The 72,089-nt window shown below is 37.9% G+C and overlaps 4 protein-coding genes across 4 annotated transcripts in view; 3 read left to right on the top strand and 1 right to left on the bottom strand.

The window, feature by feature from the left end:
* Window positions 1-34,942: 34,942 nt before the first annotated feature.
* Window positions 34,943-42,616, bottom strand: LOC121984862 (protein PAT1 homolog 1-like). The gene is made up of 5 exons (XM_042538011.1): window positions 42,145-42,616; window positions 41,263-41,453; window positions 41,094-41,150; window positions 37,465-37,534; window positions 34,943-37,357 (listed from the first exon to the last, which is right to left on the bottom strand). The coding sequence occupies exons 1-5, from the start codon at window positions 42,233-42,235 to the stop codon at window positions 35,289-35,291; spliced, it is 2,478 nt and encodes an 825-aa protein (XP_042393945.1). The 5' UTR covers window positions 42,236-42,616; the 3' UTR covers window positions 34,943-35,288.
* Window positions 42,617-44,355: 1,739 nt separating this feature from the next.
* On the top strand, window positions 44,356-57,634 carry LOC121984860 (serine/threonine-protein kinase tricornered-like). The gene is made up of 14 exons (XM_042538008.1): window positions 44,356-44,770; window positions 45,182-45,405; window positions 49,513-49,687; window positions 50,125-50,208; window positions 50,287-50,528; window positions 50,609-50,843; window positions 51,148-51,227; window positions 51,341-51,425; window positions 52,286-52,417; window positions 52,500-52,613; window positions 56,561-56,608; window positions 56,769-56,853; window positions 56,977-57,033; window positions 57,128-57,634. Exons 2-14 carry the CDS (start codon window positions 45,188-45,190, stop codon window positions 57,274-57,276), a joined length of 1,704 nt encoding a protein of 567 aa, XP_042393942.1. The 5' UTR covers window positions 44,356-44,770; window positions 45,182-45,187; the 3' UTR covers window positions 57,277-57,634.
* Window positions 57,635-59,236: 1,602 nt separating this feature from the next.
* LOC121984861 (protein P21-like) lies at window positions 59,237-60,196 on the top strand. The gene is made up of 3 exons (XM_042538010.1): window positions 59,237-59,509; window positions 59,593-59,870; window positions 59,948-60,196. Exons 1-3 carry the CDS (start codon window positions 59,237-59,239, stop codon window positions 60,054-60,056), a joined length of 660 nt encoding a protein of 219 aa, XP_042393944.1. The 3' UTR covers window positions 60,057-60,196.
* A 10,202-nt stretch (window positions 60,197-70,398) lies between these two features.
* LOC121984859 (BTB/POZ domain and ankyrin repeat-containing protein NPR2-like) overlaps window positions 70,399-72,089 on the top strand; it is a 4,816-nt gene continuing 3,125 nt past the window's right edge. The window contains exon 1 of the mRNA XM_042538007.1: window positions 70,399-71,387. Coding sequence (XP_042393941.1) covers window positions 70,812-71,387 — 576 coding nt within the window. The 5' untranslated portion in view covers window positions 70,399-70,811. The remainder of the gene's footprint in view (window positions 71,388-72,089) is intronic.

Genomic DNA, 72,089 nt, shown 5'->3' with positions numbered 1-72,089 from the left:
ATCAGAATCAGTATATCCCATTAGATCAAAAGTTTCAGTTCGAGGATACTAAAGACCTACATTTTGAGTTCCCTTGAGATATCGAAGAATCCGCTTAACGGCGCTCAAATGTAACTCCTTAGTACACGATTGATACCTTGCACGCATACCCACGATAAATAGTACGTCGAGTCTACTAGCCGTGAGATAAAGAAGACTCCCTATAGCACTACAATACATATTAGAGTCAACTTATTTTCCTTCAAGATCACTATCTAATTTAGTGCTAGTGGTCATGGGAGTAGATATATCTTTGGTATTTTTCATTCCAAATTTCTTAAATAATTCTTTGGCATATTTAGATTGATGAATGTAAATATTCTCTTTTGTTTGTTTAATTTGTAAACTTAGAAAAAATGTAAACTCACCAACAAACTCATTTCAAACTCATTCTCCATGTGATTGATAAACTCATTTAAGAAATCTTTATTTGTGAAACCACAAATACTGTCATCTACATAGACTTGGGCCATAAAGATATCATTACCATTATTTTTAAGAATAAGGTAGGATCAATCTTTCCTCTATGAAATCTTTTTAATACTAAAAATGTTGACAACCGTTTATACCAAGCACGTGGAATTTGTTTTAGCCCATATGAGGCCTTTTTAAGCTTATACACGTGATTTGGAGATTCTAAATCTTCAAACTCCGATTATTGCTCAACATATACCTCTTCCTTTATAAAACCATTTACAAACGCTGATTTTACATTCATTTGATATAATTTAAATCCCTTGTGAGTGGCAAATACCAACATCATCCTAATAGACTTCAATCTCGCTACGGGTGTATAAGTTTCATCATAATCTAACCTTTTTACTTGATTTAAACCTCTAGCAACCAATCTAGTTTTGTTTCTTACAACTACTCTCTTATCATCAAGTTTGTTCCTAAGGACCTATTTGTATCAATAATTGATTTTTCTTTAGGTTTAGGAACTAAATCCAAAACTTGACTTCTGTCAAATTGAGATAATTCATCTTGCATTGCCAAAATCCAATCCGGATTAAGCAAGACATCATCAATAGTTTTTGGTTCAATTTGAGAGATTAGAGCTATTTGACTTCCTTAGTTTCTAAAATAAGAACAAGTTCTCACTCCTTGTGTGATATCTCCTGCTACTTGATCTAAGGAATGATTTACATGAATCCTAGTAGGTCTTGATTCTTGATTTGTTATAATTTCGAGTTCAAGTGGTAAAGTTTTAATTTTCTCACTATCACTCTCTTGATTTTCTCCCCCTTAATCATTTCCTAGCCTTCATTTAATGTTAATTTCTCTAACTCAAATTGTAATTCTTCATTATTTGTTCTAGTAAGATTTGATGGAGGATTTTCTTCAAACACAATATTTAATGATTCTTCAACTAATTTAGATCTTGTATTGTAAATTCGATATGCTTTGCTATGACTTAAGTAAACTACAAGAATACTCTCATCTGCCTTAGCAGAGAATTTTTCTAATTAATTTTTGGTGTTTAGAATGTAAACCTTATATCCAAACACTCTAAGATGTTTAATGTAGGTGGTTTACCAAACCCCAACTCATGGGGTATTTTTCCTAGAAACCTATATATTAATATTTGATTTTGTACATAACAAGTCGTATTAATTGCTTCAACCCATAGGTAGTTATGAAGTGAATATTCATTTAACATGCTCCTAGTAGCCTCTTGCAAAACCCTATTTTTCCTCTCAATAACTCTATTTTGTTGAGGAGTCCTAGGGGTGGAAAATTCATGTTTATAACCTTTTTCCATGTAAAATCTTGGGAGCTATCATTTTCAAATTCACCTCCATGATCACTTCTTATTTTGTTTGTTTTGTGATTCTTTTCATTTTCTATCCTTTTACAAAAAGCATGCAAGGTATCTAAAGTTTGATCCTTATGTTTCAAGAAAAATACCTATGTATATCTAGTGTAATCATCTACAATCACAAAGCAATACCTACTACCAATACATATCTACTAGTATCATACAAATCCATGTGAATGAGTTCCAATACATTTGAAGTATTTTTAACATTTTTAACTTTATAGGTAGCTCTGATTTGCTTACTAATTTGACATGGATCACACATTTTATCCTTTTGAAACTTCAACTTTGGTAATCCTTGCACCAACTCTTTCTTTGAAAGCCTTTTGATGTTCCTCATGTTGGTGTGAACAAGTCTCTGGTGCCAAAGCCAAGTCTCCTCTTCTTTAGACATGAGACACTTAGCAAACACATTAGTAGCACCAAATAATTCAACTTGATAAATATTTTCTCTTCTATGACCTATAAGCATAATGGTGTTTGAGATGAGATAAACTCAACTTTATAATCTAAATCACATAGTTGACTAACACTTAAAAGATTAAAAGTCATGTCTTTCACTAATAAAATATTTTTTATCATAAATTTTTAAAAATTCTAATATCTCTAATTTCTATGACTTTTAATTTACCACTATTACCAAAAGAAATGGTTGTTGGTGCAACCTTAGGTCAAGGTTGACCTGGTTGACCCGACTCGAGGTGACTTGACTCGAGTTGTATTTTGATGTTTGACTTGGGAAGATTGTCGGTGCAACCTTAGGTCAAGGTTGACCTAGTTGAGTTGCATGTTGATGTTTGACACTCGTGAGAGAGTTCTATTCTTGATGTGAGACAAGAATAGATGGTTGGGAGATTATTGGTCCAACCCTAGGTCAAGGATTGACCTGGTTGACCTGAAAAGTCCAAGTATGGAGACTTGGCACTGGGAAAGTCCAAGCAGGGAGCTTGGCACGCGAAAAGTCCAAGTATGGAGACTTGGCACTGGAAAAGTCCAAGCAGGGAGCTTGGCACGGGAAAAGTCCAAGCAGGGAGCTTGGCAAGTGGGAAAGTCCTAACTGGGATGTTAGGCAGTGTGGAAAGTCCTGGTGAGTGAAGTCAGGCAGTGGGAAAGTCCTAACTGGGATGTTAGGCAGTGTGGAAAGTCCTGGTGAGTGAAGCCAGGCAGTGGGAAAGTCCTAACTGGGATGTTAGGCAGTGTGAAAACCCTAGTGAGTGAAGCTAGGTGAAAGTCCTGGTGAGTGAAGCCGGGCAAGGGAAAATCCAGATGGATCAAGGGTGATCGGACATCTGGTGATGGGAAGTCCAAGTAGGTCATAGGAGTGACCGGATACTTGGTACGGAGAGAAAAGTCTAAGTGGGTCAAAGGGATTGACCGGACACTTAGCGGGGAGTCCTAGCAGGTCAAGGGAGTGACCGGATGCTAGGCGCAATGTACCAACAGGTCAAGATTGACCGGATGTTGGTTTGGACTTGGTTTGGGCGAAAACCATGAGCTGGATCGATCTGGTGATCGATCCAGTGATACCGAGAATATTCTGATCGGTCTGGTGACCGATCAGTAACACATCAGTAGCATACTGTGTGTCTGGAGACCGATCAGAAGGCGATCAGTGGCAGCGGCGAAAGAAGCCTGATCGGTCTACGGACCGATCAGGAGGTTTCCTGATCGGTCCATGGACCGATCAGGGACGGAACAGAAGCGAAGGCTTCTTTCCTGATCGGTCTGCAGACCGATCAGGATGTTGCCTGATCGGTCCACAGACCGATCAGGGTTCTAGCCGTTGTGACGCAACGGCTAGTTTCTTCGCTGTTTCTCCTTCATAGGTATAAAGGATCGAGGGCATCTTCTGTGTTTCTTCTTCCTCTTTTTCCTCTCTTCTGCTGAAGATTTGTGGGCTGCGATAAGAGCTCTGTTGAGTTCTTCCGAAAGCTTCGCGTGAGCTTCCCCGACTGGAACAGCTGCTGCTGTTAGGGTTTTTGAAGCTGCTGCTTCATCTGGACTCCAGTCGACGAGAAAGCAAGATTGGTAGAGTGCTTGTGTATTCTTATTGTATTTCTTGCTTATTCTTTGTACTTGTACTCCTGTTTGCTGTTGCAAACAAGTGTGGCGAGGTTTCTCCACCCAGAAGGAGTTTTTATTAGCCGGTTTACCGGGGACTCATCCACCGACGGATTGATTGGGTTCGTCCACCTTACGGACACGCCGAGGAGTAGGAGCATCATCTCCGAACCTCGTACATCGCTGTGTTAAGGTTTGATATTCTTCCTTTCGTTTCTAGTTTATTTTTCCGCTGCGCTAACGAATTGTAGGAAGAAACGAGCGATTTGGGGCGGCTATTCACACCCCCCTCTCTAGCCTTACGAAGAGATCCTAACAAGTGGTATCAGAGCAAGGTCGCTCTTCGCCGGATTAACACCCGAGGGAGCACAAGCTAGAGATGGATCAACTCTGAGAAGACATCACCATTCCACCCTTCTACGATCGCGACGACTTCGCGTATTGGAAGGTAAGGATGAAGTATTTCCTTATGACTAACATTGAAAATTGGACTTGTGTACAATTAGGTTTCACTCTTCCGATGGATAAAGAAGGAAAACCTCTTGAGAAGAAGAAGTGGACGAAGGAGCAAATCCACCAATCCACAATCAACGACGAGGTAATGAAAATATTTGAATTCTCATTACCTAACGATATATTGTGTAGGATAGATGGATACAACAATGCCAAGGAGTTGTGGAACAACTTGGCTAAGTTCCATGAGGGGAACTCCACTTCAAGCCATGAAGAGGAGTCAAGTGAGCCAAGTAGCTCACATCATGGAGAAGAGGAATTAGAAGTTGAGGGCTACTCAACATCTAAGGAAGAAGAGGAGGAGAGTTCTTCTTCAAGAATGGAGCAAGAGGAAGAAGCTTCTATCTCCGGAAGGGATGAAGAAGAAAGCATACATCCCACCTCAACCCTAGGTAACTCAAGCGTTTCAATTTCAAATAAATTACACATAATGTGCTTTGAGTGTAGGGAGTATGGACATTACAAGAGTAAATGTCCAAAGAGGGTTAGAAAGACTCCACCGGCACCAAAGGTCAAGGAAGCCGGAGTCCCAAGACGCAAGGGCAAGGAGCACGTGGTGTGCTTCCAATGCAAGCGAAGGGGACATTATCGGAGCCAATGTCCGAGAGGGAGGAAATCTCACAAGGACAAGAGATCGAGCACATGTATAGGGGGAGCTAGGGCAAACCCTAAGGTAATCTCTAAGGCACATTCTTGCAATTCTAGTAGGATGCATGCTAGTAGCCTTATTGCTATTGTCAAGAATGATAAGCATGTTAATTATAGAAATCGATACACATGCTTAGGTGCCAAACATGTGAGCCTAGATAAGGATAACACTAGGAAAGTCAACCCTAGAATTAACTCATCTAAGGCTAAGGAAAATATAGGTAGAAATCCCAAATCATCTAGACATATGCCTAGGAATACCTCAAAGAAAAATGATAAATTAAAGCTTGAGGTATTAGAGAAAGAAAATCAAGTCTTGAGGTCAAGACTTGACTCTCTAGAAAAGGCTCTTGGGGATTTGACTCTAGGGTTTAAGGGTCAAAAACCAATGTCCAAGGACAAGAAAGGTTTGGGTCACAAACCTAAGTCCCAAGTGGTCAAGCCCACTTATCATAATGTTCCATTCGATTATGGAACAAAATCTAGGGCTAGGAAGACCATCACCAAGGTCACAAGGGGAGTCACCCCTAGAGTTGATCTTGATGAGTCCCAAATGACCAAGGCTTCAAAGCCTAGGAGGGTCATTAGAAGGGTTGCTAGGGAAGTCATCCCTAGTGAATACTTAGTGAACCCAATGAGCTCCAATAGGTATTGGGTTCCTAGGAGCGTGATTTCATCACGCTAGATGAGTTAGGGTGTGCCAACCTTACTTGAATAGGTAGTTAACCTATTCATAGCAAAAGGTGGCACTTTAGGAATTTTCAAGGTGCAATCAAGCCTTGAAAATGAAAGTGAATATTATTCCTAAGGTGATTAGAATGTGCCAACCACATTTGAGGAATTTTCTAGAATCAATCTAGTTGGCACATAGTGATCTAAAAGTCTTGAGGATATGATTTTAGGCCTATTACACTTAGAAATATAGAAATTATGGCAAAATGGTCAAAATTATCAAAAATGGCAACTAAGGCTAGAATTAGGTATTTTCTATACCTTTATGTGCTATTTGCCATATATTGTTTGTCATATGTCATGTCATGACATCATATTTATTTTATGATCATTTAAAATGTTATGATAATGCTTAGGTTATTTATATGTCATGTTTTATTTAAGTTTTAAACTTTATGTCATGACATCATGACATTGGCACATGTTTTCATTTATGATACCATTTTATGCCATGTCATCATTTCTTGCATTAATAATCAATTGAATTGATTTAAGGATAAAAAACATATTTTGATATTGAGATCAAATTTGTGTTTAGAAAATGCATGAGACCTTAGTCTAAGATACCTAAACTCATATCTCACATCAAAATTGCCATGGATGTGTTTGATACACTTTAGATGTGTGTGAGATATTAGGATCATGAATTAGGATCAAGGTGCATAGTTCTTGTACCTAGATGAGCCTAATTCAAGAAATGGAGGATCATAGGGAAAACTTGTGTACAAGTCATGTACATATAGTCCTAAGATTATGATCCTAAATTAAAGGGTTTAAAATCATTTCAAGATTGATTTGAAAAACCTTGATGAAGCTTTCCTAGTGATTGCATTCATCATTGAACATTGTGATACAAAGTTGAGTTAAACTTGAACTATTTCAAAGTTTTTGAACTTTGTATCAAGATTGAAAAATGGAAGTTATTTTCATAGAAAACTATTTTTCCATGATAGTGTATGATATGAGGAATGTATCCTCAAAGTTTCGTAATTTTGGAATTTTCTTGAATTTATTAGGAGTTTCGATTTTCGGAAGTTCGAATTTCATTGGTTGGATCGGTCCGGGACCGATCCAGGAAGATCTGATCGGTCTGCGGACCGATCCAGAGATTTTGGATCGGTGCACCGATCCTGAGTTCCGATGTACGAGTGCGATCGGTGAAGGGCGATGGGTGCAGGGACCGATCGGGGTGTCTTAATTTCGATTTTTCAGCTGTTGTCTGAAATTTCAGTTATGGAAGTGGTGTTTTTGGATTTCTAAAGGTTTGGAACTCTCAAAGGCATTGTTGGTGCAATGGTCAAAGGGGGAGTTGACCTTTAGGGGGAATTTTACCTAATTGTCAAGGGGGAGTTGACTTTTAGGGGGAGTTTTTACTCCTTAAGATTTTTGAGGATTAGTGATATGGGATTATCACTAAGTTGATTGTTGAGTTTAGTATCAAGGGGAAAATTAAGAGTTTCAATGAAAGGTATGGGACTTTCATTAGGAAGAAACTCTTGACCTTGATACCCTCCTTTTTCTTTTTGATGTGTGTCAAAAAGGGGAGAGTGTTCATTGGAGAGTTATTGGAGAACCCAAGTTAGGTTATCGGGTTAACCTAAGCTAGGGGAAGAATGTCAAGGAATGATCAAGGAAGAACATTGGAATTCTTTTTGATGTCTGTCAAAAAGGAGGAGAATTATTGGAGAACCCAAGTTAGGTTATCGGGTTAACCTAAGGGGAGAATGTCCAGAGAATGTTCAAGGAAAGAACATTGGACATTGGAAGATGGTTGGAAAACCTAAGTCAGGTTATCAGGTTAACCTAACTTGATTATGGGTTCTGTACATCAGAAGTGTTGGTGCAACCTTAGGTCAAGGTTGACCTGGTTGACCCGACTCGAGGTGACTTGACTCGAGTTGTATTTTGATGTTTGACTTGGGAAGATTGTCGGTGCAACCTTAGGTCAAGGTTGACCTAGTTGAGTTGCATGTTGATGTTTGACACTCGTGAGAGAGTTCTATTCTTGATGTGAGACAAGAATAGATGGTTGGGAGATTATTGGTCCAACCCTAGGTCAAGGATTGACCTGGTTGACCTGAAAAGTCCAAGTATGGAGACTTGGCACTGGGAAAGTCCAAGCAGGGAGCTTGGCACGCGAAAAGTCCAAGTATGGAGACTTGGCAAGTGGGAAAGTCCTAACTGGGATGTTAGGCAGTGTGGAAAGTCCTGGTGAGTGAAGCCAGGCAGTGGGAAAGTCCTAACTGGGATGTTAGGCAGTGTGGAAAGTCCTGGTGAGTGAAGCCAGGCAGTGGGAAAGTCCTAACTGGGATGTTAGGCAGTGTGGAAAGTCCTGGTGAGTGAAGCCAGGCAGTGGGAAAGTCCTAACTGGGATGTTAGGTAGTGTGGAAAGTCCTGGTGAGTGAAGCCAGGCAGTGTGAAAGTCCTAACTGGGATGTTAGGCAGTGTGAAAACCCTAGTGAGTGAAGCTAGGTGAAAGTCCTGGTGAGTGAAGCCGGGCAAGGGAAAATCCAGATGGATCAAGGGTGATCGGACATCTGGTGATGGAAAGTCCAAGTAGGTCATAGGAGTGACCGGATACTTGGTACGGAGAGAAAAGTCTAAGTGGCTCAAAGGGATTGACCGGACACTTAACGGGGAGTCCTAGCAGGTCAAGGGAGTGACCGGATGCTAGGCGCAATGTACCAACAGGTCAAGATTGACCGGATGTTGGTTTGGACTTGGTTTGGACGAAAACCATGAGCTGGATCGATCTGGTGATCGATCCAGTGATACCGCGAATATTCTGATCGGTCTGGTGACCGATCAGTAACAAATCAGTAGCAAACTGTGTGATAACTGATCGGTCTGGTGACCGATCAGGAGTCGATCAAAAGCCGAACAGGAGCGAGGCGCAAGAGGGGCTGATCGGTCAGGGGACCGATCAGCATCCTGATCGGTCCCGGACCGATCAGAGTTCAATCGATGCGTGGACCGATCAGGAGGTTCCCTGATCGGTCCTTGGACCGATCGGGGACGAACAAGCGAGCTTCTTCCACGATCGGTCCACCGATCGGAGTTCTAACGCTGACGCAGCCTAGTTTCTTCGCTGTTTCTTCTTCACAGGTATAAAGGATCGAGGGCATCTTCGGTGCTATGGCTCTCTTCTTTCTTCTCTTCTGCTGAAGATTTGTGGGCTGTGATAAGAGCTCTGTTTGAGTTCCTTCCGAAAGCTTCGCGTGAGCTTCCCCGACTGGAACAGCTGCTGTTAGGGTTTTGCTGTTTCATCCGGACTCCAGTCGACGAGAAAGCAAGATTGGTAGAGTGCTTGTGTATTCTTATTGTATTTCTTGCTTATTCTTTGTACTTGTACTCCTGTTTGCTGTTGCAAACAAGTGTGGAGAGGTGTCTCCACCCAGAAGGAGTTTTTATTAGCCGGTTTTCCGGGGACTCATCCACCGACGGATTGATTGGGTTCGTCCACCTTACGGACACGCCGAGGAGTAGGAGCATCATCTCCGAACCTCGTACATCGCTGTGTTAAGGTTTGATATTCTTCCTTTCGTTTCTAGTTTATTTTTCCACTGCGCTAACGAATTGTAGGAAGAAACGAGCGATTTGGGGCGGCTATTCACACCCCCCTCTCTAGCCTTACGAAGAGATCCTAACAAGTGGTATCAGAGCAAGGTCGCTCTTCGCCGGATTAACACTCGAGGGAGCACAAGCTAGAGATGGATCAACTCTGAGAAGACATCACCATTCCACCCTTCTACGATCGCGACGACTTCGCGTATTGGAAGGTAAGGATGAAGTATTTCCTTATGACTAACATTGAAAATTGGACTTGTATACAATTAGGTTTCACTCTTCCGATGGATAAAGAAGGAAAACCTCTTGAGAAGAAGAAGTGGACGAAGGAGCAAATCCACCAATCCACAATCAACGACGAGGTAATGAAAATATTTGAATTCTCATTACCTAACGATATATTGTGTAGGATAGATGGATACAACAATGCCAAGGAGTTGTGGAACAACTTGGCTAAGTTCCATGAGGGGAACTCCACTTCAAGCCATGAAGAGGAGTCAAGTGAGCCAAGTAGCTCACATCATGGAGAAGAGGAATTAGAAGTTGAGGGCTACTCAACATCTAAGGAAGAAGAGGAGGAGAGTTATTCTTCAAGAATTGAGCAAGAGGAAGAAGCTTCTATCTCCGGAAGGGATGAAGAAGAAAGCATACATCCCACCTCAACCCTAGGTAACTCAAGCGTTTCAATTTCAAATAAATTACACATAATGTGCTTTGAGTGTAGGGAATATGGACATTACAAGAGTAAATGTCCAAAGAGGGTTAGAAAGACTCCACCGGCACCAAAGGTCAAGGGAGTCGGAGTCCCAACACGCAAGGGCAAGGAGCACGTGGTGTGCTTCCAATGCAAGCGAAGGGGACATTATCGGAGTCAATGTCCGAGAGGGAGGAAATCTCACAAGGACAAGAGATCGAGCACATGTATAGGGGGAGCTAGGGCAAACCCTAAGGTAATCTCTAAGGCACATTCTTGCAATTCTAGTAGGATGCAAGCTAGTAGCCTTATTGCTATTGTCAAGAATGATAAGCATGTTAATTATAGAAATCGATACACATGCTTAGGTGCCAAACATGTGAGCCTAGATAAGGATAACACTAGGAAAGCCAACCCTAGAATTAACTCATCTAAGGCTAAGGAAAATATAGGTAGAAATCCCAAATCATCTAGACATATGCCTAGGAATACCTCAAAAAAAAATGATAAATTAAAGCTTGAGGTATTAGAGAAAGAAAATCAAGTCTTGAGGTCAAGACTTGACTCTCTAGAAAAGGCTCTTGGGGATTTGACTCTAGGGTTTAAGGGTCAAAAACCAATGTCCAAGGACAAGAAAGGTTTGGGTCACAAACCTAAGTCCCAAGTGGTCAAGCCCACTTATCATAATGTTCCATTCGATTATGGAACAAAATCTAGGGCTAGGAAGACCATCACCAAGGTCACAAGGGGAGTCACCCCTAGAGTTGATCTTGATGAGTCCCAAATGACCAAGGCTTCAAAGCCTAGGAGGGTCATTAGAAGGGTTGCTAGGGAAGTCATCCCTAGTGAATACTTAGTGAACCCAATGAGCTCCAATAGGTATTGGGTTCCTAGGAGTGTGATTTCATCACGCTAGATAAGTTAGGGTGTGCCAACCTTACTTGAATAGGTAGTTAACCTATTCATGGCAAAAGGTGGCACTTTAGGAATTTTCAAGGTGCAATCAAGCCTTGAAAATGAAAGTGAATATTATTCCTAAGGTAATTAGAATGTGCCAACCACATTTGAGGAATTTTCTAGAATCAATCTAGTTGGCACATAGTGATCTAAAAGTCTTAAGGATATGATTTTAGGTCTATTACACTTAGGAATATAGAAATTATGGCAAAATGGTCAAAATTATCAAAAATGGCAACTAAGGCTAGAATTAGGTATTTTCTATACCTTTATGTGCTATTTGCCATATATTGTTTGTCATATGTCATGCCATGACATCATATTTATTTTATGATCATTTAAAATGTCATGATAATGCTTAGGTTATTTATATGTCATGTTTTATTTAAGTTTCAAACTTTATGCCATGACATCATGACATTGGCACATGTTTTCATTTATGATACCATTTTATGCCATGTCATCATTTCTTGCTTTAATAATCAATTGAATTGATTTAAGAATGAAAAACACATTTTGATATTGAGATCAAATTTGTGTTTAGAAAATGCATGAGACCTTAGTCTAAGATACCTAAACCCATATCTCACATCAAAATTGCCATGGATGTGTTTGATACACTTTAGATGTGTGTGAGATATTAGGATCATGAATTAGGATCAAGGTGCATAGTTCTTGTACCTAGATGAGCCTAATTCAAGAAATGGAGGATCATAGGGAAAACTTGTGTACAAGTCATGTACATATAGTCCTAAGATTATGATCCTAAATTAAAGGGTTTAAAATCATTTCAAGATTGATTTGAAAAACCTTGATGAAGCTTTCCTAGTGATTGCATTCATCATTGAACATTGTGATACAAAGTTGAGTTAAACTTGAACTATTTCAAAGTTTTTGAACTTTGTATCAAGATCGAAAAATGGAAGTTATTTTCATAGAAAACTATTTTTCCATGATAGTGTATGATATGAGGAATGTATCCTCAAAGTTTCGTAATTTTTGGAATTTTCTTTAATTTATTAGGAGTTTCTGATTTTCCGGAAGGGGAAATCAGAAGTTCTGATTTGGATCGGTCCGGGGACCGATCCAGGAAGATCTGATCGATGCGGACCGATCCAGTATTGTGGATCGGTGCGGACCGATCCATGAGTTCGAGTACGAGTTCGATCGGTGAAGGGCGATCGGTCTAGGGACCGATCGGCGTGTGCCTGATCGATTTTTCAGCTGTTGTCTGAAATTTCAGTTATGGAAGTGGTGTTTTTGGATTTCTAAAGGTTTGGAACTCTCAAAGACATTGTTGGTGCAATGGTCAAAGGGGGAGTTGACCTTTAGGGGGAGTTTTACCTAATTGTCAGGGGGAGTTGACTTTTAGGGGGAGTTTTTACTCCTTAAGATTTTTGAGGATTAGTGATATGGGATTATCACTAAGTTGATTGTTGAGTTTAGTATCAAGGGGGAAATTAAGAGTTTCAATGAAAGGTATGGGACTTTCATTAGGAAGAAACTCTTGACCTTGATACCCTCCTTTTTCTTTTTGATGTGTGTCAAAAAGGGGAGAGTGTTCATTGGAGAGTTATTGGAGAACCCAAGTTAGGTTATCGGGTTAACCTAAGCTAGGGGAAGAATGTCAAGGAATGTTCGAGGAAGAACATTGGAATTCTTTTTGATGTGTGTCAAAAAGGGGGAGAATTATTGGTGAACCCAAGTTAGGTTATCGGGTTAACCTAAGGGGAGAATGTCCAGAGAATGTTCAAGGAAAGAACATTGGACATTGGAAGATGGTTGGAAAACCTAAGTCAGGTTATCAGGTTAACCTAACTTGATTATGGGTTCAGAACATCGGAAGTGTTGGTGCAACCTTAGGTCAAGGTTGACTGGTTGACCCGACTCGAGGTGACTTGACTCGAGTTGTATTTTGATGTTTGACTTGGGAAGATTGTCGGTGCAACCTTAGGTCAAGGTTGACCTAGTTGAGTTGCATGTTGATGTTTGACACTCGTGAGAGAGTTCTATTCTTGATGTGAGACAAGAATAGATGGTTGGGAGATTATTGGTCCAACCCTAGGTCAAGGATTGACCTGGTTGACCTGAAAAGTCCAAGTATGGAGACTTGGCACTGGGAAAGTCCAAGCAGGGAGCTTGGCACGCGAAAAGTCCAAGTATGGAGACTTGGCACTGGAAAAGTCCAAGCAGGGAGCTTGGCACGGGAAAAGTCCAAGCAGGGAGCTTGGCAAGTGGGAAAGTCCTAACTGGGATGTTAGGCAGTGTGGAAAGTCCTGGTGAGTGAAGCCAGGCAGTGGGAAAGTCCTAACTGGGATGTTAGGCAGTGTGGAAAGTCCTGGTGAGTGAAGCCAGGCAGTGGGAAAGTCCTAACTGGGATGTTAGGTAGTGTGGAAAGTCCTGGTGAGTGAAGCCAGGCAGTGAGAAAGTCCTAACTGGGATGTTAGGCAGTGTGAAAACCCTAGTGAGTGAAGCTAGGTGAAAGTCCTGGTGAGTGAAGCCGGGCAAGGGAAAATCCAGATGGATCAAGGGTGATCGGACATCTGGTGATGGGAAGTCCAAGTAGGTCATAGGAGTGACCGGATACTTGGTACGGAGAGAAAAGTCTATGTGGCTCAAAGGGATTGACCGGACACTTAGCGGGGAGTCCTAGCAGGTCAAGGGAGTGACCGGATGCTAGGCGCAATGTACCAACAGGTCAAGATTGACCGGATGTTGGTTTGGACTTGGTTTGGACGAAAACCATGAGCTGGATCGATCTGGTGATCGATCCAGTGATACCGCGAATATTCTGATCGGTCTGGTGACCGATCAGTAATACATCAGTAGCATACTGTGTGATAACTGATCGGTCTGGTGACCGATCAGGAGTCGATCAGAAGCCGAACAGGAGCGAGGCGCAGTGGGGTCCCCACGACCGATCAGCACAGGGCCTGATCGGTCCCCACGACCGATCAGGAGGTTCCCTGATCGGTCCATGGACCGATCAGGGACGGAACAGAAGCGAAGGCTTCTTCCCTGATCGGTCCACAGACCGATCAGGGTTCTAGCCGTTGCGACGCAACGGCTAGTTTCTTCGCTGTTTCTTCTTCACAGGTATAAAGGATCGAGGGCATCTTCGGTGCTATGGCTCTCTTCTTTCTTCTCTTCTGCTGAAGATTTGTGGGCTGTGATAAGAGCTCTGTTTGAGTTCCTTCCGAAAGCTTCGCGTGAGCTTCCCCGACTGGAACAGCTGCTGCTGTTAGGGTTTTTGAAGCTGCTGTTTCATCCGGACTCCAGTCGACGAGAAAGCAAGATTGGTAGAGTGCTTGTGTATTCTTATTGTATTTCTTGCTTATTCTTTGTACTTGTACTCCTGTTTGTTGTTGCAAACAAGTGTGGCGAGGTTTCTCCACCTAGAAGGAGTTTTTATTAGCCGGTTTTCCGGGGACTCATCCACCGACGGATTGATTGGGTTCGTCCACCTTACGGACACGTCGAGGAGTAGGAGCATCATCTCCGAACCTCGTACATCGCTGTGTTAAGGTTTGATATTCTTCCTTTCGTTTCTAGTTTATTTTTCCGCTGCGCTAACGAATTGTAGGAAGAAACGAGCGATTTGGGGCGGCTATTCACACCCCCCTCTCTAGCCGAGTACGAAGAGATCCTAACAAGTGGTATCAGAGCGAGGTCGCTCTTCGCCGGATTAACACCCGAGGGAGCACAAGCTAGAGATGGATCAACTCGGAGAAGACATCACCATTCCACCCTTCTACGATCGCGACGACTTCGCGTATTGGAAGGTAAGGATGAAGTATTTCCTTATGACTAACATTGAAAATTGGACTTGTGTACAATTAGGTTTCACTCTTCCGATGGATAAAGAAGGAAAACCTCTTGAGAAGAAGAAGTGGACGAAGGAGCAAATCCACCAATCCACAATCAACGACGAGGTAATGAAAATATTTGAATTCTCATTACCTAACGATATATTGTGTAGGATAGATGGATACAACAATGCCAAGGAGTTGTGGAACAACTTGGCTAAGTTCCATGAGGGGAACTCCACTTCAAGCCATGAAGAGGAGTCAAGTGAGTCAAGTAGCTCACATCATGGAGAAGAGGAATTAGAAGTTGAGGGCTACTCAACATCTAAGGAAGAAGAGGAGGAGAGTTCTTCTTCAAGAATGGAGCAAGAGGAAGAAGCTTCTATCTCCGGAAGGGATGAAGAAGAAAGCATACATCCCACCTCAACCCTAGGTAACTCAAGCGTTTCAATTTCAAATAAATTACACATAATGTGCTTTGAGTGTAGGGAATATGGACATTACAAGAGTAAATGTCCAAAGAGGGTTAGAAAGACTCCACCGGCACCAAAGGTCAAGGAAGCCGGAGTCCCAACACGCAAGGGCAAGGAGCACGTGGTGTGCTTCCAATGCAAGCGAAGGGGACATTATCGGAGCCAATGTCCGAGAGGGAGGAAATCTCACAAGGACAAGAGATCGAGCACATGTATAGGGGGAGCTAGGGCAAACCCTAAGGTAATCTCTAAGGCACATTCTTGCAATTCTAGTAGGATGCATGCTAGTAGCCTTATTGCTATTGTCAAGAATGATAAGCATGTTAATTATAGAAATCGATACACATGCTTAGGTGCCAAACATGTGAGCCTAGATAAGGATAACACTAGGAAAGCCAACCCTAGAATTAACTCATCTAAGGCTAAGGAAAATATAGGTAGAAATCCCAAATCATCTAGACATATGCCTAGGAATACCTCAAAGAAAAATGATAAATTAAAGCTTGAGGTATTAGAGAAAGAAAATCAAGTCTTGAGGTCAAGACTTGACTCTCTAGAAAAGGCTCTTGGGGATTTGACTCTAGGGTTTAAGGGTCAAAAACCAATGTCCAAGGACAAGAAAGGTTTGGGTCACAAACCTAAGTCCCAAGTGGTCAAGCCCACTTATCATAATGTTCCATTCGATTATGGAACAAAATCTAGGGCTAGGAAGACCATCACCAAGGTCACAAGGGGAGTCACCCCTAGAGTTGATCTTGATGAGTCCCAAATGACCAAGGCTTCAAAGCCTAGGAGGGTCATTAGAAGGGTTGCTAGGGAAGTCATCCCTAGTGAATACTTAGTGAACCCAATGAGCTCCAATAGGTATTGGGTTCCTAGGAGCATGATTTCATCACGCTAGATGAGTTAGGGTGTGCCAACCTTACTTGAATAGGTAGTTAACCTATTCATGGCAAAAGGTGGCACTTTAGGAATTTTCAAGGTGCAATCAAGCCTTGAAAATGAAAGTGAATATTATTCCTAAGGTGATTAGAATGTGCCAACCATATTTGAGGAATTTTCTAGAATCAATCTAGTTGGCACATAGTGATCTAAAAGTCTTGAGGAAATGATTTTAGGTCTACTACACTTAGGAATATAGAAATTATGGGAAAATGGTCAAAATTATCAAAAATGGCAACTAAGGCTAGAATTAGGTATTTTCTATACCATTATGTGCTATTTGCCATATATTGTTTGTCATATGTCATGTCATGACATCATATTTATTTTATGATCATTTAAAATGTCATGATAATGCTTAGGTTATTTATATGTCATGTTTTATTTAAGTTTCAAACTTTATGCCATGACATCATGACATTGGCACATGTTTTCATTTATGATACCATTTTATGTCATGTCATCATTTCTTGCATTAATAATCAATTGAATTGATTTAAGGATGAAAAACATATTTTGATATTGAGATCAAATTTGTGTTTAGAAAATGCATGAGACCTTAGTCTAAGATACCTAAACCCATATCTCACATCAAAATTGCCATGGATGTGTTTGATACACTTTAGATGTGTGTGAGATATTAGGATCATGAATTAGGATCAAGGTGCATAGTTCTTGTACCTAGATGAGCCTAATTCAAGAAATGGAGGATCATAGGGAAAACTTGTGTACAAGTCATGTACATATAGTCCTAAGATTATGATCCTAAATTAAAGGGTTTAAAATCATTTCAAGATTGATTTGAAAAACCTTGATGAAGCTTTCCTAGTGATTGCATTCATCATTGAACATTGTGATACAAAGTTGAGTTAAACTTGAACTATTTCAAAGTTTTTGAACTTTGTATCAAGATTGAAAAATGGAAGTTATTTTCATAGAAAACTATTTTTCCATGATAGTGTATGATATGAGGAATGTATCCTCAAAGTTTCGTAATTTTAGAATTTTCTTGAATTTATTAGGAGTTTCTGATTTTCCGGAAGGGAAATCGAAGTTCGATTTCATGGTTGGATCGGTCCGGGGACCGATCCAGGAAGATCTGATCGGTGCGGACCGATCCAGAGTGTGGATCGGTCTGCGCAGACCGATCCAGTGAGTTCCGATGTACGAGTGCGATCGGTGAAGGATGATCGGTGCGGGGATCGATCGGGCGTCAATTTCGATTTTTCATTTGTCTGAAATTTCAGTTATGGAAGTGGTGTTTTTGGATTTCTAAAGGTTTGGAACTCTCAAAGACATTGTTGGTGCAATGGTCAAAGGGGGAGTTGACCTTTAGGGGGAGTTTTACCTAATTGTCAAGGGGGAGTTTTTACTCCTTAAGATTTTTGAGGATTAGTGATATGGGATTATCACTAAGTTGATTGTTGAGTTTAGTATCAAGGGGGAAATTAAGAGTTTCAATGAAAGGTATGGGACTTTCATTAGGAAGAAACTCTTGACCTTGATACCCTCCTTTTTCTTTTTGATGTGTGTCAAAAAGGGGAGAGTGTTCATTGGAGAGTTATTGGAGAACCCAAGTTAGGTTATCGGGTTAACCTAAGCTAGGGGAAGAATGTCAAGGAATGTTCGAGGAAGAACATTGGAATTCTTTTTGATGTGTGTCAAAAAGGGGGAGAATTATTGGAGAACCCAAGTTAGGTTATCGGGTTAACCTATGGGGAGAATGTCCAGAGAATGTTCAAGGAAAGAACATTGGACATTGGAAGATGGTTGGAAAACCTAAGTCAGGTTATCAGGTTAACCTAACTTGATTATGGGTTTTGTCAAACATCAAAAAGGGGGAGATTGTTGGTGCAACCTTAGGTCAAGGTTGACCTGGTTGACCCGACTCGAGGTGACTTGACTCGAGTTGTATTTTGATGTTTGACTTGGGAAGATTGTCGGTGCAACCTTAGGTCAAGGTTGACCTAGTTGAGTTGCATGTTGATGTTTGACACTCGTGAGAGAGTTCTATTCTTGATGTGAGACAAGAATAGATGGTTGGGAGATTATTGGTCCAACCCTAGGTCAAGGATTGACCTGGTTGACCTGAAAAGTCCAAGTATGGAGACTTGGCACTGGGAAAGTCCAAGCAAGGAGCTTGGCACTGGAAAAGTCCAAGTATGGAGACTTGGCACTGGAAAAGTCCAAGCAGGGAGCTTGGCACGGGAAAAGTCCAAGCAGGGAGCTTGGCAAGTGGGAAAGTCCTAACTGGGATGTTAGGCAGTGTGGAAAGTCCTGGTGAGTGAAGCCAGGCAGTGGGAAAGTCCTAACTGGGATGTTAGGCAGTGTGGAAAGTCCTGGTGAGTGAAGCCAGGCAGTGGGAAAGTCCTAACTGGGATGTTAGGCAGTGTGGAAAGTCCTGGTGAGTGAAGCCAGGCAGTGAGAAAGTCCTAACTGGGATGTTAGGCAGTGTGGAAAGTCCTGGTGAGTGAACCCAGGCAGTGGGAAAGTCCTAATTGGGATGTTAGGCAGTTGAAAACCCTAGTGAGTGAAGCTAGGTGAAAGTCCTGGTGAGTGAAGCCGGGCAAGGGAAAATCCAGATGGATCAAGGGTGATCGGACATCTGGTGATGGGAAGTCCAAGTAGGTCATAGGAGTGACCGGATACTTGGTACGGAGAGAAAAGTCTAAGTGGCTCAAAGGGATTGACCGGACACTTAGCGGGGAGTCCTAGCGGGTCAAGGGAGTGACCGGATGCTAGGCGCAATGTACCAACAGGTCAAGATTGACCGGATGTTGGTTTGGACTTGGTTTGGACGAAAACCATGAGCTGGATCGATCTGGTGATCGATCCGGTGTGCTGAATATTCGATCGATGCGGTGACCGATCGAATACATCGATAGCATCTTGTGTGATAACCGATCGATGCGGTGACCGATCGAGTCGATCGAAGCGAACAGGCGAGGCGCGAGGGGCGATCGGTCGGGGACCGATCGAAGCCTGCTGATCGGTCCCGGACCGATCAGAGTTCGATCGATGCGTGGAACGGAGAACCCTGATCGGTCCATGGACCGATCAGGGACGGAACAGAAGCGAAGGCTTCTTCCCTGATCGGTCCACAGACCGATCAGGGTTCTAGCCGTTGCGACGCAACGGCTAGTTTCTTCGCTGTTTCTTCTTCACAGGTATAAAGGATCGAGGGCATCTTCTGTGCTAGCCCCCCCTTCTTTCTTCTCTTCTGCTGAAGATTTGTGGGCTGTGATAAGAGCTCTGTTTGAGTTCCTTCCGAAAGCTTCGCGTGAGCTTCCCCGACTGGAACAGCTGCTGCTGTTAGGGTTTTTGAAGCTGCTGTTTCATCCGGACTCCAGTCGACGAGAAAGCAAGATTGGTAGAGTGCTTGTGTATTCTTATTGTATTTCTTGCTTATTCTTTGTACTTGTACTCCTGTTTGCTGTTGCAAACAAGTGTGGCGAGGTTTCTCCACCCAGAAGGAGTTTTTATTAGCCGGTTTTCCGGGGACTCATCCACCGACGGATTGATTGGGTTCGTCCACCTTACGGACACGCTGAGGAGTAGGAGCATCATCTCCGAACCTCGTACATCGCTGTGTTAAGGTTTGATATTCTTCCTTTCGTTTCTAGTTTATTTTTCCGCTGCGCTAACGAATTGTAGGAAGAAACGAGCGATTTGGGGCGGCTATTCACACCCCCCTCTCTAGCCTTACGAAGAGATCCTAACAATGGTATCTTTACTTTTGTATCTAAATGATGAAAATTTTGATAAATCTCCAATCATATGCCTAGAGCATCCACTATCTATAAACCATGTTATTGGATGCTCCCCCTTGGTGCATGCCTGTTCAAACATGATAAATCAAATATTTTGGTACCCAAATTTTAGGTCTGGTAGCATCACCAACAAATTGCTTCGGTACCCAAGCTTGCACAATCTTAACCCTTAAAGCATGGTTTCTACTAACTAAAGACATGAATTTGATTTCTTTATGTTGTGATTTAAACACTAAACCCACTTTGTTGTAAACACCCCTTTGATCTCCTAGAATCATGTCCAAATATTTATAACTTGAAGTACACTTTTCTAAAGCGCCTCTAAGATCATCAACTTGCAATTTCAAAGATGCATTCTCATTCTTAAGGTCATCAAATTCAATTATGTCATTTTTATGATGCATGCAAATTTCACATGGTGCAATTTCATTCTTAAATAATCTCAATTCATTTTGTAACTTTCTAATCTTATCATTTGATTTTGCTAGAGCATTAGTTAAACATACAATGGTAGCATACATCTGATCAAGCTTGGGAGAAATGATCTCACCATCACTAGATGATGACTTACTTGAAGATTCCTCATCCTCCCCATGACTATCTTCCACATGGCTTAAGGCCATGAGTGCCATGTGCCTTGAACTCTTCTTTTCATCTTCTTCCGATGAGCTTGAAGATGATTCGTGTCATATGGCTTGCAAGGCCTTCTTTTTCTTCTTAATCTTTTCTTCTTGCTTCTTCAATTTTGGACACTCCGTTTTGTAGTGTCCATTTTTCTTGCATTCATAGCAAATTACATCAGTTTTAGACTTTGAATCCACAAGAGATTTACCTTTTCTTTTGTCATCATTGAAGATCTTCTTAACATTCTTCTTATTAAACTTCCTTGAGCATCTCATCATTCTTTGAACAAAATTTACCATTTCACTTTATGATAGCTTTTCATCACTATCACTATTACTATCTTGCTCATACTCTGAAGATGACTCCTCCTTCTTCTCCTTCTTCTTTTCTTTGTGCTTCTTCTTACTCTTTTCACCTGCAACCAATACTATACCTTTCTCTTTATGGCTTGTGTTAGCTTGTTCATGCAATTAAAGTTCACAAAATAATTCATCTAACTTTACTATTGACAAATCCCTTGAAATCTTATAGGTATCCATCATGGATGACCATAATGAGTTTCTTGGGAAGGATTTTAGTGCATACCTTATGAGATCTCAATTTTCCACACTTTATCCAACTAAATGGAGACCGTTTAGGAGTTCATTGAATCTCCCATGTAGTGAGTTTACCGTTTCTCCATCCTTCATTGTGAAATGCTGAAGTTGATTTATTATGAGATCTCTCTTTGCAATTCTTGAATCCTTGGTGCCTTCATTTAGCTCAATGAACTTATCCCATAAATCCTTGGCACTCTTGAAGGGTCCAACCTGCTTGAGTTGCTCTGAGCTCAACCCACATTAAAGAGTCACGATTGCCTTAGCATTTGCTTGAGCCTTCATCTTTTGTTCAATAGTCCATTTTGATGATTCAAGCACCTTTCCATCCTCGGTTGGCACCGTGAATCCCTCCATGATTGAGAACCACATGTCAATTTTGGTTATCAGATAGTGCTTCATGCAGCTCTTCTAGTAAGCAAAGTTGTTGCCTTCATAGAATGGTGGTCATGAAGTGTTGTGCCCCTCTTTCAATGACATCTTGCAGCTCTAAACTTATGCTTCCTTGGAGATGAATTCTCAAAAGCCACTAAGCTCTGATACCACTTGTTAGGACCGGTTGAGCTAGAAGGGGGGGGAGGTGAATGGATCGCTTTGATTTCTTGGTTGACTTGATTTTGCACAGCGGAAAACTTGAAGACAATGCTAACTCTTTGTATTTACTTAGTATCCACCTCCTTGAGGAGATGACTAGTCCAAGGATCCATAGCATAGTCACCTTTCCACTATAAAATCTCTCCTTCTCAGAACTACACTGAAAGTGGAGAAACCTTACAAGGTTTACAACTCTCTCTCTCAACAGAAATAGCTCACAATAACAAGGAAGAAGAAGACAAAAGATTAGAGTTTTGAGTACACGTTCTTCTTCTTTGAGTGGCTTGAGATTGTAGCACTAGTGAGAGCTTGAGTGCTTGAACTTTTGCTTGAGCTTGAGCACTAGTGAGCAATAGAGATGATGGAGTGCAATGGAACAATGGTTTCAAGCGATGTTGTCGCTTTTCATTGAGAACTCCTTTAAACGTCTTCGAAAATATAGCTATTTCTCACAAAGATGTCATCGTGAATCGATTAAGGTAAATCTATAACGACCCGGGCCTTTAGCCTCTTGGGCGGCCCTTGCGGCGGCCCCTTATATTGTCGACCCATTTGACGACCTCTAATGTCGTCGACCGACGCTCACTTGGCTACCAGGATTCATAAACTCTACTACTTAGCTTGGAGGTCTAGAGTTCGAATCCTGGGGAAGACAAAAATGCACTGCCAGGGGTGGAAAGTCCTAGTGAGTAACGACACGGCCAAGGGTCATCGGTCGACGATATTAGAGGTCGTCAAATGGGTCGACGACATAAAGGGCCGCCAGTGGGCCGCCGCAAGGGCCGCCCAAGAGGCCAAAGGGTTGGGTCGTTACAATAGCAGTTATTCAGCAGTTGCTATTACACCGTATATATATTACTTCCCCTGCAATTGCTAAAACGTGAAAGTTATAGTCTAATTACCCTTTTGTCCACACTTCCACGACCATGACCACTACTAACCCATACTAAGTTCGGGAGTGGCCACCGTCACTTCGTCTATCAACCTCACTGTGACGCCTAGTTTTCACCTTCAAATCTTTGTCCCTATCGTAAGTTATTTTATTTTAACTCTTCACTTAGGAATTAGGGTTTAGACTTTTAGGGTTTATATGGTTTGAATCGCCTTCTAGAATAGCATAGTTACATCTACGAGCATTTAAATATTTCCTCTATGTTATATTTTTCTCCTAATTAATTATCATGTACGATTGAAATTTTTAAATTCATTTCGAGCTAAATATGTCATTCTCTAGCAATGGAAGATACCTATAAAGCTAATCAACTATACATTCCCCAAGTTGCTGAAAATCGAAAACTATGAATTGGGATGGAATTTGCATCATTGGAGGAGACATTTTCGTTCTATAACCAATATGCATGTGAAGCCGGATTTAGTGCAAGATTAGGTAACAGTAAGAAAAATAAGAGGGCAAATGAAGTTGGATGGAAACAATTTGTATGCTTTAAAGAAAGGTATACAGATGATAAACAAAAAAAAAGAAGCACAAGTTGACAGTATAAAGGAAAGTGCACGTGGTGAAGTAAGGACTGGATGTAGGTCAAAACTTTCGCTTGTTAAAGAACAGACCGGGCCAAATTTGACTGTCACAAAATTCATACAAAGTCGTAATCATCCACTCTCCACTCCTTTAAAGATGCATTTGTTACGCTCACATCATCATATTTCTGAAGCCAAGAAAGTATTAATGCAGCAGTTTTCAGAGGCTAATATGTCAACTTGTCAACAAATTCGAATATTAGAGATAGATTCTGGAGGGCCTGAGCATCTAGGTTGCATAGAAAGGGATATAAGAAACTTTGAGAAAGAGCTAAGGGATAAACAAAAGGGTATTGATGCTGAAATATTGATCGAGTTATTTGCAACTGAGAAAGAGAAGAATTCAGCCTTATTCTATCATTATGAGACAAATTCAACTAAAAGATTCACTAGGTGTTTTTGGGTGGATCATGTATCAAGGAGGGTATATAGTGTCTTTGGTGATGTAGTTGTATTTGATATCACATATAACACCAACAAATATGGGTTGATTTTTGCACCCTACATAGGAGTTAATCATCATCATCAGAGCATTGTATTTAGTTGTGCCTTTCTAAGCGATAAGAAACTGAGTCTTTTGTTTGGTTGCTTCAGAATTTTATAGAAGTGATGCCTAAAGGTCCACCAACCATGATCATCACTGATCAAGATCTAGCGTTGACAAAGGTCATTGCCCAAGTTTTTCCTCAAATGGTGCATCAATATTATTTGTGGGGCATACTCAATAAATGTCTAGATAAATTACCTCCTTTGATTTTTCACAACTACTATCATACCATAAAGGATGTCATTGTGAACTCCTCAACCCCTGATGAATTTGAGAAGTCATGGGAAGAAGTTATCAAGTTGTCTAGCTTGGAGAAAAATGATTAGTTATCATTGATCTATGAATTATGATAAAGGTGGGTCCCATTATATTTTAGACATGTTTTTTGTGCTTCAATGTCAAGTAGTCAGCGATATGAAAGCTCACATTTATTTTTTAAGAAGTATATATCAAATAAGAACTCATTGATGGATTTTATCATGCTCTTCAATAGGGCATTGTGACAACAAAGATACATTGAGTTAGTTGCTGACCATATTGATATGATCGAGCAACCAAAGATTAAGACGAATTAGCCTATGGAAACTCAAATGGTTAAGGTGTACACAAAAAGGAAATGGTTGGATTTTCAAAGTTAAGTGAGTGTGAGTCATGATTATTATGTGCAACAAGCATCTATAGGTGGTGATTTAATAGGTTATCATGTCATGAATTTTCAACGTAGTTCATTCGCAAAACCAAGGGTCCTCACGTATAATAAACATATAGAGTACATATCCTGTAGTTGTAGAAAATTTAAGTTCGAGGGCATTCTATGTAGACATATGTTAGCTTTTTCTCGTAATAACTAAGTGTTTCTACTACCTGATAAGTACATACTCAACAGATGGACAAGAAATACCAAAGTTGGGGCAATCTATGCTTTTGGTGAACAAACTTTCATTGGCAGTCGAGATGCGAAATTGATGGCAAGACACTCAAGGTTGTCCTATAAAGCTTCAGTAGTGGTCGATGAATCATCTTTGACTGATGAGGGGACAAACTTCTTGGATGAACAATTCGGTTGTATATATAGTAAAATTCAAGAGACGAACATTAGCAGAAAATGTGACAATCAAAGTCAAAGGAAGAAAGTCATCGATGGAGCCCCCTCTATTATTGATCCTTCTTTAATAAGGGCAGAGGGCAGTGGGAAAAGATTGAAATCTTCAAAAGAGACGTCAACCTCAAAGTCCAGGCTATTTCATGGATGCAGTCACCAAGGTGTCTCACACGACAAGCGCAACTGTTCATTATTGCAACAAGGGTATACGTCCATTAATTATGCATTTGTAGTACAATTTTATTCCCGAATCAATCATTTTTATCCTTTAATAGTAAAGTTGATGATGAGTCGATTGCCAGATCAACTGCTACAGAGAAAGATAATACCAATGATGACGAATCATATGAAGAAGATTTGGCATCTATAGCTGGTACTTTCAAAGTTTTATTTCACTTTAATAATGGACCTAGATAAATTTTAGTGTATAATTATCTTTGTTATTGTAGGTTCTAACAACTTGCCCTTTGAGTTATGAGGCTAGATTTTCTAAACTCTCGGTGAGCGATTATTACTTATTGTAGATGGTTTTCCTTCTACTCTAAATCTTATGTTGTTATTCTATTAATAATCTGAGATGTATTACATAAAGCCTAACTTTTTGTTATAACAAATTAATTTTTCGATTGAACTTGCTTCCATCACCATCCCTCTTTTTGCCAATTATTATTTGATGGGTCTAAGGGCCTCTATAGATTATATAATTTCAAATTATATAAGTGATCATTGAATTATTAATAGAGATTATGGCTTGTTAGCTACATCGACAGTAAATCTCTACACTTTGTAGCAGATCACATCTTTGAAATAGTTGTTATAATATGTAGCAACTAATCTGCACTAACTTTTATAGAGTGTAGCAGCTAATCTTCAGAAGCTGCTACACGCTGTAGCAGTTACATTTGAGAAGTTGCTATAATTTTTAGTAGTTAATCCACACTAACTGCTACAGAGTGAAGCAGCTACTATTGAGAAGCTACTACACGTTGGAGAAGCTCACTTTATTACTGGATATTGATAAATTTCAACTTATAATTATCTTTGTTGTTGTAGGTTCTAACAACACAACTTTTGAATTATGAAGCTAGGGTTACAATGTGTTGGCGAGCGGTTATTAGTTAATATAGATGAATTTGATAACCTTGTTGGTTATTATAGATCGGTTTGAAAAACTTCTGTCATACTGTTGATATCATAATAGCCAAAAAGTGACATTTTGTATATAGAGTGGCATATGTATATGCTCCCTTGCCTATAATGTGAGATTAACTATTATAATAGAACATTCACGAATGTTTTCATTCCTTTTCTATTCTTAAGGCTTCTTCTTTTGATCTTTTAGACAAGGTAAGATTTATTCAAATCATCACTTTTTTCCTAAAATAATGAGGATTGGTAGAATTTCTTATTCTACTCCGATTTCTATGCTATTATTCTATTAATAATCTGAGATGTCTTACATAATGCCTCCCTCTGTGTTGTAGCAGCTACAGATAGATAGCTGCTACAACATGAAGTCATATGTTGTAGCAATTACCGACCCGTAACTGCTACAACATCAACTTAATTATAATTAAATTTCATTAACCCATCGGTTGCTACATGGGTGTAGCAACTACCACACTCTAGCTGCTACAACGTGGACCTAATGTTACTTGTTCGTGAGTTTGATAATGACTCATGAGTCCACTTTAATTTACCGCATCATCATATCATAGCATACCTAAGAAATAAAATTCGAATAATACATTTATTGTCAATATGGCAGAGATTACATCGTAAGTGTAATATTGTCAATCAAACATTATATTTTCCTTACATTGTAAGTGTAATATTGAACACAATAATCACAGTGTTCTGAACCCCCATGACCACTTACATTGGTCTCTTATTGTTTTCCATTTCCCTCACGGCATTTGGTCAAGGATGGGAGAAGTTTGTCGAGGCAAGAATCCTATGGTTACTCCATGAGGATTCCTCAATGCATTCCCAAGGCTCTTTGTCACGAACACAGGATTTTGTACAGAATTTAGACCACTCCATGAGTGGCTTAACCTCATGCACGTATGTTGATCAGAGCTAGACAATGGTGTTCGCATTAAAGATATTCCTTTACGAATATGGAAGCTTATACTGGATCTCGGAAGGCAACATGGACGCTTTCTTATTCCTACTTTCATAGCAAGAAATACTTGAAGATGTAGACTAGATGCCATAAAAGAAATGGTGAAGGTGGTGTCGAGAAAATGTCGTCAATCCATTTATAAGCTACTCATTTATCTTTGAATGTCATGAAATGAGCCTGGTTACCTCTATTATATAAGAAAACAGAGGCACTTACTATTCAATCTAGGAATAATTGTATTCACGCATCCACAACTGGCCTTCTGGCAAAGTAGGTTTTTGAATTCTTCATGAGTCATGATTGACAGCTATGAGTGGTCATTCTATGGACGTCACGGATCAATGGACCAGATGCGGTATGTCACCATTAATTAATTAATGTGTCTCCGTAAATTTATTATTTTTAAAATATATAACTGACTATTGAATTATTAATAGAGACTAGGGCTTGTTAGTTGCATCACCAGTAACTGCTATAGCTTGTAGCAGCTCACATCTCTAGAGTAGCTGCAACAATGTGTACTAGCAAATCCACAGCAACTGCTACACGTTATGGTAGCACATGTCTCTAGAGTATCTGCTACAATGTGTACCAGCTAATCCGCAGTAACTATCACACATTATGATATCTCACGTCTCTGGAGTAGCTGCTACAATGTGTAGTAGCTAATCCATCGTAACTGCTACAATGTGTAGCAGTTACTCTTGAGAAGCTACTACACGTTGTAGCAGTTACGATGGATTAGCAGCTTCTGACAAGTAGCTGCTACAAGGTACTACAGTAGCTGCTACAGTATTTAGCAGCTTCTAACTATTTATACATTAACTGATACAACGTATAGAAGCTCATTTAATTGACTAAATAAAAAAATGAGATTGACAGAGTAACATCTTGTTGAGCGTAAACGAAGAAAGACTTGGAGACTATAATTGGGTTTGATATATATGAATAGAATAATATTAATATTCTAAACAAAGATAATAACATAAGACAAACAAAATCTTAAGCCAAAAAGTTATTATAAACTCTAATGCTATAATCATTTGATTATAGATTCTCTAATGCTATATTAACTTGGGATAGTTATCGTCGCACTTGGACAAATTCAGTTTGATTCTTTTTCTCTCGTAGAAGGGCAGCATTGCTAGGGAGATGTTAAGCTGAACCTCACAAAGAATGATATTTCACTCATTCATTTGATTTATAGTATCCTCTAATGCTCCATTAACTTAGGACAGTTGTCATCGCAGCTGCACAAGTTTAGTTTAGTTCTTTTTCTCTCGGAAAAGGGCAACTTCCAGCTCTTTCCTCATCTGGCTCCGTTGTTCTGTGAGAATCTTAATATAGGCATAAACAACATGATGTTCGATGGCTAGACTGAGATACCTATTAGGATTAGTTTAGAAAATTCATAAATTCAAGGAAAGAAAGATATATATAATAGAAGAAGAATGGATAATACAAACTGAGAAGCAAACGAGTTTACTAATAGAGATGGTCTTTCAAAGGAAGAAGACGTAGAGCTTGAATTCTCTTCAATAGGGGGTTCTTTAACACCACTCAGAGTGGGTTTCGTCTTCCTGCTAAAGCAAGACATGTTCCTTAAACAACTACAATAAACCCAATGTATAAGAGAACGAAAGGCTAGGTAGTGTGAAAGAGTGAGTTAGGTTGATAGACGATTTATAGGAAAATGAGTTCTAACATCATTAAGTCTTGATAAAGACAAGTCAAACCAGAGCATCTTTCCAATACCATAAAAATAGGTCATCAAATTATAGATAGTACAACTCATCAAAACCTGTGAAAAAGATAAGACAGACAGTAAAGACAAGGATAACCAATCGTCGACCCTTGATTCCTTCCGTGCATATAATGTATACTCTACCATGGTAGTAGCTGCTACACCGCTGTAGCAGCTATCATTCCAAGTAGCTACTACAGAGTTGTAGCAACTATCATTCCAAGTAGCTGCTAACATTATAGCAACTAACCATTTAGTTAGGTGCTACAGAGTTGTAGCAGCTATCATTCCAAGTAGCTGCTACAGCGTTGTAGCAGCTAGCTATGAAATTAATTACCAGTTAATCACCCGAGACGTCCAATAAAGATAATCACGGATATAACCTGTAGCAGCTAGTCAGCAGAAGCTGCTACAACGTGTAGCAGCTTCTTAAGACTAGCTGCTACACTGTGTTGTAGTTAGTGTGACTTAGCTGATACAAATTGCAGTAGTTACTCCAGAGATGTGAGCTACTACAACATATAGCAGCTACTACTGATATAGCTAACAAGCCTAATCTGTATTAATTATTCAATGGTCACTTATATAAATTAAAATTAATGAATTTATGGAGACACATAAATTAATTAATGGCATCTTACTAAATCTGGTCCATTACTCTCTCATCGTCCATAGAATGACCACTCTTAGCTGTTATAACCCATATGACTAGTCATAGTTATCATAAATCATGACCCGTGACTACTGATAAAATCTTGCTTTGTTAGAAGGGAAACTGTGGGCTCGTGAATACACCTATTCCCAAATTAAATTTTATAGTACTGCTGTGTTCCTATATAACAGAGGGTGTCTCCATTCATGAAATCCCAATGGAAACGAGTATCTTATTCATGGATTGCCGACATTTTCTCGACACCACTTTCATCATTTCTTTCATGGCATCCACTGTAAATCTTGAAGTGTATCTTACTCCCAAATCGAGAATGTCAAGCGGTCTTGTTGCTTTCCACGGTCTAGTGTAAGCTTCCATATTCGTAAAGGAATTTCTTTAAAGCGACCCCTAGTGTCTATCTCCGATGAGTGTATGTTGATAAAGTTAGGTCACTCATTGAGTGGTTTAAGTTCGCCCAATATTCCGTGTTGGCGACGAAGAGCCTCCGCAATGTCCTGAGGAATGCTCCTGGATTAAGGAGAGGATGATCGCCTCGACGAACTTTTCCCAACCACACCCAAAGGATGCGAGGGACATGGAAAATAATAGAAGTTGTTGGTGTTCACAATACTCTGTACATTGATTAAGGGTGATCGCTCATGGAGAAGACTGTGGACGCAGCTCGGCCAATATGAAAATGACATTGTACAACTTATGAGAACAATGTGAGCGCTCATGGGGATTCTGAACACTATGTTTAATATTAAACTTACGATGTAATCAAAATATAAATTTATTAGTAATATTTTGTCAAGAAAGGTATAAATGTATTTTATAGCTGCTACACTTTATTTTCTTACTCCTGAGTAGCTGCTACATGATATAGCAGCTACTGCCAACTAGCTGTTGTGATTATTCTGTGGGTAGATGTTAAACACCGTGCTTGAATTTGTTCTCCAATATTTTTAATCACCCAATAAAATTATTTTTGTATATATTATTTCTATTTTATTTCTTAAGTATGTTGTCATATCATGATGTGGTAAATTAAAGAGGACTCATGAGTCTTGATCAAGCTCGCGAACAAAGAACATGAGATCCACGTTGTAGCAGCTAGTGTGTGGTAGTCATAAACACCATTGTAGCAACTAAAAAATCATTTCCAGATAACACATTAAATGCAATGAAAGGAGTCGGTGAAATTCAATTTTAATTAAGTTGATGTTGTAGCAGTTGCTAGTCCGTAACTGTTACAACACAGACTTCATGTTGTAATAGCTACCTATCAAGATTCAGTATAACAAAGACAATTATAAGTTGAACTTTATCAAGATCCAGTATTAAAGTGAGTTGCTACAATGTGTAGCAGCTTCTCATAAGTAGCTGCTACATTGTGTAGCAGTTAGTGCGGATTAACTGCTACGCATTGTAGCAGCAACTCTAGAGAAGTGAGGTGCTATAATCGTACAATGTGTATCTGTGCTATTGCTGATGCAGCTAACAAGCCTCAATCCCTATTAATAATTCAATTGTCACTTATATAATTTGAAATTAATAGATTTTTGGAGACCCATCAATTCATTAATGGCGGAATTAGGGATCAGGGATGAAAGAAAGATCAATGGATTAATGAATTTGTTACTATACACATGGAGGCTTTATGTAATACTTTTCAAATGATTAATGGACTAATGGCATAAGAATCAGAGTAGAAAGAAAATTGTCGCTAGCTGAGAGTTTGGTAAACCTAGCTTCATTACTCAAAGGGCATGTTGTTCGAACCTGCAAAAACAAAGATAATTATAACAACTATATTTATCAAGATTCAGTATTAAAGTGAAATAAAATTTTGAAAGTACCAGTTATAGATATCAAATCTTCTGTTGGATATGTGTGAATGGAGAAAAGGTGGAGAGGAAAGAGGCTCCTCCGTTCGCTTAGTGCACTCGCCCGGTCGATTTCTAGGCTTCGCCCGCCCGATCGCTTCGGTCGTCCGGCAAAAGCTCGTTCAACCTCTCTGCTCGACAGACCGACTGAAAGCCCACTCACCCTCTTATCTTGCTCAGCCACTGTGCAGTCTGCGTGCAGCACATAGCAGAAACCAAATAGCTGTTACAGCATTGCAACAATTAACATTCTAAGTAGCTGCTACAGCGTTGTAGCAACTAACCATCGAGTTAGCTGCTACAGTGTTGTAGTAGCTATCTTTCCAAGTAGCTGTTACAATGTTGTAGCAGCTAACATTCCAAGTAATTGTTACAACGCTATAGCAGCTAACTCGACGGTTAGCTACTACAACATGTAGTAGCTAACCGTCGAGTTAGCTGTTGTAGCGTTGTAGCAGCTATCGTTCCAAATAGCTGCTACAATGTTGTAGCAGCTAACCGTAGAGTTAGCTGCTACAGAGTTTTGTAGCAGCTATCATTTCGTGTAGCTGCTACACCGTTGTAGCAGCTATCATTCCGAGTAGCTGCTACAGCGTTGTAGCAGCTAACTGTGGAATTAATTAACAGTTTACCACCCGAGATGTCCTATAAAGATATTCATAGATAAACGGTATATAATATGAATAGAGGAGAAGAAATTATAATTTAAAATGAAACAACTTACGTAAGAGCTACTACAACATTGTAGTAGCTACTTAGACAGTTAGCTGCTACAACTTGTAGCAGCTACATGGATAGTTAGCTACTACAAGGTGTCGTAGTAGTTATGAGTCGAACTAGCTGCTACAACATGTAGCAGTAAAGCAAAGGCGCTACAGCAGTAAAAATAATTTTAAACAATTTTTTACCAAGATGATATACAACTACAAAAATATTTTTAGGGATAATATCTATTAGAAAATGTAGCTACTAAAAAAACAACGTACCAAGTGGTTGCTACACGTTGTAGCAGCTACATGGACAGTTAGCTGCTATAAGGTATAGCAGTTAACTATCGAAATAGCTGCTATAACTTGTAGCAGCGTTCGATGTCCAAGTGGCTGCAGGCGTTTATAGTAGGGGTCGGCCTTACATGTCGTAGTATAAATCCTTCCTTCCTTCTATGATCATCATTCCAAGTTAGCTGCTGCAAGTTGTAGTAGCTATATAGATAGTTAGCTACAAAGTTGCTGCTGTAACGTTTAGCAACAAAGCAAAGGCGTTGCATCAACAAAAATAATTTTAAATAATTTTTTACCAAGTTGATATACATCAACTTAAATATTTTTGGGGGTAATATCTGCTAAAAAAATAGCTGCTACAAGGTGTAGTAGTTATTTGTCGAAATAGCTGTTACAACGTGTAGCAGCAAAGTAAAGGCGTTGCAGCAGCAAAAATAATTTTAAACGATTTTTTATCTAGTTGATATACAGCTACAAAATTATTTTTAAGAGTAATATCTGCTAGAAAATATAGCTACTAAAAAAATGACTTACCAAGTGGTCGTTATACGTTGTAGCAGCTACATGGACAGTTAGCTGCTACAAGGTGTAGCAGTTAACTGTCAAAATAGCTGTTATAACTTGTAGTAGCATTCGATGTCCAAGTGGATGCAGGCGTTTGTAGCAGGTGTTGGCCTTGCACGTCGTAATATAAATCCTTCCTTCCTTCTATAGCCATCATTCCAAGTTGCTGCTACAAGTTGTAGCATCTATATGGATAGTTAGCTGCGAAGTTGTTGCTGCAACGTTTAGCAACAAAGCAAAGGCGATGCATCAGCAAAAATAATTTCAAATGATTTTTTATCAAGTTGATACACAACGACTTAAATATTTTTAGGGGTAATATATGCTAGAAAATGTAGCTGCTACAAGGTGTAGTAGTTATTTGTCGAAGTAACTGCTACAACGTGTAGCAGCAAAGTAAAAGCGCTGCAGCAGCAAAAATAATTTTAATCAATTTTTTACCAAGTTGATATACAGCTACAAAAACATTTTTAGGGGTAATATTTGCTAGAAAATGTAGCTATCAAAAAAATGACTTACCAAGTGGCTGCTACATGTTGTAGCAGCTATATGGACAGTTAGCTGCTACAAGGTGTAGCAATTAACTGTCGAAATAGCTGCTACAACTTATAACAGCATTCGATGTGCAAGTGGCTGCAGGCGTTTGTAGCAGGCATCAACCTTTCACGTCGTAGTATAAATCCTTCCTTCCTTCTACAACCGTCATTCCAAGTTAACTGCTACAAGTTGTAGCAGCTATATGGATAGTTAGCTACGAAGTTGCTGCTGCAACGTTTAGCAACAAAACAAAGGCACTGCATCAGCAAAAATAATTTCAAATATTTTTTTACGAAGTTGATATACATCGACTTAAATATTGTTAGGGGTAATATCTGCTAGAAAATGTAGTTGCTACAGAAACGACTTAGCAAGTGACTGCTACACATTGTAGCAGCTACATGGACAATTAACTGCTATAAGGTGTAGCAGTCAACTGTCGAAGTAGTTGCTACAACATGTAGCAGCTACCTTTTCAAGTGGCTGCAGCCTACATGCGTTTGTAGCAGGCGTCGTTCTTACACGTTATAGCATTAATCCTTCTAATATATGTTCGGATCACGGTGGAGAATAATAAATTAAAATGAAACAAATTACCATTGGATATGAAATAAAAGGAATTAAAGACGTCATCCTTACGATCGAAATTGGAGAGAGGTGTTAAGCACAACAGCAGCTGTCAGACGTGGCGTTGTCGTGAAGGAAGAGACGAGAGCGAGAGAGAGGGAGCGGCGAGATAGCGAGCGGCGAGCCAAGTAGCTTGCAGCACCTTTGTTTTACTTTCCCAGCAAGAGTGCAAACTCTGACGGACGACGAAAAAGGAAGGCGCGAGAGAGAGAGCAACGAGGGAAATTTAGAAATTGAAAATTTTCACTCGGTGATATTTTGAAAAGAAGGTCGAAGGAGAGAGAGAATAAATGAAACTTTTTTTACAAGAAAAATCGAGCTGACAACGCCACGTCTACACGTCGTTCACGATCACACACAAAGCATCGCTTAACATATCAAATCTTTTTATATATATATATATATATATATATATATATATATATATATATATATATATATATATATATATATATATATATATATAAACGTCACGTCTACACGTCGCTCACGATCATGCACAAAGCATCGCTTAACATATCAAATCTCTCTTTATATATATATATGTGTGTGTGTGTGTGTGTGTGTGTGTGTGTGATGCTTGTGAAATTGAAATGTTTATATTAGGCCTAAAGATTTAAAATTTGTTTTTTCTTGTTTAAATAAATAACATCAGTATTTTTCTAGAGATAAAAAGAAAAACTCCTTTAAAAAAACCAAAGTATGAGAAAAACAAAGATTGAAATGAAAGTTATGAACAGATAAAATTATACTCTTAATTCCAACTTCATCCCTTTCACTCCCTTGAAGTAACTATAAATTTTACTTTGCTGAATCAACAAAAAAAAACTAAATAGTTAAAAGGAAGTAAATCATTTATTCAAGTGCTGGCCAAATGCACCGTATATAGTAAACACAAAGCACAGAACGAAATAAGTTGCAGAATGAAGACATCTCCCAAATGCTTCACTAACACGAGGGAGGAGTTGCGGGGGCGACGAGATTGTTCATCTTTCGATCTGACATTTAAAGAGCACTGATATTTATCCCCGTCAAAGATTGACTTACAGGTACCAATCGTGCGAGTCGGATCGATGTTATAGCGTAAATAGGTAACAGTCGACCAACAGCTTAGAGGAGAAACCAAGCATCAACTAGGAACAGATTCAGATGTTTCAGACCTCGTGATACTTAGATATTCACTAAAAGCTGTAACTGGCATCAGTCTCTGGGCAAAGTCGATCAACACCTTTCGCTGGTGCTCACTCGTATGTGGAAGGCTTGCTCGTAACAGATCGACAGGCATCTCCCTGCTCATCAGTATGGTGGCTTCTGACCCAAGGATGGAATCCTTGGGTGCATGATCAATCATCAATGTTTGCATGATGCTACTGTATTTACTCAGGCAATACTCGGTCAGCAGCCCAAACAAAGCATCGAATGATGCCTGCCACAGGGTCCGGCAAGGAATGTCATATGCGCCGGCAGCATGAGGATATGTTAGCAGATGAGTTGCTCGGTCGAGAACAGATTTTACAACGATGGTGGCTCCATCACCGGATTCACTTCCAATGGGGCGGAGAGGTGGTTGTTCAGATGAACAAACAACGGCAGCTAGGCAAGCACTGAGCGCGCTGAGTTCCATATCATTCAGGCATAAGGAAACTGTTCTAGCTAGATCGGTCACCGTTTCTGATGAACTGGAATCAGATGGCAAACCACCAAATATAAGCCTCAAATGTCGGAAAATAACCATGCAGACTATCCGAGCAAGATCACTGCCAGGGGTTAGAAGTTTAAGGAAGCGCGAGATGAATTTCCGGCCTTTGGCGAGAGAGATTATGCGACGGAAGACAATGTCATCCTTTGGACCGAGGCCAATAGAATGCCCCTCTCTACCGGAGCCAAGTGGATCGACAAGATTGAGAGCTGCTGCAAGTCCATCCAGCAAAATCTGTCTTCTCCACCTCAGTTGCAGCCCACCATCCTGTGGAGGATTGAACTGCAAAAGACGATCCGTGTCATCTATATCGAGGAGGAGGCAGAGACCATCCTCGATGGTGATTCTGGCAGCTACAAGTGGCTCCTGCTCGAGCAGCTTCACAGTAGACTTCCGGTCATGCAAGCCATCTCCATAAGCTGGCATGTCAGCTTCAAGAAGAGGACGAGGCCGACGAACTGAAGAGAAGAGAAACTTCCCAGCCACATCGACATGGGACTCATTAGCACTGCGTGACCGAGAAGGCAGATCTTTGATGTTTGGTGGGAAAAAACTGTTTTTGAACTGCCTGGCTGATTTCTTTGCAAGACAAGCCTGGTGATAATAATCGGATAAGTATGGATCACTGCTGTGGCTCACTGCATTTTGCATCTTCAAAATGCTATCGATCTCTTCGGGAGTCATGTACTTCGATCTAATCTGTGGCGACCATCTGTTATCGCCCGTTGCATTGCCGATATCTGAGGACTGGTGAGAAAATCGCATATGATGCTTTCCTTTTTGTGATGCTCTCAATCTATTATCTCGAGGATCAGGCCTCATGTGTGGAGGGGAACCATGAGGGCTGAACACATTGTTTTGCGAGTGCGAGTAACGGAGATGAGATGGTTGGACGTGTGGCAATCTGTGCTGATGATGTGATAATATCTGTGAAGCTATCAAATTGCTCGGCAAAGATAATTGTTGCAGAAGCATGTTAGGTAGCATATTGTCACTAGAAAACAGACCTCTGTGGTTCAGCAAATTGTTTCTCGTCCGATCGATTATAGAAGAATTAGGACCATATTGCAATCCATGACCTGATCCTCTCAAATGCCGCAGAGGATCAAAATAAGGGGCAAGAGTTAGATCAGATAGCTGGAGTCCAGAATCAAGAGATGGAATACTTAAATGCCGCGTAAGATTTGAAAATGACTGAGATCGTCCACCGTGTGAATCATAGGAAGCAAAAGGTGGAGTGGGTGGAATGATCGACTCCCGGGTATATTGTTGCTGCCTTGGTTGCTGCTGCTGGTGAGGAAGGAGTTGTTGTTGCTGCTGTTGTTGTTGAGGGAATGAAGATGCTCTGTACAGTGGTTTCGGTTCAGAAAGTTGAGATGATGATAATCGTGGTTGCGACCACCATCTCTTACTCTCCTGGATATTTTCAGTATCTAATATTTGCTGATCAATCCAGTTTGTATAGTCTCCATCCTGAGTCCAGTCTGCAGTTGAAGAACCTAAAATACGAAAGAAAAAAAAATCTGTAACTGATAAGAATCGGTGAAAAACAACACAAGCAAATGCTTTCTGGAAATGAGATTGAAAGTGAAGCAAAAATACTCACTTTCTCTAGAAAAAGATCCTCTCTCACCAATAACTCCAGTATTCCTTGGATCACTGACGACTCTGTTCAACTGTCGATATAAGATATAAAATGAGTGTAGCATAATATACAAACTACAAGTAATACTGGATGTCTTGAGAGATTGTGGCGGTTAGATTATATATCTATTTGTTTATAGCTTTTAGAGCAATTTAGACTTTTCCTTTTTTTTATAGAGTTTAGGGTTTCTTAACTTAACTATATAAGACCTATACTCTGTATCAATTTTAAGATCCAATAATATGGTTAATTTTTTCCTTCTCTTAATTTCTACATGGTATCAGAACGGTTCTCCTTCTCTAACCTAATTTTTTCTACCGCCCCCTGTTATTCCTTCCTGTTATCGTTGTCGTCTCCTTACTACTGCTATTGATTTCGGCGCCAACATCTATTTTATGTCCCGCCGCTATTGATTTCAGTGCCGACATCTATTTTTTGTTGATTTCGGCGCAGACGTCCTGTCCTACCGATTTCGGCACCGATATTATTTTCTGCCGATTTCGACGCCGACACGATTTTCTGCCGATTTCGACACCGACGTGCTCGACACCGACGTTATGTGCTATCAATTTCGACGCCGATGCTCTTTTCTACCGATTTCGGTGCCGAAGCCTATGTTGCTGATTTCAGCACTGACGTCCTTTTCTACTGATTTGGACACCGACGCCTATGCTACTGATTTCTACATTTGACATCCTTTTCTGCCTCAAATTCTTTGTGTGACCACAGGTCATCCTGACATTAGTTTTTTCGGATCATACAAATATTTATCTTTACAGTTTGGTTATTCTGAGAATTATTCGTTCTGTCATCATGCTTGGTCGTGCAGATGCTTCATAGAAATCTGATCATATATGTTTGAGCAGTTTCAACAATTCCTTGCTTCACAGCCCTCTGACATGTTAGCTTCCTCTCATATAGGTTTGTCGTCGTCTGATATTTTAGGTATATCTTCATCCTTATGGATTTTGGACTTTGGTGTATCCCATCATATGTCATCCAATTTGTCATCTTTTGTTTCTTTTTCTCCCAATTCATCTATATCTATTGTGATTGCTGATGGTCCTCCTATCATTAGTAGGTGTTGGTTCAATTGTTACATCTTCTTTATCTCTTACTAATGTTTATTATATTCCGAGTCATAGTTTAAATCTTGTTTCTGTTAGTCAATTATGTGAGTTTGGATATCTAGTTTCTTTTTCTTCATCCAATTGTTATGTTCAGGACTCGCAATCTCAGAGGCAAAGGCTGATTGGGACAAGTCATAAGCAAGGAGGGCGTTATGTTTTAGATCAACTCAAATTACCATAAGTTATAGCTTCAAGTATGGATTTATCGTCTTTTCATCTAAGTCGTTCATCTTCTGATTTTTATTTATGGCACTCTCGCTTAGGTCATGTTTCAGCACCTCGTTTGTAGTTTTTAGCCTCTACAGGAGCATTAGGACCTTTGAAAAGTTCTGATATTTCTTATTGTAGTGGTTGTAAACTGGCCAAATTTTCTACCTTACCATTTTCTAAAAGTCTTTCTTTTTCTTCTGCTCCATTTAATCTTATCCATTCTGATGTGTGGGGACCCTCTCCTATTCCTACAAAAGGAGGGTCAAGGTATTATGTTTCGTTTATTGATGATTGCACTCGTTACTCTTGGGTCTATCTTATGAAACACAGGTCTGATTATCTTACAATTTTCAATAACTTTAGAGCTCTTATGAAAACTCAACATTCTAGTGTCATAAAGTGTTTTCGTTGTGCTTTGGGGGATGAATACACTTCGAATCAATTTGCACATTTACTTGCTTCTGATGGTACTATTCATCAAACCTCGTGTACAGATACTCCTGAACAAAATAGTGTGGCTGAACGGAAACATAGACATCTTGTTGAAACAGCCCGCTCATTTTTATTGTCTGTCAGTATTCCTAGTACCTTTTGAGGGGAAGCAATCTTTACTGCTGCTCATGTCATTAATAGAATTCCAACCTCACACAATTCAGGTTTGTCACCTTTTGAAAAATTGTATAGGTATGCTCCTGTCTATTCCTCTTTGCATGTTTTTTGTTGTACTTGTTTTGTCTTTTGTCCACATGCAGAGCGTAATAAGTTAGCCTTTAGGTTTGCTCTTTGTGTCTTTCTGGGCTATGGTGTTAGTAAAAAAGAATATCGTTGCTTTGATCCCATTAGTCAAAAATTGTATGACTCTCGTCATGTTGTATTTCTTGAGCATATTCCATTATTTTCTATTCAGGCTAGTTCGCATAATATGACAAAGTCAGATCTGCTTTGTATTGATCCTTTCAATATCGATACTGAGGAAGATTCACCCACAAATCTTACTGGTAGTTCAACTGAACCTGGTCCTACTCCGTTATATTGTGATAATCAGAGTGCTATTCAAATTACACGCAATTCAGTTTTTCATGAGCGGACGAAACATATTGAAATTGATCTTTTGTTCTTTCAAAGCTACAGATTGCTGATATATTTACCAAGGCACATTCCGCTTCATGTTTTCGTTTCTTATCTGACAAACTCTCAATACTTCTAGCTGTAGCATCGTGAGTTTGAGGGGGGATGTTAGATTATATATTTATTTGTTTATAGCTTTTAGGGCAATTTGGATTTTTTCCTTTTTTTTATAGATTTAGGGTTTCTTAACTTAATTATATAAGACCTTATACTCTATATCAATTTTAAGATCCAATAATATGGTTAATTTTTTCATTCTCTTAATTTCTACAGTAGCATCATTGCAATGAGTTATATTCCCTAAATCCAGGATAACGAGAAAGCACAGACACATGAAACATATAAAGAAGTAATAGAACATGTAGGGCATAAATTTTCATAAGCTCTCGAGATAGAAACATGATACACTAAAGTGTATTATCAATCCCATCTGTTGCACTATTCACAGGTTTCTTGATACTCACACTGAAAGCCAGTGTAAGCTTCCATTAACCAAACGTAGAACTTAACAAAAACATATTTTAGCATTATCGTCCCAATTGAGGCAAGAGCACATAATCTGTCACTTTTTTAATTATTCAAAATATAATTTGCCCAGAGAAGACATCAAATGTGTTTTCAAGAAAACAGATGAATTATTGTAATAACAGTAGATGAGCTTCTTTATACTAATGCATTGTACAAGGGCGTATCAGCCAATTATCAGATTATGTTGCTGATTCATACTCTAACAAGTAAAGCAGCTTTAATATATTGCCGACTTGTTACTTATAGTGATCTCCAGCTAATCATTTAAGAGGACAGCAAAGTGTTTATGATCAAAATAACCCATGGGTGAACATATCAAACTTAAGAATCTCAAAGATCCTATAGCAAGTAGAAAAAAAATGAAGGGCAGGTAGAGAATAAACGTAAGAACGTGTGATGTTAAATTTTTATCTAGAAAAAAGGTTGGGCGAAAACATTTTACTCTTCTCTTACATTACCACATTTTCAGTAAACAATAGAATGCTATGATAGCCACACCGAACATGTTAAGTTCAAACAGTCTCGTTTCATGATTCATGATGTATGTAAATAAAACAACTATGAGAAAGTGATCAATAAGAAAGGTCAAACAACCTTTGCAAAAGTGTTTGCAAGATCATCATTATCTGATAGATAACTGAAGCCTTCAACCTGCACATGGAACATAAGAAGAACAATGAGAAATTTTACTAGAAAATAACTTCAACCAACATTTTGGCACAAGAGTAGAGTGCAAAGTCGAGGAGTATCATGCATTTCGTACCTCATTTATATCATGTCCTCCAAAAGGAATAATTTCCTCTCTGTCTTGAACGGTAGGAAAATAATACTCATCATCAATCCTAGTTAAACTTGCATTGACACTTTCATCATCTTCCAAAATGCCCAAGTCAATATCCTCCATGATCTCTTTGCCAAAGAATGCATATTGTGAGGCATCAAATAGATAGTTACCTACAGCAGACGAGTAAAGTTGATAGTATCACAGAAGAAAGAAAGTTGTAATTGAGAAAATAAGAAGTCAATCAACGAAAACAACTGATGAAGCAGTAAAGTGAGTAGAATCGAGTACTATTAGTGAGAGTGAATAGCTTGAGCGTATCATTAACCTAATCAAAATTGGGAAATTAAATTTAGTACTTCATGTACTAGAGAAACAGCTTTCCATTCCAAACACTGTGTGATAAAAAATATGCCCTTTCGACCAAGAGTAAACAAACTGTTCGGCTTGAAATCTGAAGCGCGTCATTAAACTCATCAAAATTGGGAAATTAAATTTAGTACTTCATGTACTGGATAAAAGGCCTTCCATTCCAAACACGTTGTGATAAAAAACAAAAAAACTCCTTCCTCGATCTAGAGTAAATAAACTGTCAGCTTGAAATCTGAAGTGTATCATTAACCTCTAGTACTTCATGTACTTGAGGAAAAAGGCCTTCCGTTCCAAATACAGTGTGATAAAAATAAAAAAATCCCTGTTTGACCAACAGAAATAACATCCTTTGTGACACAGTGAATACTGACAAATATATATATATATAAAACACCCGTTGAAAGAGTTTCAGCCAAATCCATCAAACCACAAGCAATACAACACAATGAACTAACAAACTCAAACGAGGCAAACTACAACAAAAGAACTCACCTGCAGTGGCATCGCTAGTTCCGGCGAGGTTATCGCAGGGGTGGTTAGGGTTCCCGGCACTGGAACCCTCCGCCGCGTATCCCCTTGTCATCACCCCTCCCCGCTAAACCCTCGCTCCCGGCGAACGGAAACGCGAAAGAAAGGGCAGCAGGGACGTGGAAAGGAAGCACCTTTGCATCGAATTCTTCCTGTAGGAGCTGCCCGGTGCTGAGATCCGATCGAATCCTCGCAGCAGAAGAATAAAAACACTGCCGCAGCAGCAGCCACTCGCTCCACAAATCCAAAGGCACAAGAGGGATCCAAACCAGGAAATGGAATCAACAAAAGTAGAAAAAGGAGACGCCTTTTTGGGTTCGGGAGACACAGAGATGTCTTCTTCACTACTGCTCTGCTCTGCTCTCTGTTGAATTGAGATAAAGACGGCTTCTCCCAATGTGAATTGTGAGGGAATAAACAAGGAGGAAAAGGAGAGAGAAAGACTTGTCTTTGATGTTGGTGTACATTGACTTAATACTTAATAATAGGGTCATTTTTTCATTTTGACCCTTTAAAATTCAGTGTATTCCAATATATTTTAGATATCAAAATTCCCTGTATCGTTAACAGCAAAATTACATAAAATACTGAAAAAACAATAACTATATTGGAGTGCAATGAAATTTTCACTGATATTAAATATTAGGCCATTAATTTAATTGGACACCAGATCCATTGCTTTTGATACGGCCATTGGATCTATATATATAAGTTAAATTAAAATATTCTAATGTTTAAAATATTTGGTAAAACACTCTAAAATATATGATGTTCCATTATTTAGAATAAAAGTGTAATATAGCCCAGAATAATAGTAAATTTTCATAAAAAATTTCATGTAAAGTTTCAACTTTACCATTAATTTCTATGTTAAAAAATATTTATTACAACTCTCTAATTCATATTAATTCATTATCTATACATAATCTTATATAATTATATACCGAATTAAACTACATATAAACTTAATTTTAAATATTTTATACTTAATAAAATAGATTATGTACCCCTCTCTCTGTATATATATAATGTTGATCGATCTATTATAAATTATACGATAGAAAATATACTAAATTTTAATTTAAATAATGTTAATTTAAAAGGAATTATATTTTACTATGTATTTTTTATACTTATATTTTATCACATACTTAAAAAATGTATGCACAGGAATACTATAGAATTTAGAAGGAATTATATTTCATCATGGATTTTTTATAGATATTTTACTATGTAGCTAAAAATTATATGTATAGATAATATATTAGATTTGAGTTTAAATGGTGTTGAATTTAGAAAGAATTATATTTATTTTTAGATAAATGATATTTTTTAAAATAAATATACCTATATTTTATAATATTTTTTTTAAATATATACATAAGTAGTGAATTAGATGAATTGATATAAATTAGAGAGTTAAAATAAATATTATCTAACTAACAATAAAATTGAAACTTTGGATCGGCAGTTTAGGTAAATTTGCCCCATGAATGATTAGAAACACATGTTACTCATTACGTCATTATTCAAACGCATCAAATTTATATTATTTTAATAATTGATCGATAACTCCAGAATGATTGAATGCATTAAAAGTAAATTTTGCTGGCCAGAATCTGGCCAGTTAGAAATCTCTATCTCCCAATTAAAATGCATGCATGGACATGCATATAATTAATGTGGCCATATAAAATTACTAAAATACCCATACATATGCATGCATGCATATATTTTAATTGGCCAGATTCTGACCATTTAGCAATATCCTTAAAAAAAAATAGATTGTTTTGTTCAACAAGGACAAAATAGGAGAGAAAATTTATAATATTTTATTATTATGGGTTATAAAAATAATATCACGTGTTGGAAGAGTACTTTGCACGAGGTTAGTTTAATAAATTAGTTTCACTATTAATTGCGACAATATTAATTATGATTTTTTGTATGTCTCAATGAAATGAGTTTTATGGACCTCCGTCTCCGTTTAAGGGCCCATTTCAGCCGTCCAATTTGGCCTTCATTTACTATGAACGGTTAACGTTAAATATGGGACAGGTCAGGTGGGCCCAGCCCCTTCCATCGGATTCCTGACTTGTAAATTACCAATTAATGAAGTTCCTGGCCGATTGGATTTAAAATAAGCCGGTCTATTTATTACTTTCCCTGCCGACCATGACTGAACCGACGCGTTTGGACCGCTTCGACGGCGACGGGGCCCCACCGCACGCCCCTTCGCCGCCCTTCCTCCGACATCAGGCGGCGTGGCCTCCAACTCCGTCTCTCTTGTTCGTCTGCCGCCGGCCGCGGGAAACTACCTTTGTCATTGCTCGAATATACGAGTGGTTAATGTGCAAATATAGTGAATCAAGTGGCTAATGTGCAAAACACGGCTAATGAGAAAAGTGTGCTCTCTTCTCTCAAAGTGTGGCCGCAATTAATGGCCGCTATATATCCGTGCGATGATTCCCGTCGTGGTAGGAAGGTAGAAGGAAAGCAGACAGTTGTTAGCTGCGGAAAGTGAAAGCAACGCTTTCGAGATCCGAAGGGCGAAAATTTTTTCCAATCCGTCGACCAGTTGCAGATCTAGGTTGGTATTTGTTCCTGCTGTTTTATTTGTTTTTTATTCTTTTGCGTGAATTATGGTCAACGGAAGCGGAAATTCCTTGAAAAAAATTCTGGATCTTTGTCGTCCTCTAGAGTTTATTGGGGATTGCAGAAGGGAAACTAAGAATTAGTAGGGATTTAATTGTTCTGGACTGAGGTTTCGCTGTTCGCTTTTTAGATTGGGCAACTGGTATGTTTTGTTAATTTTCTCATTTTGCTTCTCGTTTTGTTTCTACGGTGGATTTCGGAGTGGAAAGTTTGGGTCTTGGGGTTCTTACTTTAAGTACCTTTTTTTTTTTTTTTGGTGGTTTTTAATTGTGAGCTTCTGAATGCCAGAAGATCTTTGTGGCTTAGTTAATCGTTGATAATGGCCCTAGAGTGTTTTTCGTTGCAGCCGGAGATGGATTCTGCCAGAAGCTGGTTCAATAGATTACAACCCAAGGAGAAAGTAAAGCCTGGACCGGCTAAGAAGGAAGCTGGATGTGCAAAGGATCTGCAGAAACCTCCAATTGAGGATGCGCCTTCAAATGTCACTAAGCAGAAAGTTACCGCAGCAAAGCAGTACATCGAGAACCATTACAAGGATCAGATGAAGTCCTTGCAAGACCGCAAGGAGAGGTTTTTTTTTGCTCACAAATTTCTGTTTAAATAGATATGCATTGGCTAAATATCATTAGAAAATTGTAATTTCAGGAAAGATAGTTTGAAACCTATCATCAATTAGATCTGATTAAGCTCTCTTCTGAGTTTTACATTTTGAAGTTCATTGGATTTGATTGATTCCTAATTGTGTTATTTCTCTAGTTTCAGTGTCTAGGATGTGAGACATACATTTATGAGAACACTGAAGATTCAGATAGTTCCATTCATATGTTGTTCCATTATTAACCTGAATCATCAAATAGACTTACACCTTGATAACTCATTCCATTTTTGCTTGGAGCGTGTTAGCTATTTATCTTTCTCGAGTAAATGCATGAAATATTCTGATAAGTAAAATAGCATTTGGTTATGTAGCTTGCTATAATAATTTTGTCAATTATTTTGTTCCCATCAATTATCTAGAAGAAAAGGGCACACTTATGCCTTTGAGATAATTATGTTGCGTCGTCACAACTGATACAACAACAACAACAACCAAGTCTTTTCCCACTAGGTGGGGTTGGCTGTATGAATCCTTTTACGCCATTGAGCTCTATCTCCTATTATATCATCATCTATATTTAAATAAATTTTATCTTGTTTTATTGTTGTTAACCAAGTCTTTTTTAGTCTTCCTCTTCCTCGTTTGATATGCATGTTTATCATAGTTTCACATCACCTAACTGGAGCATTTATTGGTCGTCTAAGTACATGTCCGTACCATCTTAAACGTGTCTCTCGGAGTTTGTCCTCAATAGATGCAACTCCGACTTTCTCTCTAATGCTCTCATTCCTTATTTTGTCCATCTTCGTATATCCATACATCCACCTTAACATCCTCATTTCTGCAACTCTCATCTTATGCTCATGTGCTTGAGTCATAGCCCAACATTCAGCTCCATATAACATAGCAGGTCTAACAGCGGTTTTATAAAACTTACCTTTAAGTTTAAGAGGTACTTTACGGTCACATAAAACACCCGACGCTCCCCTCCATTTCACCCATCCTACTTGTATTCTATGTAAGACGTCTCTCTCAATTCCTCCATCATTTTGTAAAAATGATCCTAAATATTTAAATCTCTCGGTTCCGGGCAACTCGTCCTCTCCTATCTTACCAATTGTTTCATTACTTCTAATATTGCTAAACTTAAATTCCATATATTCTGTCTTTAATCTACTAAGCTTAAAACCTTTCCCTTCTAGTGTTTCCCTCCAAGATTCTAGCTTAGCATTTACTCCTTCACGTGTCTCATCTACCAAAATAATATCATCTGCAAACAACATGCACCACGGTACTGTGTCTTGAATGTGCGCAATGAGTTCGTCCATAATTAGTGTAAAAGGATAAGGACTTAGGGTTGATCCTTGATGTAACCCTATCTTTATTGGAAATGCTTCAGTTACTCCGCCTGAAGTCTTTACTCTGGTCGTTACATCCTCATACATATCCTTAATTAGTTCAATATATGTTACGCTAACACCTCTCTTTTCTAAAATTCTCCATATAATTTCTCTTGGGATTCTATCATAAGATTTTTCTAAGTCAATGAATACCATGTGTAGATCTTGTTTTTGCTCCCGATATTTTTCAATTAATTGTCTAAGGAGATGTATAGCTTCTATTGTCGACCTTCCAGGCATGAACCCAAATTGATTTTCTGTCACTGTGGTCTCCTTCCTTAATCTTTTTTCTATTACCTTTTCCCAAAATTTCATAGTATGACTCATTAGTTTAATACCCCTATAGTTTGCACAATTTTGTATGTCTCCCTTGTTCTTATATAAGGGAACTAGAGTACTTATCCTCCATTGATCAGACATTCTTTTCGTTTTCAATATCATGTTAAATAATTTTGTAAGTCATTCAATACCTTATTTCCCTAAGCACTTCCATACTTCTATCAGAATATCATCTGGTCCAACGGCTTTTTCATTGTGCATCTCATTTAAAGTTTGTTTTACTTCTGAAGTTTGAATTCTACGATAAAAATTAAAATTTCTATACTCATTTGACCTAATTAAATTACCTAAGTTAAGTTGGTCACCTAAACCTTCATTAAAAAGCTGATGAAAATACCTCTTCCACCGCTCTTTTATTTCTCCATCATTTACTAATAGCCTATTACATTCATCTTTAATACATTTTATTTGGCTAAGATCTCTTGTTTTCCTTTCTCTTACTTTAGCTATTCTATAAATATCTCTTTCCCTTCTTTTGTATCCAATTTTCGATATAACCGTTCAAAAGTTTCATTTTTTGCTTCACTCACTACTTTCTTAGCTTCTTTCTTGGCTATTGTATATTTTTTTAAATTTTCCTCGTTCTTACAAATATATAATTCCTTATAAGCTATTCGTTTTTCCTTCACTTTCTCTTGTACTTTCTCATTCCACCACCAAGATTCTTTACTTAGTGGTACATGTCCCTTTGACTCACCGAGTACACTCTTAGCTACTATTTTCAACTTTGATACCATCTTATCCCATGTTGTATTAGAGTCATCGTATATTTCACCTAATGTTTGTACTTCTACCTTCTCCTTAAATATATTTTGTTTCCCATCCTTTAACTTCCACCACTTAATTCTAGAAATTGTATATATTTTCTTTCTATTGATACTATGTTTGAGGCGTATATTCAACACTACTACCCTATGTTGGGTAGTTAAGCTTTCTCCAGGGATGACTTTGCAATCTTTACAAATCTTTCTATCCTTCTTCCTAACCATAAGAAAGTCAATTTGCGATTTATTATTCCCACTTTTGAATGTGACTAAGTGTTCTTCTCTTTTCTTAAAAAACGTATTAGCTAATATAAGGTCATATGTTATCGCAAAATCTAATATAGTTTTCCCTTCCTCATTCCTCGTTCCAAACCCATAACTCCCATGTACTCTCTCATATTCCTCATTTTTCACTCTAACATGCCCATTTAGATCACCTCCTATTAAAATCATTTCATTTGGTAGAATATTTTGTAATATTTCATCTAAGTCCTCCCAAAACCTCGATTTGGTAGTTTCATCTAATCCTATTTGTGGTGCATATACGCTAATTATGTTAATAATTTCTTTCGCCACTATTATCTTAAGGGCTATAATTCTATCCCCTTTTCTAACTACTCCTACAACTTCATCCTTTAACAAATTATTTACAATGATACCCACTCCATTTCTTGCTTTACTCTTTCCAGTGTATCATAACTTAAAACGCGAGTTCTCTATCATCTTTGCCTTCTCGCCTATCCATTTTATCTCTTGTACACACAAAATACTAATTTTTCTCCTAATCATCATATCTACTACCTCCATTGATTTACCAGTGAGAGTTTCTATATTTCATGTTCCAAATCTTAGATTATTAGTTTTCCTATCATATTTGTTCTTATCTAACCTATGGTGTGAGAACTTTTGCCTATTTAACACTACACCCAAGTTCTCATGGAGATGTAGCGGTCCTTGCTAAGACGTTACAGTCGGACCCTGTAACGCGAACTCTTGCATATTTATCACTACACCCGAGTTCTGGAGATGTAGCGGTCCTTGCCGAGATGTTACAGTCGGACCCTGCAACGCGTTCCTTCTGGGAAACAACCTAGCATTAGCACAATAGTTTAATGGATTCATTCATTGAATATTTGCCATAGTTTGACGCTGGCTGGCAACCTAACGCAACCCTCCTCCTTTATCCGGGCTTGGGACCGGCCATGACCGGTCATCATGGGCGGAGTTTGCGTCGTCACAACTGATGATTCGCTTTATTGTTTTTAGCTTACCATTGTTTTTAGTATTCATCATGATATTCCTACTTGACAAATTAAAGAGATTTGAGATTCTTAATAACTTGGGTATTGCAAACAATATAATCTTGCATAAAGCTCAATAATGGTTTAAGGTCCATTAGTAGATTTAGAAGAGTTCAAACACTCAATTGAGTATGACTTGACATCATCTGTTTCTTTATTCTCATGTGTTCTGTTTATGAAACAATTTTACATTCATACGTTTAAATTTTAATTTGTTTGTGCACTCTTTTAATCTACAATAAATTATTTTCTATTTAATTAAATGACAACTGCAGACGTTGGATGCTGGAGAAGAAGCTTGCTGATGCAAAAGTTTCTAAGGAAGAGCAGAATAACATATTGAAGAGTTTAGAGAAAAAAGAAACAGAATATATGCGACTTCAAAGACATAAAATGGGTGTGGATGATTTTGAACTTTTGACTATTATTGGGAGGGGGGCATTTGGGGAAGTAAGTTCATCAATTTTGTTTTACTTTTTTATATATACAATCTGTCATGGATCTGTTTGGATGAAAAAATTATTTTCAACTGCTGCATATGGTTTCTATTGGCTTCATTTATTCAATAGTGGTTTGCTAATTAAATACTACCATGTATATCAGCCTTGTTTTTTAGTAATACTTCTAATAGCACATGAGGATTGATGGAAGTTGGCTATTTGTTAGCATCATTTTTATGTAAGATCAATACCTAAAGACTATATATTTACATTGATTATTGCCAAAGCTATTAGCTAAACACCTAAATATGGATTGGTTCAAAATTAACTTTGTCAAACAAAAAGATTGTGGATATGTGACATTTGATTCAAACACTTTTTCTTTTAGTTCTCTAGCCTTTGTGGTATTTCTTATTAGATTGTTCAGACTCCATCATTATCATGCAGGTCAGAATATGTAAAGGAAAAAAAACTGGAAATGTCTATGCAATGAAAAAACTTAAAAAATCTGAAATGCTTCGTAGGGGTCAGGTATGTTATATGCTCATTCATCTAATCGTGTTAGTTACATCATCAATTTTTTTTGTTACTATTTGCACAAATTTGTAGGTTGAGCATGTCAAAGCTGAAAGAAATTTACTTGCGGAGGTGGACAGTCCCTACATTGTTAAACTCTACTTCTCTTTTCAAGATGATGAATATTTATATCTCATCATGGAGTATCTTCCTGGGGGTGACATGATGACTCTACTTATGCGCAAGGATACTTTGACAGACAACGAGGCCAGGTTTTATATTGCAGAAACAGTTTTAGCTATTGAATCTATTCACAAGCATAACTACATTCACAGGTAAGCTTGTTCCTGTTGTTCATACTTATCTTTGTTCTCGACGGTATTTTAATTAAATAACCATGGTTTTTTCTTCATAGGGACATCAAACCTGATAACCTGTTGTTGGATCGACATGGGCATATGAAACTTTCTGATTTTGGGTTATGCAAACCTCTGGATAGTAGTTGTTTTCCAAATCTTAGTGAACCTGAATATGCACCAGGAAGAAATAGCAAGTCTACTTTGGATGATGAACGGCCTAGTGTCTCTCCCACTCCAAGACGTAGTCAACAGGAACAACTGCAACATTGGCAAAAGAATAGACGAATGCTGGTAATATTCATTTAAAAATGTTTTGTATTCTGATCTCACATTAATCATTGTATTAGTGGGCTTATTATGCCTGTACTTAATTTTGACAAAAGCGCTTACATTTCTTAATTTATTTATCAGAATAAGTAGTACAAATAAATTTACAAATTCATCGCACGATTGATAATCAAGAAAACTAGATTCCTTCTGTGTGTTAGGTTTGGGTTTTCAGTGTCACATATTGAATATAATTGTAAACATTTTTGTCTTAAATACAAACTATGTTACTGTCATTTAGTTTCAATATCTTTAGTAATGTTTCCAGGCTTACTCAACTGTTGGAACACCAGACTATATTGCTCCTGAAGTACTTCTCAAGAAAGGATATGGAATGGAGTGTGACTGGTTAGATCCTTCTTTTTCTTAAATTTTTCGTTCTCACATATATATATATGTATATGTGTGTGTGTGTGTGTGTATGTATGTAAAAATCTCTTGAATCTCGTACTGTTTTTTAGGTGGTCACTTGGAGCAATTATGTATGAGATGCTTGTGGGTTATCCCCCATTTTATTCAGAAGATCCAATGTCCACATGTAGGAAGGTGTGTGTCATGAAAATTGCAGGGTTTTCCCTACCACCAGATGTTTGTTGGTCAACATAATTTGTCTTAGTTTGCATCACATCTAAAATGAAGAACCTGATTTTTTTAATCTCTAGCTTATTTCTTGAGTTTTGATTCTGGTAAAAGATTGTTGCTTTTATGTTGTAACCTTTGTGCTTTAGTTATGTTAGATCTTCAGGTAGAAGATTCATTTAACAAAATGTGTTTCTATTTTGAGCTTTCTTCCTAAGATGGCATGCCTTCCCTTATGTTGATACTGTTCTTCGATCAACAACTCAACGGCTGCATTTTTCTGACCTCTTTATTGGAATTAGGAGGCCTATTCTGATGTTAGGGCATATCCTGATCCGCTTTGTTCCCACAATCATTTTTTCTAAGCATTATATGTTACTTACTATGATTATCATCAGTAACTAATATTCTTCTCAATCTTACTTTGGTCCTTTGTTTCCTTTACTTTTGCCTTTTAATTCTCTCAAGTGGATTCATATGTGACTATTAAGCTCCTCATGATGTGCCTTTAAACCTATTAGAATGTTTCTTGCATCACATCCATCTGAATAGAAGGTCCTTGCATTGAACTTCTTTGTATATTCAGCCATTCCACCTAAAATTATTAAAACTTGCCCTATGCTGCTACTGTTGGCACAATGGTGTGGCAGTCATATTGACATTTAGGATGGCTCTACTTGTGTTGGTTTTAGCAGTTCAAAAGTCGTATTCATTATTCCCCTGGAAACTGCATATGAGAAAATTGCGGTTGAGATAGAATGTCCGTTGTCATTGTGGATTTTAGTTTATTTTTCATTTCTTATAGTGGTTTCACTTCTGCATAACAGATTGTAAATTGGAGAAACCACTTAAAGTTCCCTGAAGAGGCAAAACTTTCGCCTGAAGCTAAAGATCTTATCGGCAGACTCCTGTGTAATGTGGAACATAGACTTGGTACCAAAGGCGCCCAGCAAATAAAGGTCTGCATATTTATGTTTTTTGTTGCCAGCTGATATAATCCATACGGAAACTTGTTATTAGGTGCAACAGCGTTGATTTCAGGCACACCCATGGTTCAGAGGCATGCAATGGGAGAGACTGTACCACACAGAAGCTGCTTTTAAACCAGAAGTCAATGATGAACTGGATACTCAAAACTTTGAGAAGTTTGAAGAGGTATACAAATCTGAAAACACGCTGAATCTGTGTCAATTTTTTAGGCAACTAGAATCTTACCTCATCCAGGGAATTGTTTTCTTTCCTCTCCAATATATCGTATATGCTATTGCTTTCTAATGCTTGCCTGCTTTTCATGGGAACAATGAAATGTTGCTAATATTGCTTGTTACTTGGGTCGGCCATATCCTTATTTTGTTAGCTTTAACATAAAGATAGTTTCATCATAAAAAGATTCCTGTCCTCGCCTTTCCCAATCATTTCTTTACTTTGAGAGAATTAGAAGGCAAAGGAGCTCATATAATGAAGAGAAGAGAAGCAATGGAAATCGGGTTTAATTTACTCATTGTTACTTGGATAGTGATAAACAAGAAAAGAAATTTCATACACACACATAATCCTTTGACTATTTATGTTGAGGGTAATGTAAGAGGATTCAAATTAATTAAAACAGAGGAAACAATTTATTTCTTTTCCTTTCTTTAGTTCATTTCCCCAAGTGAACAGGGCATTAATCAACAACATCCAAACATAGGAGCTTCTCCTCCCATTCCTTTTCCTATCCTTTCTTATCTTTTCCCTTACTAAGAAGATTCCAAACACCGCTTTAGTTTTTTCTCAGAAGTGTGATTGGTTTTTCTTGTTGTATCAAGAAGTCATGGCTAGTCCCAAGTCTGCATAAAGGAGGAGTGTTACATTAGGCTGTCAGCCAGCGTTAAACTATGATAAATGTTCAATGAATAGATTTATTAAACATTTAAACTATTGTGATAATGCTAGAGTATTCCCCGGAAGGAACGCATTGCAAGAACATATTAGCAAGGACTACTACATCTCTATAATTCAGGTGTAATGCTAAATATGCAAGAGTTCACGTTGCATGGTCTAACTGTAATGTATCTGCAAGGACCGCTACATAGAACTTAGGTATAGTGTTAAATAGGCAAGAGTTCTCATACCATGAGTTGGATAAGAACAAAAAATATAGGAAAACTAATAGTCTAATATGTAGAACATGGAACATAGGAATTCTCACTGTTAAAGTAATGAAAATAGTAGATACGATGATTAAAAAAAAAATTAATATTTTATGTGTATAAGAGAAAAAATGGGTAGGTGAGAAGACAAAAATGATAGAGAACTCGGATTTTAAGTTATAGTACACATGAAAGAGTAAAACCAGAAATAGAGTGGATAGTTTGTAGATAGTTCATTAAAGGATGAAGTTGTAGGAGTAGTTAGAAAAGGGGATAGCATTATAACTCTCAAGATAGTAGTGGCCAAAGAAACTATGAACGTAATTAACATATATGCACATCAAATAGGATTAGATGAAGATATCAAATCAAGATTTTGGGACAACTTATATGAAGTATTACAAAATATTTCGCCAAACGAAATGATTTTAATATGAGACAATCTAAATGGGCATGTGGAAGAAAAAAATGAATATGAGAAGATGCATAGGGTTATGGGTTTGGAATAAGAAACGAAGAAAGGAAAATTATATTGAATTTTGTGATAACATATGACCTTATCAAGCTAATACATTTTTTTTAAGAAAAAGAACACTTGATCACATTTAAAAGTGGGAATAATAAATCACAAATTGACTTTCTTATAGTTAGAAAGAAGGATAGAAAAAATTGTAAAGATTGCAAGGTCATCCCTAGAGAAAAGCTCAACTACCCAACATAGATTAGTAGTGTTAGATATACGCCTTAATCATAGTATCAATAGGAAAATATATACGACGTTTAGAATTAAGTGGTGGAAGTTAAAGGATGGAAAACAAAATATATTTAAGGAGAAGGTAGGAGTACCAACATTAGGTGAAATATACGACGATTCTAATACGACATGAAATAAAATAATATTAAAGATGAAAATAATAACGAAGAGTGTATTCTGTGAGTCAAAGGGGCATGCACCATCAAGTAAAAAATCTTGGTGGTGGAATGAGAAAGTACATGAAAAAGTGAAGAAAAAAAAACAAACAACCTATAAGGAATTATATATTTGTAAGACGCAGGAAAATTTAAAAAAAAAAATACAATGGCCAAGAAATAGACTAAAAAAGCGGTGAATGAAGCAAAAAAATAAAACTTTTGAATAGTTATATAAAAAATTAGATACAAAAGAAGGAAAAAAGACATTTATAGAATAACTAAAGTGAGAGAGAAGAAGACAAGAGATCTTATCCAAACAAAATGTATTAAAGGTGAATGCAATAGGGTACCAGTAAATGATAGAGAAATAAAAGAACGGTAGAAGAGGTATTTTCATCAACATTTTAATGAAGGTTCAAGTGATCAATTTAACTTAGGTAATTTAAGTATGTAAAATGAGTAGAAATTTAAATTTTTATCGTAAAATTCAAACTTCAAAAGTAGAACAAGTTTTAAATGAAATGTAAAATGGAAAAGTCATTGGACCATATGATATTTTGATAGAGGTATGGAAGTGTCTAGGGAAACAAGGTATTGAATGACTTGCAAAATTATTTAACATGATATTGAAAATAAAAAAAAATGTCTGATCAATAAAGGGTAAGTACTCTAGTTCTCTTCTTTAAGAAAAGGGAGTTATACAAAATTGTACAAACTATAAGGGTATTAAACTAATGAGTCATACCATAAAACTATGGTAAAGAATAATTCAAAAAAGATTAAGAAAGGAGCCCATGGTGATTGAAAATTAATTTGGATTTATGTTTGAAAGGTCAACAATAGAAGCTATACATCTTCTCATACAACTAATTGAAAAGTATCAACAGTAAAAGTAAGATTTACACATGGTATCCATTAACTTAGAAAAAACTTATCATATTGTTCCAAAAGAAATTATATGAAGAATTCTAGAAAAGAAAGGTGTTAGCATAGCATATATTAAACTAATTAAGGTTATATATAAGGATATAACGACCAGAGTGAAAATTTATGGCGAATTAACTGAAGAATTTTAATAAAGATAGAGTTACATCAAGAATCGACTCCAAGTCTATCTTTTTACACTGATCATTGACGAACTCACTAGACACATTCAAAATATAGTACCATAATGCATGTTATTTGCAAATGATATTATTTTGGTAGATGAGACACATGAAGGGATAAATGCTAAATTAGAAGTTTGGCGAGAAATACTAGAAGTGAAAAGTTTTAGACTTAGTAGAGAAAAGATAAAATATATGAAATTTAAGTTTAGCAATATTAGATGAGTTGTTGGAATTGAGAACTTTAAGTATTTAGGATCATTTTTTACAAAACCTTGGAGAGATTGAGAGAGATGTTTTATATAGAATACAAGCAGGATGATTGAAATAGAGGAGAACGTCAGATGTTTTATATGATCGTAAAGTACCTCTAACAAAACGATAGTTAGACCTAATATGTTATATAGCATTGAATGTTAAGCTATGGCTTGAGCACATGAGTAGAAGATCAGAGTTGCAGAGATGAAGATGTTAAGGTGGATGTGTAGACATATGAAGATGAATAGAATAATAAATGAGAGGATTAGAGAGAAAGTAAGAGTTGCATCTATTCAGGGGAAAACTCCGAGCGATATGTTTAAAATGGTATGGACATGTACTTAGACAACCCATAAATGTTCCGGTTAGGCAATGTGAAACTATGACAAATACGCACATCAAACAAGGAAGAAAAATACTAAAAAAGACTTAGTTAGTAACAATAAAACAACATAAAATTTATTTAAGTATAGATGATGATATAGTAGGGGATAGAGTCCAATAACATAGAAGGATTCGTTTAGCCGATCCCACATAGTAGGATAAAGCATGGTTGTTGTTGTCATCCTTGTTGTACCAAGGAGTTCTTTTAAAACTTCATGATCATTTAAAATTTTTCAAGCATTTTTTTTCTTCTTTTGTATCTTTAATTGGGCACTTCAAATGACATATATCTTATTGTCTCTTGATGCAGACGTCAACACCCATTCAGACTTCTTCAAAGTCTGGCCCATGGAGAAAGGTATTTCTTGAGTTTACTATTGCCCATAATTATCTCCTGTAATTCTGTTTTTTAGTTCATAATAGTTGTAGATCGAATATTCAATGATAAGCGGATAAGATTTTGTACAATTTAATTGTGGTATCTCTTACCTGAACTATTTTTCCTTCTCTTTAAACAGATGCTTCCATCCAAGGATGTCAACTTTGTCGGTTACACATACAAAAATTTTGAAATCGTAAATGACCACGAAGTTTCAGGAATTGGTTAGTCTTTTACGCTCATTTTGTTTAATAGATTTAATTTTATAAAGCCGAGAGGATATATTCGAAGAAGGTCGAGTGGGAGAGAAGTATGATGTTTTCATTTTTCTTCTCATTCTTATACAGCTGAATTAAAGAAGAAAAGTAATAAGCCAAAGAGGCCAACAATCAAATCCTTATTTGGTAAACGACCTCCTTGTTTCCCTTTTCCTAATCAGTTAGTCGAATTGCCTCGTGAAATTGACCCATAGGTTTATTCATGCCGATGGATACACAGACACAGACCCGTCCTCAAATCAAAATCTGCCTGCCCAAGGAAGTTTTCTCAAATTACTGCCGACTCAAATGGAGGTCCCTGAGAACATTGAGTCATCTTCTCATTCCAGCAGTTCTTCTCTCGATCAACCCCATTCTCGATACAGATAGCTTTAAGGGCTGAGCGAGCTACTGGTTAATATCCAAGCAACAAAGAAGCTTTTGGTGCGGCGGCGCGTGAAGGGGTTTATTTCATTCCTCATTTTGTACATAAAAGGAGCAAGTTACCTGTAAATTTATGGATCTAGTTGTGCGAAGTTAGTCTCGGATTCTTTTATTTTGTAACAATGTATCGAAGCTGACGCGAGTAATTTCTGTTCGGGTGTGGATTAACCACCGAACAGATGTTAACTACTTAAATTTTGATTTGTGCCATATCTGTGTAAAACTTAAATTGTGCATAGATAATTTTTCTTCATTTTTTCCCTCTCTAGTAATACAGATTCATTGTGTCTATAGTTTGTCATCAGAGACGATGAATTTATTGTGCGGTTTGAGACGATAAATCCCACTAATTAGTACGAGTTGAGAAGGATAAAATTACATTAATCAGATCCAATATTTAATATTTAAATTGCTCCATTTTTCCATTCAACCACGTTACACACGGTGAATGTGAACTTTTAGACTTTGAAAACGCTGAATAACGCAACATAAAAAGGGTTCCAGTCATGGTCATCAAATCTTTCCACAATATAGTTTATAAGATTAATTAATTCTTTGTGCCCCATCAAATACGTCAATATATTTATAAATATAATATTTCCCTGCTATTATTTAATTTTGTTTTGTTTTGTTTTACTCGTGAAAAACGATATTGAGCGAAGGAACAAAGTTGGAAAAAAATTGCGTGGAAATTAAGTAGAAAAACAAACAAAAGGGAGAGTTTTTCAATCTGGATATTGGAAATTAACTAGAAAGAAACAAATGCTTAATTTTACGTGTAGAATAAAAAGACTTTTGCTAAAATTCTTCGAGGCATGGAAAGTCTGTCACAAATTGACTCCACTCCTCAATGAAGGAAGTCAATTATCCAACGAACAAATTTTCTAGTTCATCAAATGACAGTCCACCTTTGTGTGCATATTTAATTTTTAATTTGATGTTTTCTTATATTGCCGAGTAAATTTAATATTTTTATTTTTTTTAACTAAATAATTCCTTTTTTCAATATTTTTGATCCTTAATTCGATCTCTAATTCGGGCTGGTCCTAATTTTTAAAGGGTTTTATGTAAAAAAAATATATAATTTAGAATTTATAATTAGATATTTGTAATTTAGGATATTATTTTGTTAACATTTATTTTAAAATATATATATATATATATATATACTAGTGATCGTGCACACGCATCGCGTGTATAATATAATACATTGAAATCACATTGACCCTTTATAATAAAATTATATTAATTAAAATATTTTAGCATTAAAATACTAAAATAGAGTTATTAAGGTAAAGTACTTGACTTTTGAAAATCTAAATTATTTAGGTTTTGAAAATCCGAATTATTTGGATTTTCGAGTGTCACCCTTACAACTTTCCTATGAAAAAAATTAATTTAATTTAATATTATACTTATCTTAGTAAAAAAAACTAAGAAAAGTATATTTTTTTAACATTGTCAATCTAAAATATTTATAGAAGATTCTTGATTATAATATTATCAATTCTAAAATGTAGGATTAAAGAGAATTATATTTTTTTATATAAAACAACCGAGAAAATTAATAATGAGAAAAATTTATAATAATATGTCGCAGCTGAGTCTCGAACTCTAAAGATTGTTTCGCTTGTGGAGTTACTAATAAATCTTGGAATTATTTTTAACGTGAATAGAAAAATAATATTAACTTAAATTTATTTTAAGTTTCACAAAAGTTAGTTATTAAAAAAAAGAATATTTTTAATAAAATTATATATATATATATATATATATATATAAAAGGCACGCCGGAGGTTGGGCCCTGTGCGCGGCCCCACCTTGACAGGGTCGGCTCTGTTCTAGCTATAAATACCCCATTCGATGTAGCCATTTCTTCCTAAAGCAAATGATACACACGTATCGAATGGCTTCATCACTCTCCCTCCTCCCCCTCGCTTGCGGAGGGCGGCTCGCAGCCGCCGCCACCTTCGACATTGTCAACCAATGCTCCTACACCGTGTGGGCTGCCGCCTCCCCGGGCGGCGGCCAGCAGCTGGACCCCGGCCAGACGTGGTCCATCAATGTCAACGCCGGCACCACCAGCGGCCGCGTCTGGGCCCGCACCGGCTGCTCCTTCGATGGCAACGGTAACGGCGGCTGCCAAACCGGCGACTGCGGCGGCCTCCTCCAATGCCAGGCACAATTTCTTTTATTCCTTTTTTATTTTTCAATCTATACAGTATTAATTCCAATTTATTTAATTAAATGCATTTTTGTTAGGGATATGGGTCGCCACCCAACACACTGGCGGAGTACTCGCTGAACCAGTACCAAAACATGGACTTCTTCGACATCTCGTTGGTCGACGGCTTCAACGTGCCGATGGACTTCAGCCCAACCGACGGCAGTTGCCGTGGGGTCCGGTGCGCGGCGGACATCAACGGCCAGTGCCCGGGGCCGCTGCAGGCGCCGGGCGGCTGCAACAACCCGTGCACGGTGTTTCGCACGCCGGAATACTGCTGCACGCAGGGATCATGTGGGCCCACCGACTACTCGAGGTATTGCTAATGATCGAAATTTTATTACTATAATAATTATATTTTGAGTTAAGCTTTGATTTTATATCAATGGGCAGGTACTTCAAGGGCTTGTGCCCGGACGCGTACAGCTACCCGCAGGACGACGCCACGAGCACCTTCACCTGCCCGGGCGGCACCAACTACAGGGTCGTCTTCTGCCCGTAATTAATTAACTAATAGTTATTGCGTTATTTTACGTATATAAAGTAATTAAGGAATAAGAGTACACAGTACACGTACGTACGACGTCGATCCATGCATGCGGCCGGCCGTATGAATTTTATATATGTTAAAGGAATAAAGAAAAGTTCAGATCATTCGATCCATCGATCGATCGGTGTAGGATGATCGAGAAGCCAAAATAATGTATTTGCAATTATGTTTGATTGTGATAGATTTGAGTGTTTTAATTAAATGAGAATTTAATTTGTGGGGTAATTAATTACTTTAATTAAAAGGATGAATGTATCAAAATATATTTTTTCAACGTCGAGAATGAATGAAAAATTACATAAACCTTTCTAAAGAGTAGACCTCTAGGTGATCGTCTTTTAGGGTGTAGAAACATGCACTTTATCTTTTACAGCGTAGCGGCGACATAAGAATACACATTGTCTCTGGTAGCATGGGAATACACACTCGGTCCCTGGCAACATGTGGTCGTGGCATGAGAACATACATTGTCTCTGGTGGTGTGGGACACACACACTCAGTCTCTAATAGCGTGGTGGCAACATATATGGGAACACGCATTGTCTCTGGCGGCATGGTAGCGGCATGGGAACACGCACTGTTTCTGATAGAGTCGGAACGCGCACTCAGTCTCTGACAATGTGACCATGGCATGGGAAAACACTTTATCTCTAACGGCATGGGAACACACACTCAGTCTCTAGCAGTGTTTGATCTTGTCTGTAATCGGTGAAAGCTGGACTATCGGTGAGTTGGGTAGAATGTTGACCAAATCGTCATGACTATGAGGAAGGAGAGGGTGAGCTATCCTCAATATTGACCAAGTCGCGGAGTCTTCGAAGAAGAGGACGAGTTGTTCCTATCACCGGAAGAGTCAACAAACTGACTGGAATGTTGATCAAGTCGCCATGACTAGGAGGAATGAGAGAGTTATCTTCAATATTGACTAGGTCGTGGAGCTTCCGAAGAAGAGGGTGTGTTGTCCCTGTCACTGAAAGAGCCTATGAAGAGTAAAAGAACGAGAGAGAGGTTAGAATAGAGACTAGGTTGCCTTGGTCTTCCATTCCGACACTCAATTCAGTCTCTGGCGATGAGAAATGAAGTAGATGAACAGTATAGTAAAATAAATGGAAACAAATGTGTACTCCTACGTACGCGTACCTTGGCCTGTAAGGATAGGACTTTTTATAACCTAAAGGATTGATATGTCACACCTGTAGTTGCCAGAAGAGATAATGTGCTTCTGACAGGATGTCGTATTATGGTAAGAAAGATATCCCATCGTCGTATTAGAAGGTCTCATCTATCATGTCTGCCACTGTGGGAGATCTTGTAGGATCAAACTACGTCAATCAGGCTGCTCCATGTATTATGCAAGTCCACATGTTGTAGCGTTTGGATATTTGGGATCTGGGAGAAGTGTCAGGTCGAAATGGAGGTGAGCTAGAGTGTCCAAATGACAAGGCTAATCAAACATGAGCTGGACATCTAGTCAGGGAGCTAGGCCTCTTGAGTATTTGATCGGGGAGCCAGGCCTCGGGAGTGTCTAATTAGGAGTTAGGCCCCTGGAGTATCTGATCGGGAAGTTGGCCCGGGAGTATCCGATCGAGAAGTTGGGTAGTTGGGCCCCTGGAGTCTGGTGCGCCTACTGGATCAAGATTAACGGAGCCGAATGGAGCGTTGAATTTATGGGTCAGTGGAGACGGAGTACCAGGGGGTGCTTGACAACAAAGGCTTGGAGGCCTGATCGGCGACGACAACGGGATCTGGTCCTAGGAGAAGCATACTTCGATGATGGTGGGATTTGTACCAAAGGGGAAAGTAGTGGTCGGATTAACTGTAGTGGTTGCTGCTCACGATGGACATAAAGTGGTGCTGGTGGTTGGACATAGCTACGAGAAGGGGATCATAGTATTGAAGTAAACACTCTTATTACTAAAGAGACCTCCTTCAACAGCTAAACCATCAGAGTTATCAACACATTCAGGAAAGGGCCAAAAGAGCACAAAACCACATAGAGGAAGTCTAATAGAGGGTTTTGACTCAGGGATGTGTGGATGAGGAGTACAAGGTGTTGGTGCAATTTGCACTAATGATCTAACTCAAGTTTTAATGAATGATAAGTGGATTAAAGTTAGAGTATTTGTGGCCTATTTGTTTTACCAAGTGTGCAGGAGTTGATGGGTCTGAAGAACCTGACATCAAGATGATATCCATTTAGGTCCGTGGGACCCGATAGCTAGTATGAAGTTCAGATAGGTTAGCGGGACTCGATATCTGGTGGAAAGTCCGGTTGGGTCCATGGGAACTGACAACCGGTCGAAGTCCAGTTGGGTCTGCGGACCTAATAACTGGTGGGAAGACTTGGTGGGTCAAAGGCAAGTCAAGCGACTGCAGTTTGTAAGTAAGAGGTAAGCAACTAGAGGAAAGATCTAGTGAGGACGCCTTCCCGGTTGAGGGAACTATAGGCGTTGATCCAGCTTAGGTCCATTTGGGAAACCTAAGCTGGGACCTTGACTAAATTCTAGTCTCGAGAAGACAGGATCTAATTTCTATTACTATCCTGCTATATTATGCTAACTTTATTCTACAAGATAAATTTATTTTTGTTGCCTGAACTAACTCTTTTTTAGGAAAAAGGCTATTAAAAAAAGGGTGTCCCAGCGCCCGAAACTGGTATGGGTGTCCGGACCAGCCTCACCCAGGCGGCCTCGCCAGGCACTCGGGCGGTCCGGGCGCTCAGAGTTGGTACAAACACCCGAACCAGAAAATCCATCCAGAAGCTGAGTTGGAGCGCGACAACTGGCTGAACCCATGTCAATGGTCCGGGCGCCCGGAGGGAGTCCGGACACCTAGAGGTGGATAAACTTGACAGATCAAGTTTCGACAAGAGATCAGCAGTGGTCCAAGCGCTCGAAGTGGCTCCAGACTGTAGGTGCAGCGGAGGCCGGCAAGAGGGGGGGTGAATTGTTGAAAACAAAAATAAAACTACCCTCCTCGTTCTTTCAACTCAATTAATGCAATAGTAAATAAAATAAAGGCAGAAATTAAAACAGAGACCGAATTTAACCTGGTTACAACCAAGAGGGTTGTTAATCCAGGGCAGTAAGAAAGCGCACTAAGAAAATTCTCCTTTGCTGAAGGCGGAGAAGCCTTTTACACTCTAATGGCTCAGAACTACTGCTAGGAAATGCTTACAGAGTTGAATGTAGAAGTTGTACGGAATTCCTAGCTCCAGGGGCCTTTAAATAGCCTCTGGAAATATGATCTCGAAGGTCCAAGACGCCTCCAAGGGGTGAGCGGATAAAACTTTATCCGCAGCTCGAAGCGGTCAGTTTGACATGTTGAAGGCGCCTTCAACAAGGCTGAAGGCGCCTTCAAGCTGGAGGGGCCTTCAACAAGCCTGAAGGCGCCTCCAAGCTGGCAGCTCAAATTGCAGCTTGCTTTCTTCAGCTTCCGACGCTCCGATCTTTTGAGTGATTGCGGCCAACCGGAATAGGGCTCACCCGAACCCAATTCCCGGCCTTCTCCTCGAGCAGCCTTCCATCCCGGCTTAACGTCCCTCGAACGCCGCGCACGCTCTTCACGCTCACCGGAGTACTCTTCCGTAGCTCTCTCGTCCTTCGGACGCACCGAGCCCGTCGGCTCCCTTCCCGTGCCGTCCTTCTCGCTAGCTGCGTCTTCCGCTCGACTTCCTGTGCTCCTAAGCTCTTGCACACTCAGACACAGGGATCAAACACAAAGCAGGACCTAACCAACTTGGTTGATCACATCAAAACTACCACGGGGTCTAACACAGACACTCGAAATTGACCTATATAAAGGCCTTTAACCAGTAGCTTCAAAACAACAACTGCTACAGCTTTCGTTCCTGCGCGCTACTCTGAAAAAGCTCTACGATGCTGTAATGCTCCACCGACAACCAGACATCAAGCTTGACTTAGTTTTCTCTGTTGTCGATAACCTTTCATTATTGTAATTTTTCAAACTACCAGTGATTGCCAACGAAAGCACTCGACGAGTATGGACCTTGGAATAGGAGTCGTCGAAAGCTCCGAACCAAGTAAAAAATTACTTGTGTTAGCATGTGTTTTCTTTATCTCACTGTTGTTTTAAATCATGATTTTCGACGAACGCTATTCACCCCCTCCCTCCCACTTCTAGTGTCTTAACTATCTAACACAAGGAAGCAAGGAAAATTGTTGATTTGCTTATCCAAGCTAAGTACCTTTTCTATCAACAATGGGACAAACATACATATTTTAAAGAAGTTTACAAGAGCACCACTTTTTTTCACTCCCTATTGAAAAGGAACAACAAAATGAGGGAGATACTAACTGTTGAGAAAGGTAATGGAGAAACTACATCAGGCCTGAGGAAGTGGTGCAAGAATTCACAAGACATTTTCAACCACAGTTTGGGTACATATGGACAGGGCACAATTTCAAGGAGAATGTATGCAATTTGGAAGGGTCTTCACAACCGAACAACAAGCCCACCTCACCCGAATCCCCACGGTAGAAGAAATCAAAGGAGCACTTTTTGACATTGGAGACCTTAAGGTACCTGGTCTAGATGGATATAGTTTAAAATTCTTCATGCAGACATGGGACATAGTCAAGCAAGAATTCACCACGACCATATTGAAGTTATTTTCAAGTGATCAGCTACTTAAATCATGGAACCACATGTTGATTTCTCTAGTACTCAAAACGATGCATATAAGCAAAGTCCAAGACTACATACACATCTCCTACTACATGGTGTTGAAAAATTATTTTAACTTGAAATTTTCTTAAAAATTATTTTAATTTTTTTTCAAAATTAGTTTACCTTAAAAATTATTTGAAAATTTATTTTAACTTAAAATTTTCTTAAAAATTATTTTAAAAATTATCTTAAAATTTTCTTTAAAATTATTTTAACCTAAAAATTATTTTTAAAAATTATTTTAACATAAAAAATATTTTTAAAATTATTTTAACTTTCAAAGTATCTTAAAAATTATTTTAACTCAAAAATTATTGTAAAAAAAATATTTTATTTTAAAAATTATTTTAACTTAAAAATTATTTTAAAAAAACTATTTTAAAATTATTTTAAATTAAAAATGATTTTAACTCAAAAATTATTTTAAAATTATCTTAAATTAAAAAATTATTTGAAAATTATTTTAACTTAAAAATTTATTTTAAAAATTAACTTAAAAATATATTTTAAAATTAACTTAAAAAACTATTTTAAAATTTTATTTTTAAAATTAGTTTAACTTAAAAACTATCTTAAAAATTATTTTAAACTAACCTAATCAATACTAAAACTAAAATTAAAAATCAAATTTAAAATTAACTTAACTAAAAATTAAATTAAATTAAATTAAATTAAATTAAATTTAAAATTTAATTAAATTAAACTAAGTAAATTAAATTATGTTAAATTAAAATTAAAAATAAAAATAAAACTTAAAACTTAAATTAAGTTAAAAATTAAACTTTAAACTTAAAATAAAATTTAAACTTAAAATTAAAATTAAACTTTAAAGTTGAATTAAAATTAAATTTAAATTAAGTTAAACTTAAATTAAACCTAAACTTAAAATTAAGATTAAAATTAAAATTAAAATTAAAATTAATTCTAATCTAGGTTACTTAATTTAAATTTCAACTTAATTTAACAACTTGAAGTTAACAACTTATTTAATTTACTTAATTCCTAATCTTAATTAAAAAAATTAACCTAACCTACTTATCTCCTAACTTATTTAACAGATTAATTAATCCTTTAAAAGTTATTTTGAAAAATATTTTAAAAATATGTTAAAAGTTATTTTAAAAATCCTTTAAAAATGATTTTTAAAATCTTTTAAAAATCCTTTTTAAATGATTTTTAAAAACTTTTAAAAATCCTTTAAAAATTATTTTAAATCCTTTAAAAATTATTTTTTATAAGTTATTTTAAAAATCCTTTAAAATTTATTTTAAAAATCCTTGTTGCTAACAAAGATAATCAGAAAGTGCTAGGTTAAGGGGGAGCAAGGATCTTAAAAATATGTTGCACATTTTAACATACTCAAACCCTAGTATAAATTAAGGGGAGCAATAAATTAAAGAGAGTAATAAATTCAGGGGGAGTATCAAATTTAGGGGGAGTAATAAATTCAGGGAGAGTATTAAATTTAGGTGGAGTATCAAATTCAGAGAGAAGATCAAATTTTTTTTAAAAATTATTTCCTTAAGTTTTTTTGGATTTTTTTAATTATTCCTTATCAAATTTATTTTTAAAATCATTTTTGAAAATCCTACCTCACTTTTAAAAAAAATACTTTGAAAATCTTACTTTAAATTTTTTTTTGGTAAATATTTTTAAAAACCTTATTTCAAAAATAATATCAGAGGGGAGGATTAATTCAGCTTGTTTTCATACTTTGTAAAACTATTTGTAACAAAATTATTTTCTCCTCCTTGAAAATATTTTACAAAATTTTTTTTGAAAAGTGTTTTTTATTTCCTTGAAAATACTTTAGCAAAATTGTTTTAAAATTGCTTTACTTTTGTAAATTCATTTTTGAAAATTGTTTTGAAACTTGTTTTAATTTTGCAAACCTATTTTTGAAAATTGCTTTACTTTTGCAAACTCATTTTTAAAAATTGTTTTGAAATTTGCTTTTGCAAACTTATTTTTGAAAATTATTTTGAAAATTACTTTAACTTACGAAAAAGAAGTTAACTTACAACGTTAGTAGATTTTTGCCTTAATATTTTGCAAAAATCACTTTTGAAAATATTTTTCAAGTTAACTTAAAAACTAAACTATGTTGACAATTATAAAAATTTAGTAGGTTTTTTAAAGCTATCTTTCAAAATTTAGCTATCTTAAAAACTTTAGTAGATGTTGAAAATTATTTCTGATATAAAAATTACAAGCTTATGTTTTTTTCCCCAGTAAACCTGAAAATTTTCTGTTATCAAAATTTTTTCTTTCTTTACTTAGCCAAATCTGTCTATGCTTATTATTTTTGATGAATGTCAAAAGAGGAAGGTAAGGTGGATTAAGTTAGGTGAAACATCAAACATTAAAATAAAATAATATAACACTAACTAAAACCATCCATGTCCTATGTTTATTCATTCTTTTTGCATATTTTCACTAACTTAACCCGGGTTGTCATTGCATCAAAAATGGGGAGATTGTTGGTGTGATTAACACTAACGGTCTAACTTAGGTTTTGATGAATGACAAAGTAGGTTAAGTTAGTTTTGTTGTGATCTAACACTTTGACTAAGTGTGTAGGAGAAGTCCAGCTAGGTTGACGGGCTGACCTAATAGCTGGCACGAAGTCCAGACAGGTCGACGGGCTGACCGAATGTCTGGCACGAAGTCCAGCTAGGTCGATGGGCTGACTTGATAGCTGACACGAAGTCCAGATAGGTCGACGAACTGATTGAATGTTTGGCACGAAGTCCTGCTAAGTCGACGGGCTAACCTAATAGCTGGCACGAAGTCCAGACAGGTCGACGGACTGACTTAATGTCTGGCAGGTAAGTTAAGGTAAGTCGCTGGAGGGGAGTGACTTGGTGAGGATGCATTCTCAGTCAGGGAACTTAGGCGTCGATCCAACTTAGAACCATTTTGGGAATCTAAGTTGAGATCATAACTAAATTCCGGTCTTGATGAAACGAAATCTAATTACTACTCTATAATTGTGCTAACACTTTGTTTTGCAGGGTAGTATACTTTGTATTTACCTCAGACTAACATTTTCTTGCAGGAAATTGAGTTGTTGGAAAATGGTGATCCGGGCGCCTCGAAGGGATCCGGGCGCCCGGAAGGGATCCAGGCGCCCGACATGCAAATTCTATCCCGACGCAACGTGGAGGGCGCTGATTGCCTGGGTCGATGTCACGCTCCAGGCGCCTGGAAGGGATCCGAACGCCCAGAGCTTCCTATATAAGGAGGCCACCACCTGGAGCAAAGAGCAATAACTTTTCCTACGACTGCTCTCGTGCGCGTTGCTTCCAAGACGCTCTTGCTACGCTGCAAAGCTTCTCCGACAACCATCGATTTAAATCTTTATTTTATTGTTGTCAGTAATTTCATGTTACAAATTCTTGTACTTATTGCGAATTATTAGTGATTGTCTAACGAAAGCACTAACGAGTGCGGGCCTTGGAGTAGGAGTCGACAAAGACTCCGAACCAAATAAAATTGATTGTGTTAGCATTGTCCTTACTGTTGTTATTTTCGCTGCGTATTCGATTTGATTTTCGAATTCTCGACGAATACTATTCACCCCCCTCTAGCGAATTCTACGATCTAACAAATATAATATGTCAAATTGATGTTTAAGGGTATGAATATAATCAGGAGAACTAGATAAATACATAGGACCTGATTTTACATCATTTCAAGGTCTTTAGGTCAATTAGTCGATTTTTATCGAAATTGATTAAAATTGATTGATGGAAATCTCCTAATGATATGAAATTAGGTTCTATATGTTTGTTTAGTTCTCCTAATTATATTCACGCCCTCAAACGTCATTTCCATATATTATACTGAGAGAAACAATTTTTTAACATAATGTGTTCAAAAAATCTGATTCATATTTAAAAAATCACTATTTTTATTATAGTGTGTTAATTGATATTTGAGGACACGAATATAATCAGGAAAACTAAACGAACATATAAATCTAGTTACATGTCATCAGAGCTCTCTATGTCAATCAACCTATTTTGACTAAACCAGCTGATGGACTTAGAGAGTTCAGAATGACACGAAACCATGTCTTATATTTTCATCGAGTTCTCTTAATTATATTCACATTTTCAAATATCAATTTCATACATTATACTGAGAGTAATAATTTTTTAAACATAAATTAATTTTTTTTAATCGATTGTAATAATCTTCTTAAAACTTAAGTACGTGATTAAATATTCCAGAACTTCATCTATCTCATTCAGTAATTGGCCAAAAGATCAATTAAACCATTTAAAATTCATGATCATTCCTTTTGTTTATTGGATTATACCATCAATTAATTATTGTTTATCCATATCTTTAAACTAATGGGTCTCCAGTGGTCCATTTTATGTTCCAAACCTCGCATTAATCATGGGCATCAATTTAGGGCTAATAAAAAAATTTATACTTCAAAGCAAATACTAACGTGACATATCACAAGTCGTGTGACATGACATCACGGCAAGAATAGCTACAATATCCAAAAAAGGATTTATTCATCAACATCACAATCGTGGGGCCCGGCCCGCAACGTGTCATCTATTAATTAACGATTTAATTAAATTTTAGTTGTGATCTTGATAATTCATGTCTTTTAATATATATATTATTTTACTGAATTACTTAAGTGGGTCTGAGTAATGAATTTAATTGGGTCGCTACCAAAATTAACATAATCAATTGGTGGACCATCGTATCAGCGATCTCCAGCGCTGTCCGGTTTAATTTCCGGTTCGTTTTTGAATGGCCCGGTCAGCGGGGCGGTCATCTTACCGGGGAAGAATTGTAATAGGCCGACAGGGGAGATCAGTCAACGTGGAGTCTCTATCGCGCACGACGCGTCGTGACGTGACGCGTCGTGACTTACCGAAAGCTGAATAACCTTCTTAATTATTTAATTAATGTACAATTAGTGTTAATGATAACTTAAGAGGATCATTTAATGGCGCGTGGTCGTCATGCATGTCGTCATCATTTGCACTGCTATGCCTTGTGTAATTGAGTGGATGGAAAAGAATAGTTGATACCACCTAATTTACAGGGATTGATTCGGGATGACCCATTCGGATTTACGGAAATTTTTCATAAAAAAATTAGAAAAATATTTATAACAGAGGGTCATCAGTCGAGTAGTATTTTTAGGTCAATCACATATTAAGAAAACATTATCTTTTAATTTATTAAAATTGAGATTAAAGATTTAGATGTATAAGAAATTGAAGAGGCAGCGTTCCGAAGGCGAGCGGATGGAAAAGAACGGAAGGAAAGAAAGAAGGAAGGAAGGAAGGAAGAATGCGAAGATTTCGTTAACGATGTAAAACAAAATTTGAAGACTCTATTACAATTAAATATTTGGAATATTTTTTCAGAAATATTAATAATTTAAATAAAGTCTGAGAGAACAAAACAAAAAGTCTGAGAAAGATCGAAGAAATTTCGTCGACATGCCGCCCACGTCATTTAACTCTACCACCGGGCGGTGACGGCATCCGTCGCGTCACCTCGCGACTTCAGCATCTGAACGCGGCCAAGAGGAGTCCCGTCACCGCCGCCTCTTTCTTTTCTCTTCTTGCCCAGACCAATCCGCAACATTTACCACAAATGGATTCATCCTCCTAAATCTGGCATCAGTTTCCGCCCCCAATCTGCAGATCTCACTTCTGATTGCTCTCGCGCAGGAGTTGGTGTCGCTTCCTGTTTCCGTCAAGATTCTCTGGGTTGCTGTTTGATTTTGTTGGAATTGGGGATTTAGTCATTTTGAATCTCCGAGTTCTTTGGGTTCTGGTGAAATTTCCATCAGAAGTTTGTTTTTTGATTGAGATTTGGGGGTTTATCAAAGCTATTTTCGATGAATTCCTTCTCTGAGCAGCGTATGTGAAGAAATTGGGGGGAAGAGTTTGATTTGAGGTTTTGGATCGCTGGTCTTCGAAGAAAAAAGTGTTTTTGGAAGGTCAAGGAGGAAGCTTTCTTGTCTTCTACGCCATGCTCAACATCACCGAACCATCGTCTTCCATTAGCCTAGCCTCTTCCTATCTCTCCAATGGCTCAAGCGCGTACCATGCTCCTGTCTCCGCCCCGAGCTCTCACGCGCGGTCCCCGGCGCCGGAGTGCGGGACCAACCTCGAGGTCTTGAGCCTCAGCAAGCTGAGCTCCAACCTGGGATGCCTGCTCCTCGATACGGAGTTTGACTGCACCGACGCTGAGATCATGGTGGAAGGGACCCCCGTCGGCGTCCACCGCTGCATCCTGGCGGCCAGGAGCCGATTCTTCCGTGATCTCTTCTCGCAGGAAGGAAGCGGAGGGGGGTCTCGGCCAGAGGGAAAGCCGACGTACGAGATGGACAAGCTGGTTCCTAGTGGCCGGGTTGGCCGCGAGGCCTTCACGGCCTTCTTGAGCTATCTTTACACTGGCAAGTTGAAGTCGGCGCCTCCGGAGGTGTCGATTTGCGTCGACAGGCTCTGCCCCCACGATACTTGCCGGCCGGCCATTGACTGCGCCGTCGAGCTCTTGTACGCGTCTTCGGTCTTTCAGATTACAGAGCTTGTCTCGCTTTTACAGGTTGATTCTCTATTCGTTAGTCTTTAGCTCAATGTCTTTCTCCCTAAGCTTCTATTTATAGAATTCATCATTATGTGCCTATTTATTGTTTTTGTGACTGCTATAATTGGTGAAACTTCATACAAGTTGAATATATATATATATATATATATATATATATATTACGTGGATGAAATAATTCAGATCTGATACTAGATTTTTTAAAATTTTTGCTTGATTAGAACAAGAAAAAAATGGTTTTGTTCTGTTGAAATATCTAGTTTATGCTTAATAGGATTGCTGATAAAGAGACCTGTATCTGTATTATGTAATAATTGCTAGTTGGAGGATTCCTGTCTTTAGCATGACGAGCCTAATGGAGAGAACATAAGATCACACCACCTCCACAATTAACTTGTATGAGAAACCTCTAGTTGATGACTATACAAAGCGCTGTGAAAATGCATACAGTCTTCTTTTTTTTTTCTTTTATAAATTTGATGATTATGCAAGCATCTGCCAGAAACCAAGAAAAGTAAAACTTTTATGATTCACTAGTGTTACTATTGAAGAGTTTCTTAGACACATTAATATTTCATTGGTTGTAAAAAGGATAAAAAAAATTGTCTTTCTTTTCGTTCCCTGTTGAGTTCTGTGGTTCCTATCTGTGCGTTTATATCCACCTTGAGCTTATTTCATGGCTTTCATCCTGCATGTTTTTTT

This window comes from Zingiber officinale, chromosome 5B, assembly GCF_018446385.1.
Source record: "Zingiber officinale cultivar Zhangliang chromosome 5B, Zo_v1.1, whole genome shotgun sequence".
Lineage (NCBI taxonomy): Eukaryota > Viridiplantae > Streptophyta > Magnoliopsida > Zingiberales > Zingiberaceae > Zingiber > Zingiber officinale.
Note: the sequence above shows the minus strand (reverse complement) of the source record. Positions and strands in the feature narration are given on the sequence as shown.

Excerpts from the sequence above, each read along its gene's own strand:
- LOC121984860 (XM_042538008.1), top strand. The coding sequence starts at position 45,188 with ATGGATTCTGCCAGAAGCTGGTTCAATAGATTACAACCCAAGGAGAAA. Across the intron at positions 52,418-52,499 it reads AAGGCGCCCAGCAAATAAAG|GCACACCCATGGTTCAGAGG; the intron begins GTCTGCATATTT and ends CGTTGATTTCAG. Across the intron at positions 56,609-56,768 it reads AGTCTGGCCCATGGAGAAAG|ATGCTTCCATCCAAGGATGT; the intron begins GTATTTCTTGAG and ends CTCTTTAAACAG.
- LOC121984861 (XM_042538010.1), top strand. The coding sequence starts at position 59,237 with ATGGCTTCATCACTCTCCCTCCTCCCCCTCGCTTGCGGAGGGCGGCTC. Across the intron at positions 59,510-59,592 it reads GCGGCCTCCTCCAATGCCAG|GGATATGGGTCGCCACCCAA; the intron begins GCACAATTTCTT and ends CATTTTTGTTAG. Across the intron at positions 59,871-59,947 it reads GGGCCCACCGACTACTCGAG|GTACTTCAAGGGCTTGTGCC; the intron begins GTATTGCTAATG and ends ATCAATGGGCAG.
- LOC121984862 (XM_042538011.1), bottom strand. The coding sequence starts at position 42,235 with ATGACAAGGGGATACGCGGCGGAGGGTTCCAGTGCCGGGAACCCTAAC. Across the intron at positions 41,454-42,144 it reads AACTAGCGATGCCACTGCAG|GTAACTATCTATTTGATGCC; the intron begins GTGAGTTCTTTT and ends CGTCTGCTGTAG. Across the intron at positions 37,358-37,464 it reads AGGATCTTTTTCTAGAGAAA|GTTCTTCAACTGCAGACTGG; the intron begins GTGAGTATTTTT and ends TTCGTATTTTAG.